General features: G+C 43.1%; 2 protein-coding genes and 2 pseudogenes across 2 annotated transcripts in view; all 4 read right to left on the bottom strand.

Moving 5' to 3' along the window:
• Positions 1–19,363: 19,363 nt before the first annotated feature.
• LOC101722535 (small ribosomal subunit protein uS19 pseudogene) lies at positions 19,364–20,026 on the bottom strand (annotated as a pseudogene).
• Positions 20,027–21,357: 1,331 nt separating this feature from the next.
• Positions 21,358–21,791, bottom strand: LOC101704675 (histone H3.3A-like; annotated as a pseudogene).
• Positions 21,792–46,401: 24,610 nt separating this feature from the next.
• Positions 46,402–53,332, bottom strand: Bpifa1 (BPI fold containing family A member 1). The gene is made up of 9 exons (XM_021246910.2): positions 53,274–53,332; positions 51,639–51,861; positions 51,363–51,522; positions 49,855–49,962; positions 49,400–49,549; positions 48,430–48,514; positions 47,797–47,860; positions 47,380–47,456; positions 46,402–46,557 (listed from the first exon to the last, which is right to left on the bottom strand). Exons 2-8 carry the CDS (start codon positions 51,847–51,849, stop codon positions 47,416–47,418), a joined length of 819 nt encoding a protein of 272 aa, XP_021102569.2. The 5' UTR covers positions 51,850–51,861; positions 53,274–53,332; the 3' UTR covers positions 46,402–46,557; positions 47,380–47,415.
• Positions 53,333–63,289: 9,957 nt separating this feature from the next.
• Bpifa3 (BPI fold containing family A member 3) overlaps positions 63,290–63,812 on the bottom strand; it is an 8,497-nt gene continuing 7,974 nt past the window's right edge. Inside the window, exons 6-7 of the mRNA XM_087188588.1 lie at positions 63,671–63,734; positions 63,290–63,294 (exon numbers count right to left, since the gene is read on the bottom strand). Of these exons, the coding sequence (XP_087044714.1) occupies positions 63,290–63,294; positions 63,671–63,734 (69 nt within the window). The remainder of the gene's footprint in view (positions 63,295–63,670; positions 63,735–63,812) is intronic.

Below are 63,812 nucleotides of genomic sequence, written 5' to 3'. Positions count from 1 at the left end.
TCACAGAGCATCTGAGGCTTCGAAAAGGCATGACTTTCTCAAGGTCACACAGCCAAGGATGGCAGAGCAAGCAGGATGAGGGGTCGTCTTGTGCAGACCACACACGCCTAACCCCACACTGTCCTTCCCCCTTGACCCCAGGACAGAGAGGACCAGTGTGCTGCAAACATGGTCTTGGCACATTCTAGGGGATCGTCCTTGTTGTGGATTTCAGTTCAGATGCATGGAGCTGTGCTTAGGGCTTGGATGACCACTGTGGAACCATCTCCCACTGCAGAGCCCGAGAGAGTCACATGGTGTGGCCTGGCTGGTCTCATCTTCCTAGAGCTGCCAAGAGGAAGAAGGCAAAGAGCTTTCACCATCCTGCCTTGACTGCAAAGGTGGATACTTCAGAGCCAGCGGACTCCCCAGAAGGACCCTGCTGATGTCTTGGGCACATCTCCAGAGAGGCACAGGCCCCCACCACAGCTCCTCAGCCGGCCATGCCTGCTGCCCACAGACAATGCCCCTCTGTGGTGCACATGGGCCTGGTGCCAGGGCTGAGCCTGCGGCAACCCCTGCTTCCTGTGCTTGGCACTGGCCCACCAGTTCTCTCAGAGGGTGCACATGTGCCTGTACAATCCTGGCACACGTGGAGCCTGCACCTGCCCTCAGTGCCATGGAGTCCTTGGCCTGCTGGTGACCTTCTGGTCCGGGGCTCATCTCTCCCAGCTCCAGGGTCTTTCTTGTGTTGTGTCCTGCTCCCCTGGGGGGTACTTGAATATCTCCATGAGGGCGCCAGCCGGGCTCAGCTTAGAGCATTTCCTTGACTAGAGAACGGGGGACAACTGCTGTCTGTGGAAGCTGGGGTTGTGGGGAGAGAGTTTGATATTAAGTCAAAGCTGGGTACCCAGACCCAACAAGCAGGCTTACTACACTGAGGCCCAGAGAGGAGAAAATAAGGGTGTCATGACCCTTTTTCCCAGATGAGGTAGGATCTGGAAGAAGGTTGGTGACCTGCCCAAGTTCCTTCTACCCTAATGCAGGGGCCAGGGTGTGGCTGCAGCTCTGGCTGACTCTGGAGCTGTGCTCTGTCTCTGGCCCAGCTGAGAGGAGGGAACATCCTTTTCTGGGAAGACTGGCTGTGCAAAAAATCAGAGAGGGCTTCTGAGGTCATGGCAGGGTAGGACAGGTGGAAATTTGGAGGACTCACTAACTGTTGCTGGCTCAAAAGAAAGAAGGAAAGCAAGAACTCAGGATGCCTCTCAACAGGCTCAAGTCCTCAATGTGTAAAGGCTCTTTTGGCCCAAAGAGGCTGCACTAGCATGGCAGAACACTCTTGTGCCAATTCCAGTTGCCTGGGAATAGCTGTTGAAGTACCCCAGGGTCTTGCCTCTGCAGAAGAGGGTGTAATAATTGATTAGTAATGTCTGCCATGAGCAGTATGGCTACTAGGTCCTTGCTGCATCCCACGGGGGTCCCTGTTAAAGATTATGGATTCTCTTGTAAAATCTTTTTTTTTTTTTTTTTGGTACCAGGGATGGAACTCGGGACTTTGTGCTTGTGAAGCAGGCGGTGGCACCACTGAGCTAAATCTCCAGCCCTACTCTTGTAAAATCTTGAAGAGATAATGGAGTACGGAGAAAACCTCCAGGTGACTTCGTATTTGTTGCTCCTTGGGGTTGATTTTGGATAAGTCAGTTCTTATATCTGGCCTCTGTCTCCCCACCTCTAAAATAAGGGTGTTGGGCTGCGGGATGGGGCTGGCTGGGCTGGCTCTGCTCAGCAGTCACTATGCAGTGAGGATGGGCTGTGATTTGGGGAAAGAGCTGTTTGGATGTGCACTGCAGCAGCACCTAATAGCCTCCCTGCCCCACGGTAGGACCAGCTTCAATGTCCAGAAACAGGCCATTATTAAATAAACCTGGGCTGCCAGGCAGCCAGCACAGAACAATGTAGAGAGACCAAATGAAGCAACTGAAAAGAGAAACTATTCCCTCTACATTTTAATACAGTTTTTCTTCATCTAGAGAACATTCTGGAAGAAAATGCACACAAAGTAACAACGCTTGTTTTTTGGTGGGATCATCCCAGGTGACTTTTACTACCTTCTTGGTGCTTTTCAGAATTTAAACAATTTTCCCAACCCAAATATGTAATGTGTACTATAGCAGCTCAGATCCAAGGAGGTATTTTCTAAAATCAATTTTCTTTAAAGTACTTTCTATTTCCATTTCTGGATCTGGTATCTCCTAAAAAGTAAGAAACCAGTTACTGTTGGTGATAAACCACCTGCTCATTATCAATGTGAGATTTAACAAATAAGTAATACATGCTGCATTTATTCAAGTGTTTATTGATGAATTGGTTTTTTTTTGTACTGGGATCAAAATGCAAGGTCCTTGCATTTGCGAGGTAGGTGGCAGAACCACTGAGCTAAATTCCCAGCTCACTGAATTGTTAATTGTGAGGAGATTATTGAATTCCTCCTCCATATTTCTGCAGTTTCCTATACAATAACTCTTTGAGTAAGCTGAAGTTTAATTGTGTACACATTTGTAGTAGAGTACAAATAGTGTTTTTCTTTACAGCCTTTTTTGACCCAGAAGCGAAGGGTGATGTTAACTAGTACACTTTGTTTTTATACTAGCTATATTTCTATAAGATATGATGCCCCGTGTATCCCAGAGAGGCTAGAAAACTGTTCTTTGCTCCTATTTGTGGGTGCATTTTTGTGGGAGATTTTGGAGAATGTGCATACAATAAAATATTTCTTGCTTGTTAAAAAAATAATAAAAAAAGAATTTAAACAATTTTACACTGACTACATTTATTTTTTGGAGCAGCAAACATCCACACTCAATGGCTTGAAAATGAGTCAACAGAGGTTGGGCACAGTTAGGGGAGGGGAGGAAGCCTCGCTCCTCCCCCAGGTCTGACCTGCAGCTCCTACCTGTGTCTGACCTCAGCCTCCACCTGCTCTGGATTCTGGGCAAGTGTTGTGATGGCCTTACTGATAGCAGCCACAAAGGCATAGTCACGTAGGTTCCGGAATCCCAGGGACAGAAAGAAAGAAATCAGTTCTGGAAACTCCAGGCATAATCCCTCTTTTGTGAGACAGGAATAGATTAAATTCAATCCAAACAAACAGTGGCTGAGCCAGGCTCTGTTCTAACACTGTATGGGGAACAAGGACTGGGTTCCTGCCCTTGTGGGGTCCATGGGTGCACTAAGTGGTTTCAGAGGTGCCCACAGGCAGCAGTTGGTGCTATGATTTCCATCCATAGGGGTAGCACTGATTGGTGGGAGATTAGCTAGGTTGAAGCAGGTGCATTACCAACAGGGCCCTGATGGAGTGACATGGCTTCTATTGCAGCAAGCCGGGAGAGTGACCGGTTAGCAGGAAGGTTGGCACAGGGAAAGTTATGAGTACAGGCCAGCAGGAGCAACCCCGGAGCGGGGAGCCCACAGGCAAGTGTATCCAGTAGTAGCACACAGGCAAACACACATGTGGGACTGAGAGAGGTTGGCATGCTCTGTTTCTCTGACTTCTCCCTGTCCTTGTCTCTTGCCTTTGATCCCCTTCTCTGTCTTTCTCTTCCCCTCTGCCTGTCATGGTCCTGTCTCTCCCTCTGTCTCCTTCCTCTCCCTGACTATCTCTTGGTGCCACCTCAGAGGCCCAAGGTGGAGCCGTGGGGCCCGGTGGAGGGCACAGGTATTGGCACCTGGACACACTGGCAGGTGATCCTTCCCTACGTACTGTGTGGCCTTGGGCACATGTCTTCACCTCTCTATACCACAACCTGGGGTGGAAGAGGGACTATAGGCCCCAGCCCTCATCACTGAGCTGTGCCTGAGCCTGACTCAGCTGTGGACATTGAGAACACTCAAAAGGGGGCAGCCCAGTTCCCAGGCCACACGGAGTTCTGCCACATGACAGCAGCTTGAAACTGACTTGGAGCAGGGCCCAGGGCTCTTCTAGTGTGCATTTCTGTCATCATTGCTGCTCTTGCTGTTACTACCATTGTATGTTTGTGAATGGAAAGGGACAAACTAAACAGTTTAAAGAGTCCAGGGTGGGGAGAACTATCCCTAGGTGTGGCCACCTGTGTGAAGCAGGGTGTGGCCACCATGTGTGTGGGGGCCATAGGGAAAGGGGGTGTCTCTCTGAGATATAAGGGTCCCTACAGGATGGGATATTACTGGACTAGGCCTCTGGGGTAACTGAGTCTCTTAATTTTGGAGCCTTAGTTTGGGGGTGCCCAGAAGTTTAGCCTCATCTGTCTTTTGATAGCCATCATTGGAGACAGACGCTCAGGGCAGCCTCCCCCTCATCCTCTGCAGGCCAGGAGAGCAGGGGAGGTCCTATCCCTGCAGCCTGAGCCCTCAATGAGGGCATGTGGGTCTTGGCGTCCATCCTCAATATTTCTCCCTGGACTCACTGGGTTTCTTCAGAAAGTCGGTACTGGTGGGATGGAGATGCAGCCAGCCAGTGGGTGGCTCATTGGTCAACGAATGTCTTGCGCCCCTCTGTGACATAGTTCCAAGTGCCTTGGACAGAGCAGGGAGCAAACAGAGCAGCCCTTGCCTTCCAGGGCTCACACTACTCCAGGGAGACAGAATGAGCTGGAAATTGACCCACTAATGTAAAGTTACAGAGCTCCATTGTCTCAGTCATGAGGATGCTGAACAAAAGAGGACACACATGGGCCATTGGAGGGACCATCGGCACTGTGAAGACATGGAGGTTTCTGAGGTCTCAGCCTCCCTGGAGGGACTGGATGCCTCCCCTCCAACACCTGCACATGTGCATGTGCAGACACACGTGTGTGCACCCACCATTTGACTCCCTCCCTGTTCAACCTTCACACATTTGTCTTGGAACACATTTTGGGGGCTCATCATGCATGGAAGGGGTTACCTGAAGCATAGAACAGATGGATCCTTTCATTTCTGAGCTCTCGCTACCACCAGGCTCAGCCCTGAGCGTGCAGGTTTATTATGATGACCTCCAGGGCACAGATGAAGAAATGGAGGCACAACAAGCCTCAGTGACTTGCTTAAGGTCACACAGTTACCAGACAAGAAGCAAGGATTTGAATTCAGGTCTCTGTGACTCAGAAGCTTGCATTCTCATCTTTCAGCCAGGGTCTTCCAAAACCTTGCTCTTTCTGTGCCACCCTCACCTGTCTGCTACAGCTGCCTTTGCATTTTGCCATATCTACCAATTCCTGGGATTATTACTCGCTCGGCATACATTGGGGTAAGTGAAATAATGCCTGAACACTTAAGTTTCCTTTTCTGCTTCTACCAGGATTGGTGTCTCCCTCCTCAAAGTGAAAAAATAGCATCAATTTCTGTAAATAAAAAGTGGCAAGTGGGGCACAGAGATGATGATAATGGTGACAATCAAGCTTGGCGGGCACTTATTGTACTCCAGGTGCTGTTTTACTCCCTTTTGTTGCACTAACCTCTTCAACCTCACTCTGATGCCTGGATCTGGGCTCTGAGGAGGTTTTCCTGATTCCCTGCCAGAGAGGTGAAAAACTTTCTCCAAAGTTTCAGTGAAAACAAACAGAAATGTGTTGTTGAGCTTTGCCTAGCAAGTATTGCCTGCTCTTTCTTTGATTTTGGTTGCTTATTTATTTATTTTGCAACGCTGAGCTACATCCCTAGGCCTTGCTCTCTCTCTAAAGGGGGGATTAGCAAGTGGAGAGGTGTTGGGAGCAATGTTACATAGTTCTAGGGAAAAGTTATTTGGTTGGCCTGGTTCTCTTGCCTACAGCCCAGCTATAGAATGACTCCGGTTTGGCCTCTGGTCACAGCTGAGACTTCGGTGATCCAGTGATGCTGTGATTCTCCAGGGCAAGAAACATCCTGGGAGAACAAACATCTGCTCAGTTCCTCCTTGTTCTTGGACTGTTAACATCTTGTTTACCCGAGATGTACTGAACTCTCTGCAAGCCTTTTGTTACACCTTGTTTATCTCAATGTGAACTATTGAACTCTCTGCAAGTCATTTGTTGCATTTGTTTCTCCAGATGTACAGAATTCTCTGCAAATCATTTGTTACGAGGTAATGAATAAAAGGTGTGGTGGGCTGGGGGCTTTGGTCTTTGCTGCCCAGAGAGAGCAGCACTGATCAGACCCAAAGCTCAGCTTCTTCTCAGTCTCATTTTTCTACCTTTTCTGTAATTCGCCATGTGCTGCCATGGCTCGCAGGAGACCAGGACTAACTGCAGAAGTTCTGGTAACGTCCCCTTCCCCTGTTCCCTACAGAGAGGTGTTGGAGATGTATCAGGACCAGGCAGTCTTTCCCTGTGCTATCATCGAAAGGGCTGAGAGGGAGGAGGAAGCAGAGGGAGGTAGGCAGCCTGTGTTTTTGAAAACCCTGCACTGAGCTAACCAGGATGAATTAAGCAATGCTCTGAGTGTGAGAGCCCAATCAAGAGTCTCTTACCATGGGGGCAGCCATGTCCACCAGCAGAGACTCCGACTCAAGTACAGTGAGTTCTCTAACCTCTTCACACCTGTTCTGGATTCCATGTCCTCTCAGGACTGGGAATGCCTTGCCTTTTGTTGGTCCTGACTGTCCAGGGGTTGGGGGGGGCAGGGGAACCATGGGGCCCCTCCCTTGTGGTCACCCTCTTGGGATTTGGTTCCATCTTTTACACTGACTCACCTGGTCACCAGGTCATCCAGGAGGAAGAGAGAGGTAATGAGTACTTGCCCTCCACGTGCAGATCAAGGTCGTGCTGACAGGTGGGGGCTCTCGGCAGCTCCTCCCTTTCCCCTCCAGGACCCCCCCCACCGTCCCTCTGCTCCTCTAGCTCTGCTGCTCTGCTGGAGAGAGGTCATTCCCAGGGTCCCTGTACAGTGGGCCTGACTTCTGGTCATTCCTCAGCTGTTTTTGGCCCCAGAATCTCCCCACAAATGGCATCTCAGGCTGCTCCTCCTCCCCACCCTTGCTGCCCAGGCCTTCCTTCAGCCCTCTTCATTTCTTTTTCATTGGCCTCCCTGACTCTCACCTGGCCCCTCAAATTTATTTCTCCCCACTGTATCCAAAGCCACTTGGCTTCCCATTTTTAATAAAAATTTTCAAACATAGAGAATAGCTTTCCAGACACTACTGTATCCACCAACCTGATTCTGTGTGAACATTTTATTGTATGTGCTTTATTACCCAACTACCCACCCATCCAGCTTATTGGTTTGGTGCATTTCAAAGGAAGCTGCAGATGTTTGTGCCCTTCCCCTCCATATTTCAGCACACATATTATTGCCTGGAATTCAATATTTGTTTACAGTTGGGCTTTTGACTCAGAGGAGGCCAACATGAAACTTTCTTTGATTGTCCAACATCCGGGTTTATCTGATACCAGCCACCTCTGCTACACTGCCTGAGTTTGACCCCAAGGAAATCAAAGTTATGCAACTGTTGTGTACTGGCAAAGAGGCCAATGACATATCCACCCTCCATCCAAGATGAGCAACCTGGATCTGTCTCCAAGAAAAGCTGGTGATGACCTCCCCAGAGCAACTCGAGACCAGGAGGATCTAAAGATTCCAATAAAACTGACCATTCAGAACAGTCAGGGGCAGAGTCTAGACCCATACATCTCACCATGTGCTAATATAAGGTCAAAATAGATGAGAGATCTAAATGTTAAAACAGAAGTACTTAATCTACTGGAAGATAAAATAGGTAAAATTCTTGAACACAAGCCAATATCATACTAAATGGTCAAAAACTGAAATCTTTCACACTAAAATCAGGAACAAGACAAGGATGTCCACTATCACCACTCCTGTTCAATATAGTTTTGGAAACATTAGCCACAGCAATTAGATAAGAGAAAGAAATAAAAGGAATAAAGATAGGAAATGAAGTCAAATTGTCATTATTTGCAGATGATATGATACTCTATATAGAAGACCCCAAGAACTCCATCAAAAGTCTTTCACACCTAATAACCAAATTCAGTAAAGTAGCTGGATACAAGGTCAACACACAAAAATCAGTAGCTTTCCTCTACACGAACAACAGATGCACAGAGAGGAATAGGGCAAATAATTCCTTTCACAATAGCATCCAAAAAACTGAAATACCTAGGAATCAACCTAACAAAATAAATTAAAGATCTCTTCTCTGAAAACTATAGCACTCTGAAAAGAGAGATTGAAGATGGTATCAGAAAATGGAAAGAGATCCCCTGCTCCTGGGTAGGAAGGATTAATATAGTGAAAATGGCCATACTTCCAAAACTGCTGTATAGATTCAATGCAATTCCAATTGAGATCCCAGCAGCATACTTCATGGACCTTGAGAAAACAATCCAAAAATTCATTTGGAACAAGAAGAGACCCAGAATAGCAAAGGCAATTCTAGGTAACAGAGACATGGCAGGGGGTATCACAATCCCCAAGCTGCAACTATACTACAAAGCTACTGTGATAAAAACAGCATGGTCCTGGCAAAGAAACAGACCCGAGGACCAGTGGAACAGATTAGAAGATGCAGAAAAAACTCCAGACACACTCAGCCACCTCATCTTTAACAAAGGAGCCAAGGGGCCGGGGATTTAGCTCAGTGGTTTCGTTGCCTGCTGTGCAAGCTCAAGGACCCGAGTTCAATCCCTGGTACCAAAAAACAAAACAAAACAAAACAATACAAAACAAAACAAAATAAAACAAAACCCCCCAAAGGAGCCAAACATTCTCACTGGAGAAAAGATAGCCTCTTCAATAAATGGTGCTGGAGAAATTGGGTTTCAACTTGCCAAAGACTACAACTAGACCTATATCTCTCACCATGCACTAAACTAAAATAAAAATGTATTAAAGATCTAAACATTAAAACAGAAACGCTGAACTGGCTGGAACAGAGGTTAGTTAGAACTCTTGAAGACATTGGTGTAGGAAAAGATTTTATGAACAAAATCTCAGTTGCCTGTGAACTAGCACAAACGATCAACAAGTGGAATCTCTTATTAAAAAGTTTCTGCACAGCAAGAGAAACCACCAGCAGTGTGAAGAGACAACCCACAATGTGGGAAAAAATTTTCACCAGCTGTCCCTCAGACAAACGTTCTCTATCTAGAATCTATAAAGAACTTAAAAAAAATCAGACCTCCCAAATTTAAAGACCCAATCCAAAAATAGGTATCTGAAATGAACAGACATTTCTCAGACAAAGAAGTAGTAATGGCAAATAAACATATGAAAAAATATTCAACATCACTGGTCATTCCAGAGATGCAAATGAAAACAACGCTGAGATTCCACCTCACTCCAGAAAGAATGGCTGCTATCATGAAATCAACCAATAACAAATGCTAGCGGGGCTGTGGGGAAAGAGGAACCCTGCTCCACTGTTGGTGGGAGTGTAGACTGGTGCAAGCACTGTGGAAATCAGTGGGGAGATACCTCAAAGAACTAGGACTGGAAGTCCCATTTGACCCATCTATTCCCCTGCTGGGGATCTTCCCCAAAGAATGAAAAGAATCATACCACAGTGATATATGTGCACCTATGTTCACAGCGGCACAGTTTGTAATAGCTAAAACTTGGAAATAGCCCAAATGCCCATCAACTGGAGACTGGATAAAGAAAATGTGTGTGTGTGTTTTTAATAAAATGTAGTACTACTCAGCCATAAAAAATGAGAAATTAGAGACATTTATTGCTAAATGGATGCACATTGAGGTGATACTCTTAAGTGAAATAAATAGGACACACATGTGTGAATACTGAATAGTTTCTCTAGTGTGAGAAACTGAAAGTTTAAATAAGGACCAAAAGGTACAATAGATAATGTGAAATAGGAAGAAAAGGGGCAAAGGGGAAGGGGAAGTGGGAGTGGTAGGGGAAAGGAAAGAAGGGAATGGTATTAATATGAGAAAACGAAAAAATGGAAACAAAGTCTTTGTAAATCAGGAGGGATGGAGGGGTTGAAGGGAGGGCAGGGGAAGGGGGAAAAATAAAAACCAAGAGAGACTATGTAAAGGTGCAAATTTCCAATGATGAATGTCATTATATTGTATACCTAAAATGTACCAGTAAAATAAAATTAAAAAAAATTCTTGAGCATATAGGCATAGGCAAGGACTTTCTGAACAGAACCCCTGTGGCATAAAATATAATACTGAAAATAAACAAATGGGACATATCAAATTAAAAAGCTTCTGCACACCAAAGGAAACAACCAACAGAATGAAGAGACAACCTATAGAATGTGAAAAAAATTTTCCAGCTATTCTCAGAGGACTAATATGTAGAATGCATAAAGAACTCAAAAACTTAAGCCTCCTCAAAATCAAAGACCCAATCAAAAATTGGCATGCAAAATGAATAGATACTTCTGAGAAGTACAAATGGCCAATAAGTACATTAAAAGTTCTCAACATCACAGGCCATTAGAGAAATGCAAATTAAAACAACACTGAGATATCATCTTACTCCAGAAAGAATGGCTATCTAAGAAATCAAATAATAACAAATGGTGGTGAGGATGTGAGGAAAAGGAACTTTCCCACATTGTGGGTGGAAATGTAAACTAGTACAATCACTATGGAAATCAGAGTGGAGAATCCTCAGAAAACTAAAAATACAAATTCCACTTGACCCAGCTATTCTCCATTCTAACTATCTTTGCAAAAGAGTTAAAGATACCACATTATAGTGATACATGCATACCTATGTTTATAACAGCACAATTCATAATAGCTAAATCCTGGAAAAGACCTATAGGCACATTAACAGATGAATGGATAAAGAAAATGTGACATATATGCACAATGGAGTACTACTTGGCCATAAAGAAGGCTTGAGACATGGTAAATGGATGCACTTTGAGACTGCAATATTTCTTTTTTTTTTTTTTGGTACCGGGGATCGAACTCCGGTCCCTGCGCTTGCATAGCAAGCATTGAAACCACTGAGCTAAATCCCCAGCCCTTGAGACTGCAATATTAAGTGAAGCAAATCAGATGCACAAGCTGAAATATTGCATGGCTTCTTTTATATGAGAAACAAAAAATATAAAGAGTAAAATAAAGGATAAGTAGGAAGTGGGGAGATCTTTTTCAAATGGATGGGGGAACAAGAGATAGAGGCAGGAGGCAGGAGGGGAAGGAAAGAGGGTGGAAATAAAAGAATTGAAGAAAAAAATGATGAAAGCAGAGCTTTTGTAAAAAGAAAAAAAAGAGGATCGCCGGGGATTTAGCTCAGTGGTGCTGCCACCTGCCTCGGAAGCACAAAGTCCTGAGTTCGATCCCTGGTACCACAAAAACAAACAAAAACAAACAAACAAACACATAAAAAAAGGGGATCAAGAGTTGGAAGGAGCAGGATGGAACAGGAGGGGGCAAAAAAAAAGAATTAAGGTGTGTATGTACATATAACAACTCCCCACCATTAATGTAGTCATTATGTACTGCAAACATGTACTAAAATATAAAAGGAACAAACAAGCCAGACTGAAGACCTTCTGCCTTCATCCTGATCATGAAAGGGAGCAGCCAGAGACAGAAAGAAGCAGAAAAACATATGGGCTGGGGATTTAGCTTGGTGCCACAAAAAACAAAACAAAACAAAAACGAAAACAGAACATAAAGCACAGTAGGACATCACTTTGGATGAGACTGTCGTCACTGCTGGATGGTGGCATTTATCCATGTCCAGAGAACTCTCTGGAACCATTAAAGAGATCCTGGCTACTCTTCAGGCCGTGGGCTGTGAGAAGCATGGCTGCCTCATAGACGACAGCCACTGAGAGCCGCAGAATGCCCAGCTAGTTAGAACTACAAAGAAAATGCGTCATGTGTAAATCACAGATCTTAAGTGTCTACAGTATTTGCAGACTTTTGACAAAGCTTACACCCGTGTAACCCAAACCCTGCCAAGGTTCAGAATTTCCCCACCACCCCTGAAAGTTCCCTGGTGCATTTTCCCAGCCTGTTCCCCTTGAGGTGCCGTTGGAGGGTGGGTCAGGTTTTTTTCTGCTACAGATTGGTTTTGCTTGCTCTAGGACTTTATTCACATGCAACATCCAGTATGTACTCTTCTCTGGGAGTCTTCCTCTTTCACTCAGCATGAAGCTTTGCTAATGATCCATGTTGTGGCAGCTGTTGCAAGTCCGGTCCTTTTACAGAGGCACAGTACTCCTTTATGTGACCATTCCACAATGTCTTCATTCATTTCCCTCCTGTGGATGGACACTTGGGCTGTTTCCAGTTTGGGGCTGTTATGAATACACTTTCTATAAACATTTTTCTATAAGTCTTTTTGTGATCATATGTTTACTCTTCTCTTGGGCTGGAATTGCTGGGCCATAGGACAGATAGATGTGTGATTCAGTTTATAAGAAAGTGGCAGAACTTTCTCACATTTGGTTGTATCACTTTATACTTCCACCTACGTGGATGAATGTTGGTTTCTCCCTCCCTTACCAACATGTGGTGGTGCTGGGCATTTGAGTTTAAGCCTTTCTGGGGATGTGTCAGTGCCAGCTTCACGAAGCACGGCACAGACTCCCCGTGGCTCACAGGAGGAAGTCCAGCTCATAGCTGAGGATTCGAGGCTTCCTCGCATGTTTGTGTGCCTATTGTCTGCTTCTCTTGTCCCTTGGATAGTGAGCTCTCAACAAATTAACCTTTATCCACTCTGGCCTGGGCACATTGTCACACTGTGAGCGAATCATGTGAGAGCATCTACCCCTGGCTACTGTGGGCAGAGTCACTGATTTGCTGCATAGTAGGGCTCAAGAAGTGCTGGCTGAGAGTGAAGCAATGTACCTATGCTCTTTTTTTTTTTGTAATGGGGATTGAACTCAGGACCTTGTGCTAGTGAGGCAGGCGTGGAGCCACTGAGCTAAATCCCCAGCTGTACCCATGATCTTTTAAAAAATTAAGAAAAACAAGTATAGAGTGATATATAAAAATTTGTACATTTCATTGTACATACATTTTTACTTAAGGTTAAAAACCAGACACATAAATAGTTCCATAAATGCTTTAAAATTTATTTATTTTAATTGGCACACTTTTGCAATATATGATGATCACATTTCCAGTGTGGAGTTGGTACATGTACCTAACACATCTTAATTCTTTTGTTCATCCCCCTCCCCTCCATCGCTTGGTCCCCTTTTCTTTTGCAAAACATCTGTGTCCTATTTCCTATGATCTATTTTTGTTTTGATCTTTATTGATATTTTGGGTTTCTCATATAAAAGAAGCCATGTAACATTTAAGCTTGTGTGTCTGATTTATTTGACTTAACATTATGGTCTCAATGGCGGAGTAGAACTCCATTGCATATAAATGTAATATTTTCTTTTTCCATTCATCTGTTGATGGACATATAGGTCACTTCCAAGATTTAGAAATTATTAACTGTGCTTCTTAAACATGAGTGTGCATGTGTCACTGAAATATGGTGTCTTCAACTCTTTCAAGAAGATACCTAGAAGGCACAGCTGGTTCATATAGCATGTCTATTTTTAGCTTTTTGAGGAATCTTCACACTGATTTCCATAGTGGTTGTACTAGTTCACACTGTCATCAACAATGTAGAAGGATTCCTTCTCCCCCTCATCCTTGTCAGCATTGGTTATTATTTGATTTCTTGATGATAGCCATTCTTTCTGAGTAGCGTGGCATCTCAATTTTAAAAAATTTGTATTTCTTTAATGGCTGGTGGTGTTGAACATTTCTTCATGTATTTATTGGCTATTTGTTCTTCTGGAAAGTATCTATTCATTTCAGTTTCCCATTTTTTGACCAAGCCTTTTATTTTTGGGGGATCTAAGTTATTTGAGCTCTTTATATAGTCTAGATGTTAGTCTTCTGAGAATAGCTGACAATTTTTTTTTTTCATTTTGAAGGTGTTTCTTCACTCTGTTGATTGTTTTCTTTGAGGTGCAGAAACTTTAAAATTTAATATGATCCCATTTGTTGATTTTTGATGTTATTTCTTGTGCCATAGGAGTTCTGTTGAGAAAGTCTTTGGCTATGCCTATGTGTTCAAGAGTTTTACCTAATTTAACTTCCAGTAGATTAAGTGTTTCTGTTTTAACATCTAGGTCTTTAATCTATTTTGATTTCAATTTAGTACATGGTGAGAATTATGGTTCCAGATTCTAGATATCTGCATGTGGATAGCCAGAAAAAGAGACAATTATTGAACTCTAGTTAATTAAATGCATCACAAAGTAGTTAGAGATAAAATAAACTGCCACCTGTAATTCACTTGAGATGCACCTAAAATAAGGTGTTTGGCTGGTTAGGTGGAAGGATGGATAGATAGGGAGATTTGTGGTAAGGTGTACATAGTGAACTGTCAATTATGGAATCTAAGTCTTTGGTGGATGGGTGCTTATTATACAATTATTTAAAACTTTCTATATGTGTGACTCTTTTTATCGTGAAATGTCAGGGGAAAGTGACACCCAGACAGAGTAAAACCTTTCCAGTGCAGCAGGAGACAAAATGGAGTATAGGCCAATGAGTGCCCCAGCCCCAGACTGCTCTGCTTCTGGCAATGTCAGCTTTCTTGCCTGGCCTTCCTGAAAGGGACTCATCAATAATCACCAGCGGAGCAAGTTCCATATTGTTTCTCTCTGGCTTGCTCATTTCTCATGGAGATTTTCCTGTATCACCATGTAGTTTTAATATTTCATCTCACGGGATGTATCAGGCCATCACGTGCCCCCTTGTCTCCAGTAACAGGCACCTCCCCCCATGAAGTCACTTTCTCCTCAGTGCCCTGGTGCCATCTTCCACTCTCTGATCTGAAAGGGTTTTCTTTGCTGGGCTGCATTAGGCCAAGTTCTGGGATTCGGGGTTGCACTTGTTTTAATTTCAGATGCTGACCAGCTGCCACCCCTGGTGACTGTTTCTATTGACAAATCACGAGAGCCTCTCCAACTCTTTGAATGTGTGGCATTAATGGGCCAATTCAGTGATGCAACCCTTCAACACTTAGCCTTTAGATTTTCCTCTGTGTGAACTGACTGCTCATGTCTGGTGGGTCATGTTCCATGGAGGTGGAGCCCAGAAGTGGCTGTCCTTGGATGTGAGGCTCTTTGGGGGAGTGGTCTTCAGGAAAAGTTATCAGGTGGAGGAGCAGGATCAGGCCAGGTAAGAAGAAGGCAATATGGGGTTCCAGGAAAGGTCTAGTCTTTGGGGGTTCTGGGGCACAAAGTCCACGAGAGTGGATGATCCTTGAGTCGGGGGGCAGTCTTGTCATCCTTGTACCAGTCAGTCATTGTTGTGGGCTGTTCCCTCTGGGGTGAAGGGCCAAGTCAGGTGGGGACACTTCTCTAGAAAAGAGAGAGGCTGTGAGCTGTCAGTAGTCCACACTGACAGCAATGGGGTTGGTGCCCAGTAAAGGGGAAGGGCACTGCCATGTTTGATAGTACACCCTTGTGCACCGGCTCTACTCTAGCCGGCCAGTCACTCCACAATTCTACTTGATCGTTGTTATGGGCTGAATTGTGTCCTTTCAAAATTCATGTGTTAAAAATTTTTTTAGGGCCAGGGAATTAGTCCAGTGGCACCACACCTGCCTCACAAGCGCAAGGTCACGAGTTCGATCCCTGGTACCAAGGACAAAACAAAACAAAACAAACACCTTTTTTTTTTTTTTAACTCTAGTAGGCTGAGACAGGAGGACCACCTGTTCAAGCCCAGCCTGGACAACTTAGCGACTTAACAAGACTTTGTCTCAAAATAAAAAATAAAGGGCCAGGGATTTAGCTCAGTGGTGCTGCTGCCTGCCTCCCAAGCACAAGGTACTGAGTTCAATCCCCAGTACCAAAAAAAAAAAAAGTGCTGGGGATATAGTTCAGTGTGAAGGCCCTGGGTTCAATCCCAAGCACTGTTTTTTTTAGTTGAAGTAAATCTCATGTGATATTTGGGACATAACACCAACAATTATTGTTTATTTGAAATGCAAATTTAGCTGTGTATCCTATATTTTTATTGGCAAACCCCCAGTAACTCAGACAGTGACTGGATTTGGAGATGGGGCTGTGGAAGAGGTGATCGGTGAAATGAGGCTGCGAGTGACTGCTAACCTCGCATGAAGAGATGAGGACACGCAGATACGGGGAGGTGCGTGTGCGCAGAGCAACGGCAGTCAGAGGGCATCAGCTGCAGGCAAAGGAGTGAGGCCACAGAAGGGACCAGCCTTGCCTGCATCTTATCTTGGATTTCCTGCCTTCAGCACTGTGAGCAAATAAATTTCTGTTGCTTAAGCCACTCTGTCTGTGGCAGTTTGTTACGCAGCCCCAGTGGACAAAGACAGTCACCATCATGGGAAATTTACAAGCCTAGCTAGGTACAATCTGTTGCTGAGTGGATCATGAGGCTGTACTGGTACTCACAACCTCCCTCTTCACCCCTCATTTGACAGTGCCTTTGTCCCCAGCATTTCTGTTGGTCCAAGGGCTTCTCTGCTGGGGTGATCCCAAGACCTCATGTCTGAGGGATCTGAGCCTGAGTTTCAAACACACCCCTCCTTTCCTTCAGCTGCCCACTTCTTTGTGATTTTACCCCTGCAGGGTGAAACTACCACATGCATGAACTCAGAAGCAGATCCACCTGGCTGAGCTTTCGGAGGAAACTGCAGCTCCAGCCAACATCTTAAAATTGTTTCGATACATGTACATAACATATTTTGATCATATCAGCCACCTATTATTCTCTCTTCAACCCTTCCTCTTACTCCCTTCCTTCTACTGTATAATAATGGCCTTCCTTCTCTCTCTCTCTTCAGATTTCACACTTTAGAAAAAAATGTGATACTTGTCTTCCTGAGTCTGGCTTATTTTGCTTAACATATTGATCTCCAGTTCCATCCATTTTCCTGCAAATAACATAACTTGTCTTTCATGGTTGAAATATATATAGATATATCTATACATCTATATATATAGATATATAGATAGATATATAGATATATATATGTCCTGACTGTTACTAGATGAACCTTGGAGTTTCCAATCTTCCAATCTTGTTTCTTCCTGGTTCCTGACTATACAATGAAACCATTTGCTTAGCCCAGGACTCTATAGTCTTATCTTCAATCATCACTCTTTTTCAAAGTTGATAACCAAGTGGCACTGGAAGGATTATCTTTCAGGGTCACCTCTGGGTAAGGCTTACTGTGGTTTGGATACATGTCTCCTAAGGTCCATGTGTTTAATAAAGGCTTTGTCCCCAGCCTGTGTTGCTCCTGGGAGGTGGTGAAACCTTTGAGAGGAGAGACCTAGTCCTTAGGTCACTGGGGATGCGGCCTAGAAGGGAACTGTGAGACCCCAGTCCCTTCCTCTCCACCAAGCGCTCCCTGCCATGATGTGCCACCAAGGGCCCAAAGCCATAGAGTCAACCGATTATAGATTGACACCTCGAAAACCATGTGCAAAAACAACCCTTTTCTCTTAAAAGTTGATTGTGCTGGTTATTCATTATAGTTACAGAAAGAGACTAACACAGGGTTATTGTGAAATAGCATCCTTTTTTTTGGGCTCATACCAACATGGCGCCAAGCTGACCTGCCCATGCAACACTTGTAGTTGACATGGGCTTGAGGCCACTTATTCGTGCAGCTTACTTATGCCCCCTGCACTTTCTTTCTTTTTTTTTTTTAAACTTCATGGATTTTTTTACTGGTACATTCTAGATATACATAATGAAAACATTCATCATAGACAATTTGTATGTGTACATGATCTATTTTGCTTCTTCTTTTTTTCTCATTCCCCTCTTCTTCCTTCAACCCCTCTCCCCTTCTTAGTTACAAAAGCTTCTTGAGGCCAAGCTAGGTAGATGCCCTACTTCCATGTGATGAGAGCTTATTGTTGGTGCTCCTGACCTGATCACTTGGTGGATGATAGTGGTCAGTTTATGATGGGCAGCTCTGGCCTCACGGCCACCTGGTGCTCTGTGTTCATTGCCCCTGGCAAGGCTGGTTAGCACAGCAGGACCTGTTGTCCTAACAGTGTGTGGTTCCCTCCTGGAGACAGCATGGCTGTGTCCCAGAATTTTAGTGGTCTTCTCTGTGACTTCCTCATTGGGGCTTGCCAGGAGCTCCACATGATAACCTTATCAACCACACATACTTCGAGTACCTTGGTCTGCCTGGCCACGTGGTTGAAGTAACAGTGCTGTTTGAACTGCAGCCTGGAACTGTTGCTGAGCACTTAGTGCTTGGGGCCCCATTCAGAACCAACACATGGACTTGCCTGGCATGCATGAGATCCTGGGTTTGCTCTCTAGCACCACAAAAAAGAAAAGAAAAAGCACACAGTAGATGCTTAATAAATTTCCCCTCTGTGTGGTAATGGTGCTTCAAATGCAAATGCCTTTAGAATATTGTTTCCAGATAAACTATAAAAAGCCTAATTATATTGGAATTTTCAATAAAAGATGAAATTAAAAAAATTTGTATAACTGTATTCTACACAATATTTGGGGTATACTTACACTAAAATTATTTGCTGTTTACCTGAAATGCAAATTTAACTATTTTTATATTTATACATTCTTTTGTATATGCATTCAGATTATATGTTAATGTATATATATGAGTGTGTACATATAAGCAGTTAATAATGTAAGACAACTTGATGTCCTGGTTAGGGAACATGAAGAATACACTTACAGTTAGCACTCAAATGAGGAATGACCAGCACTCAAAGTACAAAAGTAGAAAAAAAAGAAAATATCAGATTTGGTTGGAGCTCATGAGTTTTCAATTCAGTGAGTTTCAAATAGCTGAGGCCTGGAGACTGACTGCTGGGATATGAGTTCTGGATCCAGTGCTCACAAGCTCTGTGATTTTGGACCTCCGCACCCCATCTCTGTGGAGAAGACGTGAGATCCCTCCAGGACAGGGAAGCACTGGGTCCACAGTCACTGCTATGGAATTGTTAGTGCAGAAAGTGTGCAGCAGCTCCCTCTAGTGGGCACAGGGTAAAGTGTGAGCGCAGGTTACAGGATAGACGCTTGCAGAAATCCAGGAGCCAGGTGGGTCAGGCCCCAAGCTCCCTCGAGTTTAGTCATTTACATATCACCTTCATGACATGCCACATACCAGCTCCGTTGACTTAATTTACTTAATATGTTCCTGTAAATTGTCTCTCTATTTTTAATTCAAGAAGTCTTATTTTAAGATTTAATTATTCTAAATTAAAAACCCCAAAGTTGAGTAAGGTAGCCACAAAATAGATATAAGTGAGAGAGAAAAATGTGATTACATTTTTCTGGATAATGTGGTTAGAAGGAATGGAGTCTTCTCTCTCACTTCCTCTCTCTCCTGATTGCGCAGCAGTATCCCTTGTGTTTAGGACAGGCAAGCCCCCAACCGAGGGGTTACTGTTGCTTCAATCAGAGGAAAGGATAAAGCATTATAAAGGTAAGAAGAACATTGCCTGTCTCAATTCAGAGGCCTTTCTTGCTGTGTCTGGCACCATCTGAAGTCGTCTGACACATGTCAACATAGCAGGAGACAGTGACAGAGAGACAGTAGCAGTACTGCTGGAGGCAGCTCCCCTCCATGTCTGCTTGTGTTCCTTTTTTTTGACAGTAGTGCCTTTATTGGCCGATGGCTACTTGAGGGGGATGAAGGGCGAAGAGTGGGTGGCCTTGATGCCAGGCTGGCCATGCTTCACAGGCTTGTAGGTGATGGAAAACTCGCCCAGGTAGTGGCCAATCATTTCAGGCTTGATCTCCACCTGGTCGAAGGTCTTGCCGTTGTAGACGCCCATCATCTCGGGCGGAATGATCATATCCCGAAGGTGTGTCTTCACCACCTCTGGGTTCTCCATGGGGGGGGGGTGGCTCCTTCTTGGTTTTGCGCAGGCGCTTCAGCATTGAGTGCTGCTTCCTCCCCAGGCCGCGCGCCCTTCAGCCTCTGCCCCTGCCGTGCACGATAGAGCTGTATTAGCTGCTCATAGGACATGTTTAGCAGCCGGTCGAGGTCCACCCCGCCGTAGGTAAACTTGCGGAAGGTTCGCTTCTTCTTCTGCTCCGCTTCCGCCATCTTGCCAGCTCACTGGAAAAGCTGGCATTCCTGCTTCTATCTGGCTTGAATCAAGTAAGAAAGACAAACCACAAGAACAATGATACAAAGGCAACACACCATCCTGCATGCATTTGCACCTTCAAAGGTGTTGAAGAATTTACCTAAGGAGAAGAGGCCATGGGCTTAGGGGAGAGTGCTCCTGTTCTGGGGCCTCTGGTCGTGGGAGGCCGGTGCACAGGGGCGTGTCTGGAATGGAGAGGCGCAGAATGTCTTTCAACTACGTCCACAAATTCTTTACTGCTCTCCCTTCAAGAGAAGTAGTCTAATCTCTCCTCCTTAGGATGGGGAAGATTTAGTGACTCACCTGTTGTGAATAGAATGGGCTGAAAGTGACTCCTGAGACTAGCTAAGATGGTATTTTGGCCTCTCTTCCTCATCTCTTGATTTGGGGGAAGTTTGCCTCCATGCTGTGAGGACACAGCCCAGTGGAGGGATCCAGGTGGTCAGGAATGAGGGGCCTCTCCTCGACAACCTGATGTGAGCCCTGGTGGGTCTTCCAACCCCACTCAAGCCTTCGGGTGATGCAGACATAACTAGACCGCAGCCGCACAAGAATCAGGAAGCCGTTTCTGTATTCCTGACCCACAGAAACTGTGAGACAGTCCTTGTTTGTTGTTTTAGCCATCGAGTTTTGGGACACATTGTTATGTATTGATAGATAATAATACGAGGGGAAATGAAGGAAGCTCTAGCATAAGTAAAATAGTGCCTTCCTGAGGAACTCTCACTGGACACAGGACTCTGCTGAAAAATCTCTCATTTCTTTCTTTCTTTCTTTCTTTTTTTTTTTTTACAGTTTAATGTATTTTAATAGCAAACTTACAGGAACAGCACAGAAAGACAGACAACATTAAAAACATGTACTAGCATGTAAGACAACTCAGAAAAGTATAGTGACTAGATGGAATGTACTGTATGATAAAAATGCTACAAACACCATTTAGTTGCTGCCAATAAGAAATTCACTTGTTTTAAAAAAATCCAAATGCTGGCATTGTCCAGAAAAATTTAACAGGTTTATTTATAATTGTTATAAAGTTGAACTGCTGAAACTTGTTCACTGAAACATTTTGACTTGCATTAATGCTTTACATCCCCACATTAATATTAAAAATTCACACACAAATGAAAATGGAAAAACTACCAATACCTGATTTCTGTGCCCTATTTTCCACTTGCAATCATGTACTTAGGTACCTTTTGACCCACGAGGAAAAAAATATCTAACATTCAGAACTACCAATAACAGGAAGAAGAGAAAAAATTTTTTTGAGAATGAAATGTTTCCCACCATGACGGACTCTTAAGCACCTTCTCCACGTATGTGGCATGCTAGTTGGATATCTTTTGGCATAATTGTTACACGTTTGGCATGGATGGCACACAGATTAGTATCTTCAAACAGGCCAACCAGATAGGCCTCACTTGCCTCCTGCAAAGCACCAATAGCTGCACTCTGGAAGCGCAGATCTGTTTTGAAGTCCTGAGCAATTTCTCGCACCAGACGCTGGAAAGGGAGCTTGAGAATCAGAAGTTCATGAACTTCTGATAACGTCTAATTTCATGGAGTGCCACAGTCCCAGGCCTGTAACGATGAGGTTTCTTCACCCCTCCAGTAGAGGGCGCACTCTTAGGAGCGGCTTTTGTAGCCAGTTGTTTCCTGGGCGCTTTACCACCAGTAGATTTGCGGGCAGTCTGCTTTGTACGAGCCATGGTACAGGGACCTCCTTGCCCTCTTCTCCTTCTGCTGGAGCTCTGCGAGCTACAGTCGGCACTGGCGTTAGAGAGCAACGGCGGCGTGGTGGCCAAAAATCTCCCATTTCACAGTTTGGAAGGCTGAGCTCCCAAGAGGAGGATGTTGTGCAGGGAGTTTCACTGCTTCACTGCTGTCAGTGCTTGAGTGTGTGGGGGGTTGTAGCTGGCCATGGCCACTTTGCATTTGGGGTCACATGCAAGTAGGGACAGCACCTGGACCAACAGGCAGCCCCCAACATCTGCTCCACTGTCTTCTCCAAGGTGCCCACCAGGGGGCAGGACTTTCCTTGCGCTGCTGCTGCATCTTTAGACTTGGAGAGAGCCTGAGGCAAGTTTCACTTGTCTTTGTTCTTCCCTTGCTTCACAACCACTTTCCTTTCCTGTGTGCCTTCTCTGCTGACTTCAGTTTCCATCACCAGATGCAAGGACAACTGCCTAACATATACCATTTAGCCCGCTCTTGAAGATGTGTGAAGTCAAATCCCTGTAATAAATCCCTCTGTATGTACATCAAACCTAGAGGTTCTGGGCCGGGGATTTAGCTCAGTGGTTCTGCTGCCTGCCTTGAAAGTGCAAGGTCCCGAGTTTGATCCCCGGTACCAAAAAACAAAAAAACCCCCCAAAACCTAGAGGTTCTGTGCCGATTGACCCCTGATGGGTGCTGGCCTGCATCTTGGTTGTTGTACTTTGAAATCAATGATTCCTTCTGTGAAAATTTTGAAGCTAAAACTGGGCAGCAGCATTTCTTGAGCACCTACTATGTGCCAGGTATTGTGCACACTTTTAATGGTGCATGTGGTACCATGGTGCCCTTTTTCCTTGCAATGAAGAAGTGGGGTTCAAATGACTTGTTGAGATATTAATCAAGGAAATGGATGGCATAATCAGTGACAATTGCTGATGTTTGAGTCTTGACTATATGCTAGGCTCTGTGATAGGAACAAGTTTTACATGAGTTAACTGATTGAGTCCCCGCAAAACCTCTCTAAACTGGATTCTGCAACTCTCTCCCTGTTGCAGAGGAGTGGCTGGGGCTCAGGGAGGGAGAAGGGCTGGCCAGTGGAATGCAGAAGTGGTGCACACCCCCTGGCCCTTCATGAGTTCTTGCCCAGAGCCAGCCCTTACTGCCCTACCAGTTTGATAAAAGGGTGAAATGGTGAGTTAGAAATAGGAGAAGGAAAGATGGTGGTAGGGAAAATTGCTGAAGTTTTTATGATGAAGACTTTGGAGAGAAAAAAGAGTGTGGAAGACATATATCCAGAGCCTTCCGGCAAAAAGATAGTGGTGGTGGGAGAGAGATAAGGTTAAATTGTTGAAGCTGGAAATGAATGATTGGAAATGTGATGCATGTTGTAAGGGCAAGAATTTCAGCCCATTCCTTTTCCCCCTGCCTGACATCGGAGGCAGGTGAGGCTCTGAATGTCTGGTCATTGTTGAGTCCCTGCCTTCCTCCTTTCCTGCCAGAAACACTTCAAGGATTTGCATTTGTGCTACTTTGATTTAACATTGTACTGGAGAAGCTAACCAGAGAAGTTAGGCAAGAAAAGAAATGAAAGGGACCAATATTGGAAGAAATGTAAGATTTGAAAAAATTTATCACATTCAGTGAGTTGCTTTTCACTTTCTTGATGATGTTCTTTGAATCACAAAAGTTTTAAATTTTGATGAAATCCAATTTATATATTTTTATTTTGTTGCTTGTGATTTTGGTATCATTACTAATAAAATATTGCCAAATCTGCCAGGTGTGGTGGTGCATGTCTGTAATCCCAGCACTCTGGGAGACTGAGGCAGGAGAATCACAAATTCAAGTCCAGCCTGGGTGACTTAGCGAGACCCTATCTCAAAAAAGAAGAAAAAGAAAAGGGCTGGGACCTTCAGTATGAAAACCTTGGATTCAGTTCTTAGTACCATAAAAACAAACCAACAAAACAAAACAAAACAAAACAACAAAAAACCTCCAAACAAAACTCCAAAGCCAAAACAAAAAATGCAAAAGCTAAGGGTGGGGCCGGGGATTTAGCTCAGTAGCCCTGTGCCTGTCCCACAAGTGCAAGGTCCTGAGTTGGATTCCTGGTACCACAAAATAAAACAAAACAAAAGCTAAGGTCACAAAAGTGTTCTATGTTTTCTTGTAAGAAAATGATGGATTTACAAATGGGACTTGTGTCCTTATAAGAACAGAGAGTCAAAAGAGCTCTCTCTCACTCCATAAGTGGTCAGATGAAAGGCCACATGAAGACAGAAGAAGGTGGCCACCCACAAGCCAGGTATAGAGGCCTCACCAGAAACCAGTCCTAAACTGGGAGTGGTGGTGGACAACTGTTACCCCAGCACACGAGGGGCTGAGGCAGGAGGATCACTGGGTGTTTGAGGCCAGCCTGGGCTACATATCGAGACCCTGTCTCAAAACAAAACAACAACAAAAACCCAAACTAAAAAATACCAAAAAAACCCCCAATCCTGATGATATACTGATGTTATACTTTTAGCATCAAGGACAGTGAGAAAATAAATTTATGCTGTTAAACAAAGAATATAGAGGGCCGGGGATTTAACTCAGTGACACCATGCCTGCCTCAAAAGTACAAGGTCCTGACTGAGTTTGACTCCCAATACTGACAATAAAAAAAAAAGAATATAGATTTAGGTCTTACTTTTGAATTCATTTATTATGTATACTATGAACAGGAACCCAGCTTCTTTTGGGTGTGGTTATATAGTTGTCAGAACCATTTGTTGAAAAGCTATTCTTTTTTTTTGATGAAACTATCATAGGAGATTCAGAGTATCTCTTTAAAAAAATTAATTTTATTGCTATACTTTGACATACATAATGATCACATCATCATAGGGAATTTGTACCTGTACATAATATATCTTCTTTTTTCCCCATTCCCCTCCCTTCCTTTCAGTCTTTCCTCCCCTCTTCATTTACAAAACCTCGTTTCTATTCCATTTTTATTTTTGTTGTCCCTATTTCCTTCTTCCCCTCCCTCCTCTCACTCCCTCATTCTCCTTCCCATTTGAACATTTTCTTCCTACTTCCCAATATCTATCTTACACTTTGCTCCTTATTTACCCTTTGGGTTTCTCGCACAAGAGAAATAATACAATATTTAAACGTGTGTCTGATTTATTTCACTTAAAATTATGTTCTCAAGGTGCATCCATTTACCTAGAAATGTCTCAAGTTTGTTGTTTGTTTTTGTTTTTGAGTCAAGCTCTCACTGTGTAGTTCAGGCTGTCCTTGCACTCACTATGTAGCCCAGGCTGGCCTGGAACTCACAGTGATCCTCCTGCCCCAGCCTCCTGAGTGCTAGGATCACAGGGATGCACCACTATGTCCAGATTGTTTGTTTTGAGGCAGGGTCTTGCTATGTAGTTCAGGCTGACCTTGAACTCACCATGTAGCCCAAGCTGGCCTTGAACTTCTGCCTCAGTCTCCTGAGTGCTGATATGTGCCACCACACCTGGCTTGAAAGTTGATCTTTTGAACCCTTGAATGGATAAACTTTACTACTCTATTAGATTGAGGAGGCAGGGGCTAAATATGAGAAGGAGCAGCATGACCATGAGTGATCCCAAGGCAGCAAACAGCCAAGTGACTTTAGGAAGATAAGGTTAAAGAGTATCAAGGCATCTTGAGGAGCAGGTCAGAATATTTCCTGATTTGTCTTAAAAGGTAGACTATGACAGATCCAGCAATTGGAGATACTATTTTCCCATGTGATTATTTGGGAGAAGTTAAATAATGAGTTTTATTCCCATGCTCTCTGTAGAACAGAAAGGATGGTGAGGAGGAATATTAAACTACCAAGACCCCGTGGGCTATTGCCCTAGCAAGATTACCCACATTATGGATCTTACTAAAAACAGGAGTCCCAAGACAGGTGCTTATTTAAAAAGCTGCAGTAGATCAGCAGCCATTAATGACTCTACTTATCTGCACCCAGCAGTACTGGAGCCTTGCTTTTTAGTATATATGCTGCTGAAGCGAACACTGGAGCCTTGCTTTTTAAAGAGGAGCCTCACATCTTCCACAGACCACAGGAATAACTTTCTTCTTTTGAATGATCTCTTGTCTCAGATTCAGGCAGGGCTGGTTGAATCCAGCTATATGTTCCTGCTACATTTTCTGCAGTAGATATAGTAGGGGTCACTGAAAAGGGACCTTTCCCTTTTCGCTTTGAATGGTCTGCAGGAGTCTTTTTTTCCCAAGTCTTAATGAGAACTTTGTCTCCATGGAGGATGCTAGGTGGTCCCCTTGGGCCAGGAGCTGGCAAGATTTTGTTCCTATACAGGGAGATAACTTGTTATACTTGGCCTAGATTAGTAAGATACTGTAAGAGCCTTGTGGCCTCCGAATCTACCACCATATCAGAAGATAGAAAAGTCCTCCCATGTAGTATCTCAAATGGACTCACATTTAGTCCAGTTTTGGGGATGTTTTAAATCCTCATGAGGGCTGCTGGAAACAATCAGAGGCAAGAGTGAGAAGTCTCTTGGCAAAGTTTTGCCAGTATTTAAGATAGGGTCTAGTTGATCTTTCCAGAGAACTGAAGTCACCATGCAGAATGGAGATGGTACTTCATTCCTAAAGCCTTTGCCAACCCCTGAGTTATTTGAGAGGTAGAAGAAGGTCAATTGTCACTCTGAAGGGACTAGGGTAGTTCAAACCAGGGGATGATTTCTTTGGGGAACACTATGACTACCTTTGTACCTTTTTCTGAGTAGGTAGGGAGGGCCTCAAGCCAACAGGTTAAGGTGTCAGTCAGGACCAATATTTGTTTAAATGGCATGTGAGTAAAGTCTGTCACCTTCTCCAGGGTATGTCCCTCTCCTCTGTACAGGTTCTAACAAAAGGGTGGTATGGGCTTTCTAGGGTTATTGTAGGCACAGAGTGGGCAAGCTTGGCAGACCTGTTGGGTGGTCACTGCTAATCCTGGTCCTGTGGAAATTTGAGTGACTCTTCCCCATGTAGTTTTTGGTTGGGAAATTGGCTGGGATTTTTTTTAGTTTTATAACTATTGGGATTGCTAAATTTGTCCTCCCAAATATTTCACTGTATCATGTAGTAGCATCCGTCTGTTAACTAATTAGGTCAAGGAGGTTTGGCGTAGTCTCCACAGGTAAAATCCACTTTGGTCTTTGCTGGAATTCAAGAACTGTCACCAATTTTAATAGTAAATCTCTTCCTGGTAAGGGAGTGAGACACTGTAGGACAATGAAAAACTCATGATTAGAACATGTGACCTTTGAATTGACGTCAAAGCAGGAATAAAGAAGGTCTGACTGGGGCTACCCTTGACCCCAATTGTAGCTGTAGATCTAGAGGAGGGTTTCTGGAGAAAGAAGTTAAAACAGATTAAGCCACCTCCATGTCTCTAAGGAATTTAATTGGCTACAGGATCATCTGGGACTCCCTGCAGGAGATGGAGATATCTGTGATCCGCGGAATTTCAGTTCACTCTGGGCCCCTTTGATGTAGGAGAAATGTAAATCCTAACCTGCTAGATGTCAGATGTGCCTAAGTTTGTGTCCACCAAAGTTGCAAAATGAATTCTAAGGAACAGTGGAGGTTAAGAGTAGGAAAGATTTATTGAGAGATAGCTCCTGAGAGGCAGGAGGAGTCCCAAAAGTGGGTGGCCTCTGAAGTCCTTTGTTGGGGGTAATTTATACAGCAAAGTCATAATGTGGGTACAACATGGGTCAGACTACAAGCAACCTATGGCTAATATTGATCCAATAGGGAAATGAGTCACATAGGAAGGGTACATGGAAAGAACAAAGGTACTTTTGAGAAAGGATGGGTCCAGATGCTCTGGTCACCCACCTGGGCAACTGATGCCTATCTGGACTTCCTGAACCAGGTGATGCTAACTATGGTATATTTCCAAGTCACTGCTTATCCCTTAGGAAGTTCATTGCTTCTTTATCTTGAGCCCTGGCCTTCTTCAGATGCACCTCTAGCCACAATTCTGATGTCTTTATTTTTTCTCCTGACTTCCTTGAGAGTATAGTCCCTCTCTGACTGTATATTAATTTCTATCTAATTTAGCTGCCCATAATATTCACCCCTCTTAAGAGGTATTCCTAATTGTGGTTAGGGGAGAATGGGCATAGCTTCAATCTAGCTGCTTTGAGCTGAGGTTTGGTGTGGGGAAAACCACAGTCAGGGGTCTTCTGCAGAGAGGTAATCTAATGGGCCTTGGATAGAAGTCGTGTTGGAGTTTAGCAGTTATGAACTCTCTTTATAAGGTCAGTCTAGTAGATCCTGGTAAAAGGAGTCTGGCACTTTTGTTGTTGCTCCCATCTACATGGTCACTTGGAGTTTGACAGCCTGTAGGTGACAATAAACAAAAATTTTCAAGAGATTAAAGCATGTATGACCAAAGCATGAGCACTATAATGGAAAGATCGATTGGAGAAAGGAGCCATATCCAGACATTATTCTTTTTTGGTACCGGGATCAAACTCGGGTCCTTGTGCTTGCGAGGCAGGTGGTAGAACTTCTGAGCTAAATCCCTGGCCCTCTAGACATTATTCTTAAGGGATTGGGTAAAAATTGTAATAACCTGACTCCTAGACCTCTTTACTGATTGAGGTTTTCTATAAGCCTGATATTTCTTTGTCATAAGTCCCTCTAGTTTTATGTGTAAGAAGATGGAGAGTTCCACAGTTTTGAAAGACCATTTTCGCTAAGGAATTTAAAGACTTGCTGAGCTTTTCTAGCCTCACTGAACCATAGCAATGGTCAGCTACGTGTGTAGCTGGAAACTGACAGCAGGGGTCAGTGATTGGAGGTTCTTTCTATATCTAGCCTTTATTACTATGGTATTATTTTATACATCCTTTGGTTATACTTTACTGCTGGGTGTTTAAGACCAAGTTAAAGTGAGACCTGTGTTAATCAAAATCAACTTCTTGTTATATGACAAGGTCAGTTAAGTCTCCTCAGGCCACTACTTCTGGAACCATATACAGAGCCTCTCAGCTCCTGTCAGTGTCAGCTGTCAGGATGAGTCACTGTCTTGCTTGACCACATAGTTTCCTGTGAAAGCATGGGAGACTTTTCCCTCTTTGGTGACCCTCCTTTTTGGCACATTGTGCATTGGTTTTCTCCTGTTCTCTGGGGTCCAACAGTGTCCCTGATTGAGAAGTTGGGTGACTCACCAAAGCTATAGGATCTTGTAGAAAAGGTTCCCTCACCTCCTGGGTCCTTGTTGACCTTAAAGGAGAAGGACCAATATATTGGCTGCCCCCTTAGCCCAGTTATCTTTCTAGTTGTGGTCTCCAAACCTCAGTCATTGAACACCCAGAAGAGAAGATCAATTACATGAGTATTATTAGTGGGAGCAGTAGGTTTAATTTTATGATCTCATCTAGATACCAAGCATCTTGAAATCTATAGTATGGTAGAGTATAACTTTTTTTTTGCACCAATCATGGTTGTCTTAGATGTTGGATCCCTGCAGAATGTTAACAGATAACAATCATAAAGTTTTACAGAGAAAACTTGAGATCAAGGACAACATAAAATTTTAGTTTAACAATCACAATGACATTATTATATCAGAATTATTAGGTTTTGTTATTAGCTCTGAAATACATTTAACTGTTCATCTTAGTATATAATAACTTTTTAGTCAGTTATCCTTATCTAATTATAAGATATTAAATGACGTAGAGAAACCTTTACCCAAATTTGTTATCTTTCAATAGAGTACCATTTAAGAAGAATGTAGTTGTTTATAGATGTACTTTATAGGTTATCAATGTCCAACTTTTAATTTTTAGAGTGATATTGCCTGGACTGTACAATGGTTGGGCATCTCTAAGTGTTTGTGACACCAAGGAGTCACATATATGTGGGCCACAGAAATTTGAGTTTGGATCCACACAGAGGAGACCACGCGATGATTTAAAAAAGATGAAAATAAGTTTATTATAAAGTATAGCAGATATGAGCATAGTCAAATAATACATCACCACACAGAGAGGCAAAGGACAACACTAAAGATGAAAGAGAATCCTCTGGGGAAGGATATTGCATGAGATGGAGCCTTAGGCAGGTGAGGAAGAAAGTTCTTCACTGCACCCAGTTTCTCAGTTCCTTAAGTACTGTGTCCAGACAAAAGTGACTTGGTGCCAACAGGCCTGAGTGGTTGGAAGGGACCATTCCAGACTTGGCTAGGGTCTGGGAATGATCAGTCCTTCGGGTGTTAACACCTATCTCTATACACTCCTTTCCCAGGGGGTAGCAAGCTTCCTTGCAGAAAGACACATAGCCAAGGTCACTTCAGTGAACACGTACATTCTAGCTGACTCTTTTCTAATTTAACCCTTTTGGGGACAGTGTTGTAACACATGCATGGCATACACATGACAATCACAAAGCACAATCCTTGAAAAACAATTTGCATCATCTGGCCGCCTATCTCCTGCTGTATTGGCATGAACATTTAATCAGGACACAGTAAAGGAAAGCAAATGCTTGAGCCTAAAAATGTTTCTCATCACAAACAACTTTAGCGCGAAGTCACCAGTGTGATAAGAGGCTTTTAGTTTGTTTCTTTGCAGGTCTGTACACTTGGAAGCAATAGTTGGTATCATAGCTATATAAAAATTTTCAGAAATATTTAGTTTCTACTCTTAAGAGAAATTTTAGACTCATATAACAGGTTTTATAAGGTGACAAAAATTAAGGACATTTTTACAACCTGATAAGTTTAGCACACTGTGCTAATGATTGCAAATAGACTTATTACCTAATGTATAAGTGTATCTTATTTCTGGAATAACAAAAATGTTTAATCAAAACCAACAAACGTGGATCAAGTTTAAATATCAGGACCAAATTTAAAGCGATGTCAGATTCTAATCATTTTATATGTTTAAGGTCTAAACATATATTGTACTAAAATAGCAAGCACCTTTTATTTTATTGTTTTCTTAAATTCTTTTATTGGTACATTTTAGGTATACAATACATTTACATTTATCATTGGGTACTTGTACCTGTACTTGATGTATCTTGGTTCTTATTTTTAACCCATTCCCTGTCCTCCCTTCACCCCCTTCACCCTTCCCTATTTACAAAGACTTTGTTTCTATTTTTTCCTTTTCTCATAATTTTTCATTTGCCTTCTTTCCTTTCCCCTTCCCCTCCCACTTTGCCTACCCTTTTGGACCTTTTCTTCCTATTTCAAATTATCAATTATTCATTTTAATCCTTATTTACACTTTCAGTTTCTCACACCAGAGAAACTATTTGGTATTTACACATGTGTTCCTATTTATTTCACTTAAGAGTATGGCTTCAAGGGCTGGGGCTTTAGCTCAGTGGTTCCGTTGCCTGTCTTGCAAGCACAAGGACCCAAGTTCGAACCCCAGTACAAAAAAAAATTTCCCTATGTAAGAGTATGGCTTCAATATGCATCCATTTAGGTATAAATGTCTCTAGTTTCTCATTCTTTATGGCTGAGTAATACTCCATTTTATAAAAAAACCACATCTACTTTGTCCAGTTTCCTGTTGATGGGCACTTGGGCAGCTTCCAAGCTTTAACTATTACAAACTGTGCTGCTATAAACATGGGTGCACATATATTGCTGTGATATGATTCTTTTAATTTTTTTGGGAAGATACCCAGTAGGGGAATAGTTGGGTCAAATGGGACCTCTAGTCCTAGTTCTTTGAAGTATCTCCATACTGATTTCCACAGTGGTTGCAACAGTCTGCACTTCTACCAACAAAGGAGAAGGGTTCCTTTCTCCCCACACCCCCGCCAGCATTTGTTATTGGTTGATTTCTTGATAGCAGCCATTCTTTCTGGGGTGAGGTGGAATCTCAGTGTTGTTTTCATCTTCATCTCTTGAATGACCAGTGATGTTGAACATTTTTTCATATGTTTATTTAGCAAGCACCTTTTAGTTATGTAGTCTTAGCTCTATAAACTTAACTTTAAAGCTTAAGTTCACAGAATAGCTTGTTTTTAGATGTGTACATACATATATGCCTAAATACATGTTATGTCATAAACTAAGACAATAGTTGTCAATTTAACCAATCATGAAATGATTATTGAAAACATTTTACAGGTCAGCATTGAAACACTCTTTAACTCCTAAAGCTCACTTTTTAGTAACAAAAAGCCTAATGATGAGAATACAAGAAACTTATTTTAGTAAAATGTAGAACCTTTTATTTTTAAACATAGTTTTGTAAGTTTAACCAAGAGAATGTCAGTATGTTAAAAAAACCTTATTGCTTTGGACACAGAAAGCTTAATCTTTTAATTATAGCCAACTTAAATATATCTTAACAATTGTTTTAAATGACTCATGAGAACCAAATCATAATATTTAAACATTTTAAACTACACATATTATTTTTAACCAAGGAAAACTCTAAATTATTATAGACAAACAACAATAGACGTTGCATTTATAAAACCAATCTTTTGATATTATCTTGGTTACCTAACAACCTGGATGTAAATATATTACCAACTTTAAAGATATGTTTATTTTTTTAAAAATTTAAAAAATTTTTATTCATTAATTTTATTGGTATATTTTAGGTATACAGTATGTGGAAATTTATTGGAAATTTGCACCTTTACATGATGTATCTTGGTTCTTATTTTTACCTCATTCCCCTGGCCTCCCTTCAACCCCTCCAGCCCTCCCTATTTACAAAGACTTTGTTTCCATTTTTTCCTTTTCTCATATTTTTTCCTTTCCCTTCTTTACTTTCCCCTACCCCTCCCACTTCCCCTTTGGACCTTTTCTTCCCATTTAACATTATCTATTATACATTTTGATTCTTATTTACACTTTCAGTTTCTCACGCCAGAGAAACTATTCCATATTTGCACAAATGTGTCCTATTTATTTCACTCAAGAGTATGGCCTCAATGTGCATCCGTTTAGCTATGCCTCTAGCTTCTCATTCCTTATGGGTGAGTAGTACTCCATTTTATAACTCCCCCACACATTTTCTTTATCCAGTTTCCAGTTGATGAGCAATTGGGCTGTTTCCAAGTTTTAGCTATTACAAACTGTGCCACTTTGAACATGGGTGTGTATATATCGCTGTGGTATCCTTCTTTTAATTCTTTTGGGAAGCTACCCAGCAGGGGAATAGCTGGGTCAAATGGGACCTCTAATCCAAGTTTTTTGAGGTATCTTCATACTGATTTCCACAGTCTACACTCCCACCAACAGTGGAGAAGGGTTCCTTTTCCCCCACAGCCCCACCAGCATTTTTATTTTTATTTTAATTTTTTTTCAGCATTTTTTATTGGTTGATTTCTTGATAGCAGCCATTCTTTCTGGGGTGAGGTGGAATCTCAGCGTTGTTTTCATTTGCATCTCTTGAATGACCAGTGATGTTCAACATTTTTTCATATATTTATTTGCCTTTGTTGGTGGTTCCTTTTGTTGTGCAAAAGCTTTTTTTTTTTTTGGTACCAGGGATCGAACTCAGGACCTTGTGCTTACAAGGCAGGCATGGTGCCACTGAGCTAAAGCCTGAGCCCTGTGCAAAAGCTTTTTAATAAGATGAGATCTCAGCTGCTTTTTCTTTGTGATATTTCTTGTGTGATTGGTGTTTTCTTCGTAATGTCTTTGCCTACACCTATATTTTCAAGAGTTCTATCTATTCTATCTTCCAGCAGATTTAGTGTTTCTGTTTTAATATTTAGATCACTGATTTTTTTCAATTTTAGATTAGTGCATGGTGAGAGATATGGGCCTAGGTTTAATCTTTGGAATGTGGAAAGCCAGTTTTCTCAGCACCATTTATTAAAGAGGCTATCTTTTTTCCCAGTGAAACTGTTTGGCCCCTTTGTCAAAGATAAGGTGGCTGAATATGTTTGGAGTTGTTTCTGCATCTTCCAATCTGTTTCACTGATCATCTGGTCTGGCTTGTTTGTTTGTTTCTTTTTTTTTTTGCCAGTACATGCTGTTTTTATCACGATAGCTTTTAGTGTAATTTTAAGTAAGGGATTGTGATATCCCCTGTCTTGCTTTCCTTGTCCAGAATTGCTTTTGCTATTCTAGGTCTCTTCTGGTTCCAAATGAATTTTAGGCTTGTTTTCTCTAATTCTGTGAGGTATGCTATTGATATTGTGATCTGAATTTCATTAAATCTGTATAACAATTTTGGAAGTATAGTCATTTTCAATATATTGGTTGGTTCTTCAAACCCAAGAATAAGGGATATCTTTCCATTTCTTTTTTTCATTTTTTTTGGTATGGGGGATTGAACTGAGGACCTTGTGCTTAGGAGGCAGGCACGGTGCCACTGAGCTAAATCCCCAGCCCCATCTTTCCATTTTCTGATATCCTCTTAGGTATCTTTTTTCAGAGTACTGTAATTTTTTGTTTGTTTGTTTTGGTACTGGGGATCAAACTCAGGACTTTGCACTTGCAAGGCAGGTGGCAGAACCACTGAGCTAAATCCCCAGCCCTTGAGTACTGTAATTTCTAATGTAAAGTGTTTTACTTCCTTTGTTAGATTGATTCTTAAGTAACTTTTTTGGCATCATTTTTTGATACTACTATGAAAGGTGTGTTTTCCCTAATTTCCCTGTCTGTGAGTTTGTCATTTGTGTTCAGGAATGCTTTTGATTTTTGAGTGTTGACTTTGTATTTACACTATTAAGTTTGGTTATTAAATCTAGGACTGTTTTGGTGGAGTTTTGGGGTCTTCTATGTAGAATATCATATGAGGAGTTTTCCACAAATAATGGTAATTTAACTTCTTCCTTTTCCTTACCCTTATTTCTATTCATACTCCTTTTATTTCTTTCTCTTGTCTAGTTGCTCAGGCTAATGTTTCCAAAACTATGTCAAATAGGAGTGGTGATTGTGGGTGTCTTTGTCTTGTTCCTGATTTTAGAGTGAAAGCTTTCAGCTTTTGTCCATTTAATATGTTGGCTGTTGGTTTGTCATAGACAGCTTTTATCAGATTGAGATAAAGACCATCTATTCAAATTTGCTGTGGGGTTTTTTAAAATGGGTGTTGTACTTTGTCAAATGCTTTTTCCATGTCTATTGAGAGGATCATGTGTTTTTTTCTGTTAATATGGTGTATTACATTTATTGATTTGTGTATGTTGAGCTATTCCTGCACAATTGGGATGAATGCTTCTTTGTCACGGTATATAATCTCCTTGATGATTTGCTGCCTTCTTTTTGCCAGTATCTTATTGAAGATTTTTGCACCTATGTTCATTAGGGAGATTGGCCTATAGTTCTCTTTTTTTGGTTGGATCCTTCTCTGGTTTTGGTATCAGAGTAATGCTTGCTTCCAGGAATGAGTTTGGGAGTATTGCTTCCCTTTCAATTTCAATAAAGAGTTTCAGGAGTAGTGGGATTGGATCTTCCCTAAATTTCTTATAGAATTCAGCAGTGAATCTGTCAGGACCTTGGTTGTTTTTTTTTTTTTCTGGTGGGCTTTTAATTACATCTGTAATTTCATTCACTGATACTGGGTTATTAGAATTTTGATATATTCTTTTTTTGTTAAATTCTTTTATTGCTACATTGTAGGTATACAACACAATTAAATCTCTCATTGGGAATTGTACCTTTACATAATGCATCTTGGTTCTTATTTTTTCCCCATTCCTAGCCCTCCCTACCCTATTTACAAAGACTTTATTTCCATTTCTCATCATTTTTCCTTTCCCTTCTTTCCTTTCCCTTACCCCTCCCACTACCCCTACCCCTTTGGACCTTTTATTCCTATTTTGCATTATTGATTATTCATTCTAATCATTGGTACATTTTAGGTATACAATATAATGACATTCATCATTGGAAATTTGCACCTTTACATAATCTCTCTTGGTTCTTATTTTTCCCCCTTGCCTAGCTCTCCCTTCAACCCCTCCATTCCTCCCTATTTACAATAATTTTGTTCCTACTTTTCCATTTTCTCATATTAATCCTATTCCCTTCTATCCTTTCCCCTAGTCCTCCCACTTCCTTCCCCTTTGCCCCTTTTCTTCCTATTTCACATTACCTATTATACATTTAGTCCTTATTTACACTTTCAGTTTCTCACACCAGAGAAACTATTCAGTATTTACACATGTGTGTCCTATTTATTTAACTTAAGAGTATCGCCTCAATGTGCATCCACTTAGCTATAAATGTCTCTAATTTCTCATTTTTTATGGCTGAGTAGTACTCCATTTTATAAAAAACCCCACATTTTCTTTATCCAGTCTCCACTTGATGGGCATTTGGGCGGTTTCCAAGTTTTAGCTATTACAAACTGTGCTGCTATGAACATGGGTGCACATATATCACTGTGGTATGATTCTTTTAATTCTTTGGGGAAGATCCCCAGCAGTGGAATAGTGGGGTCAAATGGGACTTCCAGTCCTAGTTCTTTGAGGTATCTCCATACTGATTTCCACAGTGGTTGTACCAGTCTACACTCCCACCAGCAGTGGAGCAGGGTTCCTCTTTCCCCACAGCCCCACCAGCATTTGTTATTGATTGATTTCATGATAGCAGCCATTCTTTCTGGGGTGAGGTGGAATCTCAGTGTTGTTTTCATTTGCATCTCTCGAATGACCAGTGATGTTGAACATTTTTTCATGTATTTATTTGATATTTCTACTTCTTTGTCTGAACAATGTCTGTTCATTTTAGATGGCCATTTTCGGATTGGGTCTTTAAATTTGGGAGGTCTGATCTTTTTAAGTTCTTTATAGATTTGAGATAGTAGACCTTTGTCTGAGGAAGAGCAGGTGAAGATTTTTCCCACATTGTGGATTGTCTCTTCACACTGCTGGTGGTTTCTCTTGCTGTGCAGAAGCTTTTTAATAAGAAGAGATCCCACTTGTTGATTGTTTGTGCTAGTTCATGGGCAACTGAGGTTTTGTTCATAAGATCTTTTCCTACACTGATGTCTTCAAGAGTTCTACCTAACCTCTGTTCCAACTGGTTCAGAGTTTCTATTTTAATATTTAGATCTTTAATCCATTTTGATTTTAGTTTAGTGCATGGTGAGAGATACAGATCTAGTTTTAATCTTTGGCAAGTTGAAGCCCAGTTTTTCCAGCACCATTTATTAAAGAGGCTATCTTTCCTCCAGTGAGGGTGTTTGGCTCCTTTGTCAAAGATGAGATCGCTGAGTGTGTCTGGCGTTGTTTCAGCATCTTCTAATCTGTTCCTCTGGTCCTCAAGTCTGTTTCTTTGCCAGTACCATGCTGTTTTTAATCACAGTAGCTTTGTAGTAGAGTTGCAGGTTGGGGATTGTGATACCCCCTGCCATGTCTCTGTTACCTAGAATTGCTTTTGCTATTCTGGGTCTCTTCTTGTTCCAAATGAATTTTTGGATTGTTTTCCCGAGGTCTATGAAGTATGCTGCTGGGATCTCAATTGGAATTGCATTAAATCTATATAGCAGTTTTGGAAGTATGGCCATTTTCACTATATTAATCCTTCCTACCCAGGAGCAGGGGATGTCTGTCCATTTTCTGATATCATCTTCAATCTCTCTTTTCAGAGTGCCATAGTTTTCAGAGAAGAGGTCTTTCTTTGATTTCTTTCGTTAGGATGATTCCTAGGTATTTCAGTTTTTTGGATGCTATTGTGAAAGGAATTATTTGCCCTATTTCTCTCTCAGTGAGTCTGTCATTGGTGTAGAGGAAAGCTTTTGATTTTTGTGTGTTGACCTTATAACCAGCTGCTCGTCTGAATTTGGTTATTAAGTCTAGAAGACTTTTGGTGGAGTTCTTGGGGTCTTCTATATAGAGTATCATGTCATCTGCAAATAATGACAATTTGATTTCTTCATTTTCTATCTTTATTCCTTTTATTTCTTTCACTTGTCTAATTGCCGTGGCTAATGTTTCCAGAACTATATTGAACAAGAGTGGTGTTAGAGGACATCCTTATCTTGTTCCTGATTTTAGTGTGAAGAATTTCAGTTTTTGACCATTTAGTATGATAGCTGTTGGTTTTTCATAGATGGCTTCTATCAGTTTGAGGTAGAGACCATCTATTCCAATTTTTTATAGGGTTTTTATCATAAATGCATGTTGGACTTTGTCAAATGCTTTTTCTGTGTCTATGGAGATAATCATATGGTTTTTGTCCTTGACTCTGTTGATATAGTGTATTACATTGATTGATTTTCATATATTGAACCATCCCTGCATCCCTGGGATGAATCCCACTTGATCAGGGTGTATGATCTTCTTGATGATCATCTGCATTCTGTTTGCCAGTATCTTATTAAGGATTTTTGCATCTATGTTCATTAGTGAGATTGGCCTATAGTTCTCCTTTTCAGTTGGGTCTTTCTCTGCTTTGGGGATCAAGGTGATGCTTGCTTCTAGGAATGAATTTGGGAGTATTGCTTCCCTTTCAATTTCATTGAAGAGTTTCAACAGTAGTGGCAGCAGTTCCTCTCTAAATGTCTTGTAGAATTCAGCAGTGAAGCCATCAGGGCCCGGGCTTTTCTTAGGTGATAAGTTTTTAATTACATTTTTAATTTCATTGGTTGATACTGGGTTGTTCAGAATTTTTAGGTCTTCTTCGTTCAAGTTTGGTAATTCATATGTATCTAGGAATCTATCCATTTCTTCTGTGTTTTCCATCTTATTGTTGTATAGGTTCTGGAAGTAGGTATTGATGATCCTCTGGATTTCTGCTGGGTCTGTTGTCATTTCACCCCTTTCATTCCTAATTGCATGGATTTGGGCCTTTTCTTTCCATTTTCTGATAAGGTTGGCTAAGGGTTTGTCAATTTTGTTGATTCTTTCAAAGAACCAACTCTTGGCTTCATTGATTTTTTGTATCGTTCTCTTAGACTCCATTGCATTGATTTCTCCTCTGATCTTTATAGTTTCCTCCCTTGTATGAGCTTTGGGGTTGTCCTGCTCTTCTTTTTCTAGAAGCTTGAGGTTCAGCATGAGGTTGTTTAATTGGGCTCGTTCTGTTTTCCTAATATGCGTATTCACTGCTATGAATTTCCCTCTTAAGACTGCTTTCACTGTGTCCCATAGATTCTGATATGTTGCATTGTCATTGTCATTTAATTGAAGGAACTGTCTGATTTCTTCTTTAATTTCCTCTGTGACCCACTGGTTATTCAGAAGTGTGTTGTTCAATTTCCATGTGTTTATGAAATTTTTTGAGTTTCTTTTGCTATGGATCTCCAATTTCATCACACTATGGTCTGATAATATACAGGGGATAACTTCAATTCCTTTGCACTTACTTAAACATGTTCTGTGTGTGAGTATGTGGAGAATGACCCATGTGCAGCTGAGAAGAATGTGTATTCTGATTTTGTGGGGTGGAAGACTCTGTAAACATCTGTTAAGTTCATTTGTTCAAGAGTTTGATTGAGTTCTAGTATTTCATTACTTTTTTTTTGGTCTAGTTGATCTATCTATTTGTGACAGTGGGGTGTTGAGGTCCTCCACTACAATTGTATTAGTGCATATATGACTTTTCATGTCTGTTAGTATTTGTTTTATATAGTTGGGTGCACTAGTGTTTGGTGCATAGATATTTATGATTGTCATCTCTTCCTCTTGGATTCTTCCCTTTACAAGGATGTAGTGTCCTTCTTCATCTCTCTTAATCAGTGTTTGTTTGAAATGTACTTGATCTGCAAAGAGGATAGCTACTCCTGCTTTTTTTTCAGGTTCCCGTCGCATGAAGTATTGTTTTCCACCCTTTAACTTTCAGTCTATGATTTTCCTTTTGATTTAAGTGTGTTTCTTGTATGCAGCATATTGTTGGATTTTGCTTCTTGACCCATTCTGCCAGTCTATTTCTTTTGATTGGTGAATTGAGACCATTAACATTGATGGTTATAACTGAAACTTATTGACTTGTCATTGCCATGACTTTTTCTTTTTGTTGGGTTCTCCCCCTTTACATTTAATTTCTTGTCATGCCAGATGGGTTCATTCTGCTTTGCTTCCTGGGGTTGTGATCCTCAATGTCTGTTCCTGGGACATTGTGTAAAATTCTTTGGAGTGCTGGTTTGGTGTTCACAAAGTTCCTAAGGTGCTCTTCATCATGAAAGTATCTTATTTCTCCATCCATTTTGAAAGATAGTTTTGCAGGGCACATCAATCTGGGTTGGGGGCTGTTTTCTTTTAGGGCTTGGAATATGTCACTCCAAGCTCTTCTTGCCTTGATGGTTTGTGTTGAGAAGTCTGCTGTGATTCTGATGGGCTTTCCTTTGTATGTGATTTGTTTCTTTTCTCTGACTGCTTGGAGAACTTTGTTCTTCTGTTGTGTTTCTGGAATCTTAACAATTATATGCCTATGTGTAGATTTTTTTTGATCAAGGCTATTTGGAGTCCTCTATGCCTCACTTATCTGTATGTCAAGATCTTTCCCCCTCCTTGGGAAGTTTCCTGCCATTACTTCCGTGAAGAGGTTTTTTTTATGTCATCTGCACTCTCTCCTATTTCTTCATTGAGTCCAATCAGTCTTATGTTATTCTTCTTTGCATCGTCTAGCAGCTGCTGGATTGATTTCTCATGTTCCCTTATAATTTTGAAGCAATTTTTCTTTTCCTGGTCATTAATTGCAATCTCATCTTCTATATCTGAAATTCTGTCCTCACATTGGCTCATTCTGCTGTGTAGACTTTCAATGGAGTTTTTCATGTCCTGGAAATCTGTTTGCATCTGTTTTATGGATTCCATTTGTTTCCTTTGTTGGGATTCCATCATGTTCCTCAGCTCCTCTCTAGATTTATTAATCATGTCTTGCACTAGGAGCACAATCTCTTCTGTTATCTGAGAAATTATTTCTGATTTCATTTTTTCCAGATCCCCTTTTGTTGCCAGTTCAGTGGGTCCAGGTGGTTGAGTATCAGAGTGTTCCATCTCATTTCCCTTTGGGGTTGCTGTAGGTGATCTGGAAGTCTGGTTTTGAGACTTATTTATGTGTTTTCTCATTTTTACTGGGGTGGGTACTGTTGGAGCCTGCACGTATTACCTCCTCTGAGCTGGGAGAGGTGGGACAGGGACCGGGAGCAGTGGTAGGGATGGTAGCCCAAAAGCCCTTTCCTGTGGGCTGGGAGCATCGGGATGCATGGTGGTTGGGAAGCCCCTTCCTCTGGTCCAGGAACAGTGGGATGGCAGCTCAGAAGCCCCTCCCTCTGGGCCAGGAGTGGTGGGATGGATGGTGGCCCGGAAACCCATTCATCTGGGCCGGGAGTGGTGGGACAAAAGGTGGCCCAAAAGCCCTTTCCTCTGGACTGGGAGCAGCGGGAGGGATGGTGGCCGGGAAGCCCTTTCCTCTGGACCAGGAGCAGTGGGACGGTGGCTCAGAAGCCCCTACCTCTGGGCTGGGAGCAGCGGCACTCAGTACCATGGTCTGGTGGTCCGGTGTCCTCTGCGTCTTTGTACTGTGGAACCAGGTGGCTGTACAGAAGAGCCGGGGGGGTGATGTCCAGCGGATTGTTGCCAGGGCGTGGGCTGATTTGGTGTGTTCCGCGTGACTTGGGACCTCGGTAGGGTGTTCAAACATACAGTACTTTTAACGCCACTGTTCTTTTCTTTTCTTTTTTGTACCAGGGAAGGAACTCAGAACCTTGCACTTGTGAGACAGGCAGCGGAACCACTGAGCTAAATCCCTGACCCTGCCACTGTTATTTTCTTTCTTTTTTTTTTTTTTTTAGGTACCAGGCATTGAACTCAGGTCCTTGTGCTTGCGCAGCAGGTGGCGGAACCACTGAGCTAAATTCCCGGCCCCATTGTTATTTTCTATCTCAAGCAGTTGATCCTCTTCTTGCATAGACAAAATCAATTCACCTGGCTTATTCACAAATGGGTTGTGGACCCATTCCTTTCCAGTTTGGGGGTCTTTTGTGGTAGGAAGTAATGCTCAAAGTCTTTTGAAGGCTGAGGTAGGTGATCATGCACCAGGTGGGGCAAAGAAGGCCCTGGATCAGGCTCTCTCAAAAATCTCTGTTACAGTTTGAAACATTAAAAATCCCAATGTTTATTTATCACCACTATAATTCATTTGGCTTTGAATATGATCACTTTATCTGCCAACTTAAACACAGTTATCATTCTGCCCTGAAGTGACAGGTTGAGTTTCTTGAGCAGGTTGAATATTTCACAAAAGTAGGCAAGTTTTGTGACCCAGTCTATGTCACTGAAATGTGCTGGTAGTGGTAACTGTCTTCCTGAAAGAAATCTCTCGAGTAGCTCTTATAACTCAGAAATTCTGGCTAGTGATCTACCTTTAGAAAGCTATCTCATGTTTGTGCATAAGAGAAGATGTATGTGTTGTGTGTCCATCTCCTCACAGAGCTGTAGGAACAGATGCAAGTATAGGGAGGGCATGCATTTTAATGTAGTTGACTGAATCACATCCTGGATAGTGTTAAGTTCAGGTCATGTTTTTGACTGCCAGCATCTCTATGATTGGAGCAGTGTAAATTCACATACAGATGTCAATTCTTTGACTTGAATAGTAAAGCCAGAAGATTTTCCAGTCACAGCAGCCACTCCATCTGTGCATGACCCATTCAGTTTTCCTGGTATGTACTCACTCAAAGACTTGAATAGTTCTGCAGTTGTGGTGTTGGATGGCAACAAAAAGGTCAAGGGATTGTCATCCTCCTTATGGTGTTACCAGCACATACAGGTGACAGGAGCTGGACTGAGGCAGAGCCACCTGGGACACCAAGTTATGGGTTTTTTTTTTTTTTGCCTAGTTACAGCCTATGGGTTTGTGAGATATTCCCTTGCTCCAGAAGTCCCACTGTCCGTATACCCCAGGCTAGGCAGTCATCCAAGCTGAGATGTATCCTTGATCACACTGGCAGACAGGGAAAGCAAACAGACCCCTGAAGTCTGTGCTAGCTTTAGGCAGAGGGCAGGAGAGTCAAACAGTCCATTGGATTTAATGCAAGCACTCTCAGACCCTGCCCCCTCCAAAAGTCACAAGTACCATCCTGGGTTCTCAACTTGGACAGCAGGAACTCTGTGCTCTTCCTAACCTGAGTTTACACTTCTCAGGAGGGTCTATGTCTAGCCTGTGCCCTCTCCATAACTCTCTTATTGTTGTCTCCCACCCAGTCACTGTGGTAGGATGACCCCAGAAACTCTGAAGTGTAGTTTTTCTGAAGGTCTGTCTTAAACCCTGGGAGAACCCTTCTCAAAATGGCTCCTGATTAAAATTTTCAGATATGGTGGGTGTTGTACTGGATTTCTTCTCTAGCCTGCCATGTGGAAGGAGTCACTTTCAGAGTAAAACTTCATGTTGCTATGAAATTTACAATAACCATGTGCTTTTCCTGGGGCTAACACTGCTGATCCAGTCTGTTGTTTCTCCCTAGAGCTGTCAACCCTCTCTGGGCTTACCTTGTGTCAGTGGACACATGTTCCCCTCCCTGGGAGCTAGGGTTCCTTTCCTGACTGGTTTGTTCTTTTTTCTACATTGTGTTCCATTTCTCCAGCTTTTCTGATGTTTTTAGCTTTTCAGTCAACTCCCTCCTAACTCCCAGATATCTACTTCTTTCTTTCTTTTCACCAAGTTTTATTTTCCAGATGTCTTTAGTGTAGGTGCTAGAGAGGCTGGACTTGTCTTTGTCTTTTGATAGTTTTTTAAAAAAATGGTAAGTCTACATGCAAGTCTTTATAAATTTATCCTGCTTGGAGCTTGTTGAAAGTGTGGATTAATGTTTTTATCAAAACTGGAAAAAAATTTCAGTCATTGTTTCTTTCAAATATTCTTTCCTCTCTCCCATGATTACCATGCTGTGTATGTTAGCATTCTTCATGGCAAGCCTTTGAAGCTGTTTATTTTCTTTGGGTTTTGTTCCACCTTTGTCCAGTCCTCAGACTGGTTAATATCAATTCCTTGACCTTCAAGCTTGCTCATTCTTTCTTCAGCTTGCTGAAATCTGCTCTTTAGCCCCTTTGGTGAATTTTTAACTTTAGTTACTGTACTTTTTAACTCCACATTTTCTGTTGGGTTCTTTTTCAATGACTTCTGTCACTTTATTGATATTCTGTTTTGGAGATGTTGTTCTAACATTTTCTTTAGTTTGTTGACATGGTTTCTTAGTCGTATGTTTTTTGAATATATTTAAAATTGTAAATTTAAAGCTTTGTCTAGTAACAACTGGGATTCTCCAGGACAGGTTACTTTCTTGTTTCTTTGAATGTTTTACACCTTTTTGTTGAATATTGGATATTTTTAAAACATGACATGTGAGTTTTGGAAATTCGATTCTTCTGCCTCTCGTTTGTTATTGTTGCTGCTTATTGTAGTTATTTGTTTAGTGACTTTCCTGAACCAATCCTGTAAAGTCTGTATTCTTTGTCATGTGTGGCTTCTGTAGTCTCTGCTTGGGTAGCTTAGAGGTCAGCTATGATTGTGTTGGGGAGGCAGCCTCATGAGTACTATCTCTTGACCCTCTGGTGGGCTACGTAAGAATGAGCTTTGGGCCTGGGAAATTTCTTTAGTAGGAGATTAAAGAGCCCACACAGTTTGTGCCTTGTGTAAGAATTCTTTCCCTGTTGTAAACTCAATATCTCTACCTTTGTATGCTTATGTGTATGCATCAGTGGCCCTTAGTTTTCCATTTTTCAGGCTTCATGGGGAATGGAGTAGGACCTCTTTGGCACAAGAGGTCAATTATCTTGCATCAGCTATGGAATGCTGGGACTCACTAGCTATGGGGAAATAAGACACACAATTCAATCTGATCTTGCCTAGTCTTTTCTCTATGTAAGTAAAGTATTGCTCCATCATGTATGCATCTCCTTGGAGATCCCACCAAGATTCAATGAGCAGATGTATTAGAGTCTGCCTCTGGGAGCAGTGATCAGTACATGATGCCATGATAACCAGTGCGTAATGTTCTGTTTAGCAGTTTGGCACAGTGAGCAGGGTTGACAAAGAAAAACACAAGACCATTGTTCCAGGGTGGGGCCAGCTCCCTGGGGCATGATGGGCTGACTGAGGTGCTGACCACTGTCTGGGTGCACAAGGATAAATGAGATTTGGCTCTAGCACTCTCATCATGTGCTAGAGATTATAGTTGATGGATCCCTTTGAATGGCAACTCCTTGCTTGCATTGGATACTAGAGGAGACCAAGTGTCTGATGGCTGTAGTGCTATATGTAATACTATGTCTGAACATCCCTCACTCAGGTGCTTTCACCAGGTAGTCTAATGAGTGTGGGACTGCCCACCCCAGTGTTAGGTGTCCTTCCTTTTGTATAATTCAGGTGAGGGTATTGCATTTTTTATTGGTCTGGTATGTCTGATAAGCTCATTGGCCTGGCTTCCTCTGATATAATTTAGATATGTCATGTGTCCAGTGTTCTTTTTTTTTTTTTTGGTACCAGGGATCGAACTTGGGTCTTTGCACTTGCGAGGCAAGCAGCATCCAGTGTTCTTGATTAATTTGATAAGTTTATAGGTGGAAACTTTTTATTGGTAAGATTAATTTACTTTGCAGTTCATGCCTTTATTATTGTTTGGTGAAGCTGAGAGTTTTTAAAAATAAGTTTGGTGTGTCTAAAATCTGGTGGTTATTTGTACAAAGAAGTTACCAAGTCATTCTGCCTCATTACTTGCACTAAAAATGGTGCAAACTGCTATTTTATGAAATGGAGTCATTCAGGGCAAAGCCCAGCCTGAAACCTATTAGTCTATGCAACATAGATAAGTCATGGTGGGACACAGCCTGCTCTACACAGAGGGATTTTGGTTTTCAGTGGGGTTTTGGGGCTGGAAAGTGAGAGACTGGACCAGGCTGAGTTAAAATACTGTGAAACTCTCTGTTCTTGCATCAAATTTTTCCTAATTCTGCATAGTCTCAACTTCCTCCGTTTTTTTCTTACTTCCTTAAAATCAAGCTTCCTCCTCCAAAAAAATATGACTGTCACCCAAGGCACTGATAGTCATTTAATTTACAAGTCAAATGATCTTTTTTGATGACTTTCTCAAGTCCTCAGCCGTTAACACTTTGGACCAGAGTAGTCTTCCTTCTACCTTTCCTTTGTATTATTTTTATTCTTCTTTTGTTTAGACAATAAAAAGTGACCAGTATGACCAGATCCAAGTAAGCAGACGATGGGTAATAGATGACCTGTGTACCTCTCAACTTCTTTGATGGGTCCTTCAGGGCCTCCCAGGTGCTACCACACTCTGTAGCCACAACTGAGACACTCTTCCTGCTGGAATCAATTCATCCTCCCACATTCTCGGTCACCTTTGGGATCCCCAGCCTGAGAAGCAGGAAGGAACCTGAACTGCTCCCCATGTACACCCTTCCTGGCCCACCTCCAGAATGTCTCTTGGTGGCAGCTTTGTTTGTCATCATCTGTGCCTGAAGTATTCCCTCTACCCAGGCCCCTATGTATCCTTCCTGAGAAGAGCAAGATAGTTGTGTGAAATCTACACACACTTGAACTTCTGTGACCTATTCAAGACCACTCAGACTCGTGATGTAAGTTTTGAAGTTCTGGTGGGTGGCTCCAGCCACCAAGGCCAAGGCTCTTTGCAGCCCATGCACCATCACATGATGGTGAAGAATGAGACCTAAGTGCAGAAGAAAAGCAAGTTTATTTGGTGTGGACCACGGGATGTTTTCATGGCTGGTGAGAAAGGAGGGTGAGCAGGTTCCTTGGGGATAAAGTAGCCTTGTCATTTCCCAGTGCATGGGCCATCCTTCTGGACTCTGGGCAGGAGCAAGAAATGGTTCTGTAGGGAGGAGAGTATAGGAGAGAGACTCAAAGTCATTGATCGTATTGGTGCTGGCCCAATATCGAACCTGCCCTCCAGAAGGACAAGAGGAGCCTGAGGTTGGGGGCTCCTTGTGCCTGTGTTTTAGTGACTGTGTGACTATACCTATGTGGACTTGTATGCAGTGTCTGCATGTGTGTGCACACATACATGAGAGTGCTGGTATGAGAATACCTGCACCTGTATCGCCATGTATGTTTCTGTCTGGCATTTATGTGTGTATGAGTGTGGTGTATGTGTGTGTCCATGACCATGTATGTTTCTCTTTGTGGCTGTGTTGCTAGGGCACATGTGTGTACTTCTTTCAGCTTTCTGTGGATATCTATGTGAACTACTGTGTGTATCTATGGGAGTGCTTGTCTCTTTCTTTGGATGTTGCTGTAATATGGATTTTAAATGTTCCTCAAATGCCCTGTGTTGAATGCTTGGTCCCCAGGTGGTACTGCTGGGGGTGGTAGAACCCTTAGGATGCAGGGCCTTGTGGGAAGTCTTCAGGTCACTGGAGGTGTGGCCTGGAAGGGGACAGTGGGGCCCCAGCCCCTGCTTCTTTCCCTGTTTGCCCTGTAGCTGATGAGGGAGTAGTTTTGCTCTCCATGTGCTCCCACCATGATGTACTGCCTCACTGAAAACGTAGGGCCAATCAGTCATGGACTGAACCTCCAAAACTGTGAGCCAAGATGAACCTTTCCTCTCTACCAGGTATTTGCTCTAAAACCCCTGCTGCCTTCTACCAGAATAACAGCCAGCCCCAAATCCTGTGGTGCAGGGAACAGCACTTACCAGCTCAGCAGAGGGCAGGTTCCCTTCCTGGGAGGCCTAGACCTTGATGACAAATTGTATCCCATGGATCAGTGAGTCTGGAAAATAAAAACAACCAACTGGAGTCATGACCTGGAGGGGAAGGTGTCCAGGAAGAGCTCATACTCCTGCAGGGGACAGGACCAGGGAATGGGAGCATTGGAAACCCAGCAGTGCTCAGGCAGGTGGGAGGGACTGGGCTTTCTTTTACCATGCAGCTTAGTTGTTCTCAAGGTCAGGCCGAGGGAGAGGCAGGCTATCTACCTCAAAATTATGTGGATAATTCAGGGGAACAAAGAAACCCCAAACAGGGATGTTGGGGCCAGAGGGATGTAATGGTCCTATAGTGTATAGGTACACAACTCCTTGGGGGAATCACTGTTTCTGCAGCATATTTACCAAAAATATCTTGAACCAGCGTGATGTCCAAGAGGCTGAGCACCTCGTTGACCAGAGGGCACACCTACCCAGGGGCAGAGAGGAGAGTTAGGCCAAGGGCACCCAGAGGGAGACCCCGAGAGTGGCAGCACCCCCAGGGTGGGTTTTCCTGGGGAGATTTTCTCTCAACTTTCTGTGTCTGAGTGTTGACTGGATTAATTGCCTGGGTTAATGTTCACACATACACATTAAGCAGAAGAGAAACTTAAGGCAGGGGGTTTTATAAAGTTCCCCAAGTGACACGAGTATGGGGTGCCCTCCCTGATGATGTATCTGTGCAGTGCTCTGGGAGGGATGAGTTTCTGGTTATAGTCGGCACCTGAGCATGGCCTGGAGGCTGCTTGTCTGTGGCTACAGAGGACTGGGCAGGGAGCTTCTCAGGGCAACTCAGGTCCACTGTGGTGTAGACATGCACAGCACCTGGCCCCAAGCTGGAGCCAATCAACACATTTTGAAAGAGACAAAGAAGAATCTTGGACAGATGGACCAGATAGATAGACTGATGGATGGAGATTAGCTCTTCCCAGGCCTACTTTTCAGCTTGAGACACTCTAAGCTCCATGGAGCAGAGGACTCCCACCCCTGCCTTCTTACCTTGCCCTGCACCAGCTCAGGGAGGACTTTATTGAGGACATCTGTGAGGCCCTCTACAAGGCCTTGAACAGGCTGAGGAGCAATTCTGGAAGAGAAAAGCCATGGCCTTGAGAAGTCCTCAGAGGGCCACTGTCCATCCTCAGTCTCAGCAACAGTAGCTGAGACCTAGTCTGTCCGCTCACCCCCATGAGCAGGCAAAGAGCGGGCCCTATCTGCAGGGAGTTATGCTCCTCAGAGCAGCACACGCAGTTCCAGGACACAGTAGGTGTTTAGCAAGACTTTGCAGAGTCCACCAATGTGTAAACAGGGCTTAGTATAGAGTTGTTATGTGGGCTTTGAGATGATACACATGAACCATAGTATGTGTATTCAGTGAATGTTAGCCAAGATTTGAATAACTTGTATATTGTGTGTGACTCAGTCTCCCTACATGTCAGGTAACTGAAATAAGTAACTTAGAATAGGCGAGGCTTAAACTCAGAATCTCTCTCTCTCTTTCTTTATTCTTTTCTCTCTCTCTCTCTTTCTCTCTTTCTTCTATCATTCATTTTTTTTTTTGAGATGGGGTCTCACTGTTGCCTAGGCTGTCCTTGAATTGGGCTCAAGCAATCCTCTTACCTCAGCCTCCTGAGTACCTGGGACTACAGGTGTGTACCACCATGCCCAGGTTAAACTCAGATTTCTTGTGGTCTGATCCAACATAAAAATCCAGTCTTCCAGGCTTAACAAGGGATAAGTGACTATTTACCCACCCACTCACTTATCCATCTGTCTATACATCTATCTGTCCATCCATCCTTCCCTCTACCCATCTAACCATCCATCTCTCCATCCATCCATCCATCTACCCATCCATCCTCCCTTCTGTTCTCTTACTCATCCATTCTCCCATTGTTCCATCTTTCTAATCACTCATTCCCCATCCCATCCTGTTGTCTCTGAGCTGAAGAAGGGAGCTCTCTGGTCTCACCCTTTAAGCAGGTAGATGTGCAGGCTGCCGGGGGAGTGGGTGCAGTCACCAAGCACCAGGTGGACTCTCCCCTGGTTGTCTCTCTTGGTTAAGACTTCTGCAGTGATGTTTAGCCTCAGGCTCAGCTCCAATAGACTTGTGACCAGGGGCCTGCAGAGGAGATAGCCCCTACTGGCATGTGGACCCACCACATTCAAGGAGGAGGGTTTTTTTTCCTCGTTGGGAATACCAGCCTCATATTACTCTTCTTGTCCACAGTTGTACTCTTTTTACCTCCTAGTAGGGGGCACCAGGGATCAAATAGGTCAAGTGATCTGAGGCATCCAGCATAACAGCAAATAAACTGAAGTTTCAGGCTCAGATCTGTTACATTCCAACACTCCCTTTTTGGCTACTCACAGCCATCAGGGTTTTCCTTGGTGAGCCACCCTTCCATCCTCCTTGGACCTACTCACAATTTCAATTCAAGGTTCAGGCCCAGAGGGATGGTGACATAGAGGCGATGGCCATCAGGGCTCTGTACAAGGCCAAGTTCCAGCAGCTGGGGATTAGTGATCCTTAAGCTGTTCAGTGAGCAACATTGGAGGGAGAAACATTAGTTCCTTGGGCTCCAAACCCAGAAACCATCTTCAACCCAAATGTATCCATGTCAGAGGGGAATTTACCACCTGAGAAGAGGGAGACAGGAGAGGAGTCTTGCACCCAAAGCCACACAGGCTCTGAGCCCCACACCCATCTTTCCCAACCTCTGCTTGGATCAGATCCTGACATGTGCACTCTTTCTTTATGTCAAGTCTACGCAATGTTTGGGACAGGAACTATGTTTGGGTTCTGTTTACATCCTGTGTGCAAGCTCTGAGCCTCACAGAGAAAGTGGGTGACTATGGGTGGATGGGAAGGTGGGTAGATAGATATGTGGGTGGTTGGATGGAAGAGGAAGTGGTTAGATGAAAGGAAGGATGAATGAATGGGTGGATAGACTGGTCAGTGGTTGAAAGGATGATATATGGACAACCAGAATAAACCTTGTACAGACATTTATGGGTGGGAATCACTCATCCTGTCATGGTCTTTAATAGCAGGTCAATCCTCAATGTTTATCAAGGGGATGGAAGAGCAGGAATAAAGGAGAATGAAGAAAAGGTAAGAGGAAGCCTTCTCTGAGTCAGCCATGGTGCCAGGTGATTTATATCTTCCTCCATCTTCTCAACAGTCTTTCTCCATGGGTACTACAATCTCCATTTTCCAGATGGAGAACCAAGCCCAAAGAGTCTGAGCACCTCATCTCAGGTCATCCAGCAAGTATAGTACATTTGTAAATCAAACTCAAGTCTGTCTGTCTTCAAGTCAGGGATCAGGCACTGGGTGGGTGGAGAAGGTGGAAATGGCTTTGATCCAGCCCTATCAGGGCTCCAGGTTTTGCCAGCACAGTGGCATCAAGCTTTCCATTATTGCTTTTTGCTTAGCAGGCTTTCTTTCAGGTATCTCATGGGAAATATGAGATTTTTCCATCGTCACATTACTCATAGTCATCGTGATGATATAGTTGAGGAGTTAGCTCACCCTTTTTTGCTTACATCAAAAGCCACTTGTCTTCTAAGTGATTCCACAGGTGGGGAGAAAAACTGACCACAGTGTAGTGGAAATAGACTTGGCTTTGGACTTAGGTAATTTAGAGTCCTCATTCTCCCTGAGTACATGTTTCTGTGCCTCTGTTCCCCCATCCATGAACTGGGGATGATTAAGCTGATCTCGAAGGGTTGTCATCAGGCTTATAGATGTTTCTGGAACCCCAGGACATGCTTGAGGCCTGGGGCCAATTACTTGTACAGGGGGCCCAGTGTTCCCTGCCTGGCTAAAGAAGGGTCTCAGTGATACTGCCTCAGGGCTCAGCTACTTCCACCCTCCTTCAGGACCACTGCCTGTGACCGGCAGATCTTTGACCTATTTGGGGGCAACTTACTCAATGATGTTGTTCAGGAGAGGAATCCCTGAAGTCAGAGTTCCAAGCAGGCCCCCAAGCAGACCACCAGAAGTGCCTCCTCCAGGCTTCAGGATGTTTAAGAGTGGAAGGTTTTCCAGAACGCCCAACAGACCCCCTGAGAGCAGGCCATTGGTGAGGGCTGCAAAAGGTAGAAAGTCTCTGGAATTCAGATCCTCAGGGCTTCCTCTTATTGGATGGTTGGACATACACTTGCACACACACGCATATATCTGAAAGAGGCTGTCACAGACTCACCGCCAGTCAGGCTTCCCTGAGGATCCTCATGCTTCAAGGACAGAGCTGGTGTCACATACAAGGGTAGGCCTTGGCCCAGGGGCAAGGGCTGGCCTTGCCCCAGTGGCAATGGCACCCCCTGGCCCAGTGGCAATGGCAGGCCACCACCAAGCTGGGCTGTGGTCTGGGCCAGCAGCCCACAGAAGACAATGAGGCCCCCAATTTGAAACATTTCTCTTGGTATCTGTGGACAGAATGACAAATCCAAGGTGGCACAGAGGAATCCACTCGAGGCCTACACCCTGACCCTGAGAAGGAATTTCTTACTTTTTTCTTCTCTAGGACACCAGGGGGTGACCGGTGATAATAACTAGCACTGTTGGGGATTTCTCTGTGTCAGACAACAGGTCTATCGCTTTACTTGGTAACCAGTTTCATCATTACCACATCCGAAGATGTGGGCACTTGTTACTGCATCACACAGCTGAGGAATCAGGGACCTAGTGACTGAGGCAATCTCCCAAAGTCTCAAGCACACAGTGGCCAGAAGATTTGACGCCAGATCTATTTCACCTAAAGGGCTTTAGGAGGAAGCGGCCAACAGCTTCACTTTCCAGCTGGGTTTGCTGGTAATGGCTTGAGTTCTTGCCCTTCCAGCAAACCAGATGGAAAGACTCACTCATGCTAACAGCTGAAGACCTGAGCTGCTTTGCCACCATCCCTACTCAGTCCTTTGGTCGGGGTTTAGGCGTGATGATTTGTAGACGCCCCCACAAGCCACACAATGTCACAGTTGTGTAGACACAGCCATCATCTCAATGCAGACCTAGGCTAGGGAAATCCTGGGGCCATCCAAAGACCTCCGTGTGCACAGAGAATCAAGAGAAGAGAGAGGGTAATGACTTTCATACAGTCACATAGCAAAGTGACGGCAGTGCTATGCTTGGAGGCAGGTCTCTGAACCCTTCTCCACTCTTTTTTACACCTTTCTCTTCTCCCTCAAGCTGCCCTGGATGAATGAACAGGATGACCCTGAGGTCTGGGAACCTTGTGAACTGGCTGCTTCCCAGATATTACTGACCCCTTTGCAGGTCTGTTTGGCAGCCCCCCAAAGTGTCCAAAGCCGGAGTTAGGACCTCTGCTTTGGAGATGACCAGCTGATTTGGGTAAAATTCCATCAACTGTCGCTGAATGTGTTGGGCAACCTTTATAAATCCAGTGGCAGCTAAAGACCCTAGATTCAGAAAAATTCATCAAAATGTACAAAATTGGATGAACAATCTTAAGAGTTTTGTGGGTGACCAGCAACCTTACATTAAAATTCTTGCCTTGGAGTTTTTTTTTTTGGTACCGGGCATCAAACTCAGGACCTTGCGCTTGCTAGGCAAGTGGTGGAACCACTGAGCTAAATCCCCAGCCCATGGAGCTTTTAAGTTAGAGTGTAAACAGCACTCATTCTCTATGAGTGTTGCTGGTCTCTTAGGAAAGCAGAGTGCATGGCCCTCTCCATGTCCCTGGCCAGGGCAAGCCTTGTTTCCTTGCAAGAACCTCAGTAAGTAGCCCCAAATGCCATCCATCCATGCCTGCCCACATCCAGGAGCCTGGCATCCCTGTCTCCTGGGCCAGAAGAGCCGCAGCAGGAGAGGTGGGTCTCACCTGGGTTTCGCAAGATCTCAGCCGCTGTCCCGGTCTCCTTCGCCCTCTGCTCACCTTTGCCGAGGAGGAAGCCTCTTTTATAGCAAGAGAATCAGGAAATGCGGGACTAGATGATGAATTTCTAGATAATTGGGAATTGTGCCATCCAGTGGTGTCTTTCAGGGCTCTGCAAAGCAAATAATTGCCAACCATCTTGGCAGGTGAGGCTGCTAAACTATTTGGTCCACAAGTTAAACAGAAAAGCTTGAGATAAGGATGTTACTCAAGACTTCATGGTTTCATGCATGGGGGGACCCACACTTCCAGAGGACCAGGAAGATCAAATTCGGGGCACTGGGAGGGGCAGCCTGTGGGACCCCAGTAAGTGACCTCAGTCTCATCCCTTGACCATCTTCCTTCTTGGGACTGGTTACTTTTTTTTTCCAACTGGAGAAATCCTGCTTCTACAATGTCAAGAGTCAAACTGCTTCCCTATCTGGCTTTCTGATCTTGGGGTGTCTCTCAATCCTAGAGTGGGGTTTTTCTATTTTCTGAACCCCTAGTGAATGAGTCATATGACAAGAATCCTGTGAGAGGAAGGCTATTGCTCCTCTTTCACAGAAGAGGAAACTGAGGCCTCATGGAGACAAGTGACCCAGACAGCATGTGGTTGAGTTAGAACTCAACTCATTGGATAAGAATGGTGATAAAAACAATGCCAAGAGCCAACCCACTCAGCTCTTGTCATGTGCCAGGTTCCCACAGCCCTGTGTTCAGTTTTTACTTGGCTTAGAGGGGGCTCAGAGCATGGTGATACGTCCACAGCTGCACAGCGGGTGTGGGCAAGACAGTCACATCTGGTCTTTTCTCTTCATCACTGTGCTCAGCTGAGGCTGAGATGCCTTCTTCACGCCCTCTGCCCATTTTGATTTCCCACATCTGTGACATTCATGATCACACACTTTCCACCTTTATGTTCTGGAAAAATTGCTCTAGGTTCCCAGGCCTGAGGGATCCCATGTACCCTGGTCCCTCCCTTTACCCTTCCTTGTACTCTTTCCCCAAGGGAACAATAAGACATTTGTCTCCACCACTTGGGGGGCTGGGAACTGCTTTACAAATGGAGAAACTGAGGCCCAGAGAAGTCAAGGTCCTGAATCTGTGAGAGCAGCTCTTGCCTTGCAGAATCTGCCACCTTAGAAGTAGAAGTAGAGAGAGAGGGAAGAAACATACTCTTATTAAGCACCTACTGTGTGTCCAATGCCTTCCATAGGCGACCTTTATTGAGAGTGGTTGGTATTGTCCTTCACAGATCATATAAGGAGACCACAGATCAGAGAGGGTGAACTTCCCAGGGACACACAGCAAGTGAATGAACTCAGAAGTGAATTACTCAGCCCCCACCCCATGTCTGCCGGACTCCTTCGGATCAGTGAACCTGTCTGCCTTCCCCTCATGCCAAGCCTTCCCTAGACCTGCTCCATGGCCTGTGAGTGTCTAGCCAGTGCCTGCCCAGCTCCTGCTGGGGCAGTAGCTTTGAACTTGACTACCACTTCCAACAACTTCTGGCTTCTTCTCACAGCTTGTGTGTGCAGTCATCCTCCAAGTGGTCCGGTGGTCCCCCTTTTTGTTGTTTTCATACAACTCTTGGGCCAGGTCAGGCTGCTACTAGCCTTGTGGGAAAAGAGAAGCAGTGTTTATATAACAAGGTAATGAAAAGTTTTCCTCTTCTGCTTCAAAGCCAGGAAGCTGTGTGTTATGGCAGAAAAGAGGACACGTCAGGCACTTGTTCAAATCCTGAGACCTCAGGCAAGTCATTCCAGTCTCAGAACTTCAGCTTCTTCATCTGTGAGGAATATGGGGAGCTGCTGTGAACCTCCCTTCATATACCCAGGGTCTACACATTTTCCCAATGTAACTATGGTTTAGTTACCATTCCAAATGCCATTCACTTAGCAATGGGAATTTGCTCATTTTCTCTTGGGGTTTCATTTTTGTTCCAGGGCTTCATTTATGCCAAGGTTCCCAAAGGAGGCTGCCTTGTCCTTGTTTTTGACTGGAAATACAGACTGCTGAGACACTGTTCCTCCCTCCTGCCAGCCTTCAGATGCAGCATTTATTCTGTCATTTAGACCCAGAATTGTTCTGTGTTCTTCAGACCCTTGGCCTTGGGCAGAACTGTGGGTGGTTGTGCAAGCCTGACTGCCTGGGTCCACCTAGATTCTCTGGTTCACTTCCTCTTCCCAGGGCCACCTGCCCTGGCTCTGAGAGGGGACGTGGGCACAGACAGCCACCCTCTGTTCTCTACCCTGCATGGGGTAGAGTCTGCATGGGGTTTTCAGAGGCTCTTGTCCTATGTTAGAATTGGGGGTGGAAAAGGGCTATAGGCTTTCCAGAACCACCACAGTTGTGTTTTCTTCCTGTCTCTTGGACTCTCTTGCTTCCCCATCCACTGGGGGAGGTCTCATCTTGGGGCCCAGCACTGGCTTCTCACCCTGACATGACTGGACTTCTTAACACCTCCTATGCCTGAGTTTTAAAGTTCCCAAACTCAGGCTGTAAACACATGCTCATTAACAGAGAGCAAAGGTGACTTTTTCACTTGGTGTACAGTTCTGTGAATTCTAACAGGGTTTTTTGTTTTTGTTTTTAAAATGTAGCCACTATAATAGTGAAGGGACAAAGCAATTCCATCAACCCCAAACAACCCCCATTTGTGCTGCCCCTGGGAGCCCGTCTGTTTTCTGTCTGTAGAGTTGTGTTAATATGTCCTCCTTGATGGCCTGGGGTCTGTGTGCTCCACACCCTAGTAGGGAGACAATCTGTAGCAGCAGGAAAGTGGGGAAAGGACACACTGCTGACATTTCCAGGACCATTGGCCTACACAGGTGACATTCGTACAGTTCAGATGTGTTTCTCAGAAACTGTGGGTGGCATCTTTTCTGCCTCCTTGCTAGACTGTGATTGTATTTGGGAACATTTATGGGTGGGGTTTTGTGAATCAAGAGCTCCATTTAAAAATTTTTAAAAATTAACCAGGGGCAGAAAGACAAATACCACATGTTCTCATTAATGTCAAATGCTAAAAAGTCCATCTACCAGGATGGACTAGTCCCTAGAGACTAGACTAGACTAGACTTCCTTCCTTCCTGCCTTCCTTCCTTCCTTCCTTCCTTCCTTCCTTCCTTCCTTCCTTCCTTCCTTCCTCTCTCCCTCCCTCTCTCCTTTCCCTTCCTTTCTTCCATTGCATTTCTTTGTCAAAGAACTCTGACACAAAGTTTATTCGCCAGAACTTGGGAATGGAATGCTGGGTCTGCTCCTGCTCTCCAGGAGCAAGATCAGGCTACAGGGTCAGTTTGAGAGGGTTTTCGAATGGGCTCAGACACTCCAGAGGGTTCCAAAAGAGCTGAGCACCCTGACTTTGATGAGAAAACCACATTCTTCTGCAGAGTCTGTTTCAGGCAAGCTTCTTTGCCTTGGAGACTGGTCTTCTCACCTATATTTAGAGCAGACCCTAATCACAGCTGTTGTTGAGACACTAGAGCAGCTTTATACAATCTGTAACAATCCTGTGGGGAAACTGAGACTCCAGGAGGGCAGCGACTTGTTCAAGGCTCCCTCAGCTGGGAAAAGGTGAAGTCAGCCTCTCCTTTGGGGCTGCCCATCTTCAGTGCTCTTCAAGGCCAAGTTGCTTGACAGTCTTTGGTTCAGAAATCACCTGCCTGTGTTCTTTGGAGCTCACTGTGGGCTGTGACGTCAGACAGTTCTGAGCTACAATCTGGCCCATTACTGCCTGTATGATTGGGCAAGACTTTCCTCCTCCTCCTCCTTAAATTTTTGAACATTTTTTTGATTGGTGAATTGAGACCATTAACATTGATTGTTATAACTGAAATGTATTGACTTATCCTTGTCATGACTTTTTCTTTTTGTTGGGTTCTTCCCCTTTACATTTAATTTCTTGTTGCGCCAGATGGGTTCATTCTGCTTTGCTTCCTGGGGTTGTGATCCTCATTGTCTTTTCCTAGGATATTGTCTAAAATTTTTTGGAGTGTTGGTTTGGTATTCGTAAAATTCTTAAGGTTCTCTTTATCATGAAAGTATCTTATTTCTCCATCAATTTTGAAAGATAGTTTTGCAGGGTACATCAATCTGGGTTGAAGGCTGTTTTCTTTTAGGGCTTAGAATACATCACTCCAAGCTCTTCTTACCTTGAGGGTTTGTGTTGAGAAGTCTGCTGTGATTCTGATGGGCTTTCCTTTGTATGTGATTTGTTTCTTTTCTCTAACTGCTTGTAGAACTTTGTTCTTCTGTTGAGTTTTGAACATTTTTTTATGGCAAGAACATTTAATAGGAGCTCTATCCTCTTAGCAGACTTTTACACACATAGTATAATTCTGTACACTTTGAGTTCAGTTTCCTCACCTATGACATGAGGCAGTGGGAGGGTTAAAACTAGGGGAGACAAATGTAGCCCTGGCTTTATACCTGGCACAGAGTTGGTGCCCTGTGCTGCGAGGGCATGGAAGGCACAGGACATAGGTGGCAGGGCCTGGACAAAGGTTCTGAACATTTGGAGCTAGAGTTCTGCTTAAACCACCTCACTGGGGACTACAGTGTCATCATAGAGGCCCCTTATTCAACAAGCTTTTCTGGGAGAAAATATATTGAGTCTATTATTCTGTGAACCTTAAAAGAAGAAAATTTGAGAAGCCCAAGGAGGTGTCTTGAGGAGCCCTAAGACATCCAGGAGGGGTCAGGAGGAATGCAGACAAAAGCCATCTTCGCAAGAACCAGACAATCTTGCCAGCCCAGCCCTCCCTCTGTGTTTGCTTTTTGGCTCAGGAGCAGGAAGAACCCCTCGAGCTTGAAGCTGTAAAGTGATCTGGGAAAAAACGGGAGTTTAGGGTTACAAATCCCCGGCCGAAGCATTTCGGATTAGGGAGTTTGAATTGAAAGATGGAGACAAGAAGCTCTCCGGCCCTATTCTCATCTCTGAGCTGTTGACACTTCCTTGTTTGAACTTGCAGTTCAGCTGAACACTGATTTCATCACTTCCCCCTTTGTGTGTGAGTAGGGAGTGGGAAGGGGAACACAAGGGGAGTCACAGAGGTCAGGGGTATGAGCGCTAGACTCTGGTGGCCTGCGTCCTGTCAACTTAGTCATTTCCTCACTGTGTGAGTTTGGCGAGGGACTTTCTCTGAGCCTTATTGTTCTCATGTGTAAAATGGAACAAAAGATTTGGATCTCATGGGTTGCTGTGAGGTACTAAATGTAAGCTCTGAGCCCCAAGCACATGCCAGGTGCTTAATATGTGTGTGCTACTGTCATTAACACATGTGTCATTTTCCCTTGATTTCTCCACCCTTGGATGGAAGAAGTTGGGAACCAATATTCAATAATTGATAGCCCACTGGCCAAATAATTAACTATGAATTAAAGGACATTTATAAACATTTCCCACTGACCTCATGTATACTACATGCACTACAAATGGTTTTCAATGTATTCCTTACAAGCGTCCTGCTTGTGAAATATTCTTTTACTTTTAAAATTTGTTGAAATATATTACATCTAAGAAAAATGCACATACATAAATAGTTCAAACTGAACATGCCTCCCCATGGTCAAGACCAACTTGCCAGAAGCCTCTTTTGGCCACTACCCCTTGCCCTAAACTACCTTGACCTCTAGTTGCATGGATTTCTTGTTTTGTTTTGTTTAAATTTTGTAGTACTAGAGATTGGACCCATGGCCTCACCCATGCTAAGCAAGTCCTTTATCACTGAGCTACATCCCCAGTACTCCCTTTTAAATTTGCTGGTGACAAGGTCTTCGTCTTTTTCTTTTTTGAATTTAAAAGGATATAGAAAGCATATTACAAAAATCTTTTTTGAAATAAATTCAACAACTTCTAAGAAGTACCTTGGAAGACAAATTAATGAAACTAACTCTGGAGGAAATATAAAATTTGAATAGCACCTATTAAAGAAAGTACATTGCTAGCTTGAAAACCTACCTATATGACAACAACAGGCTTGTATACATTTTAACTGATAAATTATATCAAACATTTAAAGCAGAAAAAAAAGGGAACACTTCTCCCCTCATTTTAGGAAATCAACATTGTGCTAATCCTAAAACTGGATAAAGATAATAGAAGAAAAAAGTATGAACATAGATAGAAATTTGTTTAACAAAACAAACTATTAGAAGTCAGATCTGGCAGTATGTAGAAAGTGGTTGTATTATAGGGATGGCAGGGTTGGTTCAGCATTGGAAGATCCACCCCCAAAAGTCACCATTTTAACAGAGGAAAGGAAAAAGCCATATGAGCCTGTCTCTAGTTGGAGAAAAAGTATTGGACTAAATTCTACAGCTCTTCATGGTAAAAGCTATCAGGAGACTAGAAGTAGAACAGAGCCTTCTCAGCAGATTAAAGACATGTACTCCATACTTCCAGCAAAAACACCTTATATGAATGGAGAAGATACAATGCTTTCTCCCTAAGGTGGGGAACAAGGGCAGATATGCCTACTCATCTGTCTATTCAACTTTGAAACATAGGCCTAAATCAAAATAGTCTGGCAATAAAATGACACAGTTAGGATAGGATTGGCAAGGTAGAAGCAAAATCTTTATATGTAGATGAAATAATCATCTAGAGAGAAAATACTAAGAAATCTCTAGGAACCCCTAGAACTCGTATTTGAATTTAGCAGGATTAGAAAACACAAGGTGTATATAAAAATTCAGGTCTATGTATACTTGCTATAAATGAAGAATTGGATATTGAAATTTAAAAGTTCTGTAGGAGTACAAAGGACCCAGAAGAGTAAAAAGAAATACAAAAACAAAAGAAACAAAACAGTGTTGGAAGGCGTTTAGTTCCTAATTTTAAGACTTCCTCTAAAGCTACAATAATCAAGGCAGTGTTGGTATAAGGAAAGACATATAGATCATTGGAATAAAACAGAGAATCTAGAAATAGAACCACACATATATGGTCCACTGAGTTTTGAAAGATTATTTAACATTAACATTTTATAGAATATAAACTCAGTTCAAGAGCAGAGGAAAAGATAGTGTTTTCAGCAAATGGCATTAGAACACTTGGTATCCGTATATAAAAAATTAACCTCAACCCTTTATTTCCACACATAAAAATAGTTTGAAAGGATCTATGAACCTAAATATGAAAGACTAAAACTGTAAAACTTTAAGAAGAAATTATAAGGGAAAATGTTTATGAATTTAGGGTAGGCAAGAACTACCTAGGATACAAAAACCATGATGTGTAAAAGAAAAAAATTGATAAATGAGATTCCATCAAAATTTAGAACTTTAAATGACATCATTAAAATGAAAAGTAGTCCTTAAACAGACCATATTTACAATGCATATAACCTATGACCAGAATATATAAAGAACTCTTACACCTCATTAATAGACAACCCAATTAAAAAGTAGACACAAGAAGATGATAAATAGCCAGTACAGCATAAGGAAAGGTGTGCAACACTAGAATCAGAAAAATACTAATCAGTACAACAAGAATGAATTATACACTCATTAGGGAGATGAAGTTAAAAGTTTTAAAAGCCTTGTCATGACTTTTTCTTTTTGTTGGAATCTCCCTTTTTGTGTTTAATTTGCCATGCCCAACAGATTCATTCTGCTGGGCTTCCTGGGGTTGTGATGCTCATTGTCTTTTCCTAGGATATTGTCTAAAATTTTTTGGAGTGCCAGTTTGGTATTCATGAAAGTATCATGAAAAGATTGATCTAAGGTGCTCTTTGTCATGAAAGTATCTTATTTCTCCATCAATTTTGAAAGATAGTTTTGCAGGGTACATCAATCTGGGTTGCAGGCTGTTTTCCTTTAGGGCTTGAAATACATCACTCCAAGCTCTTCTTGCCTTGAGTGTTTGCATTGAGAAGTCTGCTGTGATTCTGATGGGCTTTCCTTTGTATGTGATTTGTTTCTTTTCTCTCACTGCTTGTAGAATTTTGTTCTTCTGTTGGATTTCTGGAATCCTAACTATTATATGCCTATGTGTAGATTTTTTTTTAAAATCAAGGCTAGTTGGAGTCCTATATGCCTCACTTATCTGTATGTCAAGTTCTTTTTTCCTGCTTGGGAAGTTTTCTGCCATCACTTCTGTGAACAGTTTTTTTATGTCAACTCTCTCCTGTTTCTTCATTGATTCCAATCATTCTTATGTTATTCTTCTTTGCATCGTCTAGCAGCTGCTGGATTGCTTTCTCACGGTCCCTTACAATTTTAAAGCAATTTTTCTTTTCCTGGTCACTAATTGCAATCTTATCTTCTATATCTGAAATTCTGTCCTCACGTTGGTTCACTCTGCTGCATAGACTTTCAATGGAGTTTTTAATCTCCTAGAAATCTGTTTGCATCTGTTTTATGGATTCCATTTGTTTCCTATGTTGGGATTCCATCATGTTCTTCAGATCCTCTATTTTTTTATTTGTGTCCTCTCTAGATTCATCAATCATGTCTTGCACTATGGGCACAATCTTTGCTGTTATCTGAGAAATTATTTCTGATTTCATTTTTTCCAGATCCTCTTTTGTTGCCAGTGCAGGGAGTCCAAGTGGTTTAGTATCAGAATGTTCCATCTCCTTTCCCTTTGGGGTTGCTGTAGGTGATCTGGAAGTCTGTTTTTGAGGCTTGTTTACATGTCTTCTCATTTCCATGGGGGAAAGAGGGTGTGCTGCTATCACTGCATGCCTCACCTCCTCTGCCCCTGGAGCGGTGGAATGGTGGCAGGGAGCCTCCTCCTGGGTGCTGGGACTGGCCCACCCACCCTGCCAGTTTTGTTGGCTGAAAGTCTAGGCAGTGTAGCAGGAGCTGTGGTGAAATTCCCGTGTGTGAGCAGGAGTAAGCAGTAGCCAGGCAAATGGCCACGTCTCAAGTTGGGAAGCAAAAAGTGTTGGAGACAAGGTCTTGTTAGATTCCCCAGGCTGGCCTCAAACTTGGGATCCTCCTGGCTCAGCCTCTGGAATGGCTGGGATTAAAGATGTGAGCCACCACATTTGGCTCTTTTGGATCTTCATATCAATGGGAGATGCAGCATGTGAAGTTGTGCCTGGCTTCTTTCATGTAACATTATGTTTATGTGGTTCACCCTTGTGGCTGTGTGAAAGTGGAGGTCATTTTCATTACGGAGAATACTTGGGGTGATTGTCCCACAGAATATCAGGGCTTGTTAAACTGAGGCTCTCTGTCTCTTTGCATGCATACACATATATCTGCTAAGCACACAGCTCTTGTGGAACTGCAGAGTCTCCAAGAAGCCACAGGTTCAGCTTTAGTCCATGTTGGCAGCTTCAAGAAGTAGTGGTCTGATTTCTCTCTGACCAGCAGCATTCTAGGGCTCCTGTGGCTCCACATCCTATAAGATTTTTATTCCCTTTTTGCAGATGATGAAGGCCATGACCTCAAGTGCTTTGTCCCAAACACAGCTGGTGAGCTCTAAAACTGAGATTCATCCATTTGTTTAATCCCAAACCCTTGCTGAGCTCACACTCTGTGCTGGCCCTGTGCTGGGGCATAGGACTTGTTAGTCATCAAACTGTGTGGGCCCTCATGAAACTCCTACTTGGGCTGAATCTAATTTGAACTTGGGTCTTTTTGGCACCAATCCTTTTGCCTTTCCACTCTTGTCACCCTGTCTCTGCACCCCGTAGAGCCCAGCAATGTTCTTGCTGCATAATAGGTGCTCAATAACTATAGGGTGAATGAATGAGAAAATGGGAAATCTCAGGGTCTCCTGGAAAAGTTGTGAATGGTTGCAATGTACAGGTCCAGAGTGCTTTCTCTGGTATTTCTAGGCTGATGAGCATCTGAGGGATTTTTATTTTCAGGATGTATGCTTTAGCAGGTCTGACTCCTGGACCTAAATAACAGGGCCCAAGCAGGGGGGACAAATGCAACCTTCAGAGCTACAGTTTATTGTGGAATAGGACAGGATGTCTAAAGGGGCTGGGGTCAAGTTTCTACGGGCAGCAGGAGCCTCATGCTGAGGAGACCGAGGGTCTCAAGAGGTGGAGTCTCCTTCTGATCAACAGCAGGCAGTAGAGGACACTTGAACCTGGTGCGAGGGTGTTGGCTAGACTCATGTTTGGTCAAGTTCATGGGCAGCCACCTATTCTGTAAGAAAAAGGGGCAGCAGTCCCCAGGTGACTTTTCTAACCCTACGACCACACTGAAGGAAACTCTCCATCCATCCATCCTCCAGAGCTGGTGTCAGGAGCATTCATGTCACTCATTCCAAAGGACATCGAATGATTCACTTCCTAGCTTCTACTCACAGGACTGTGAGATGATGGAGGTGGGGCCCCCCTTTCAGCACTTGCCAATCCAGGGAGGCCTCCTGAGACAGATCAGACACTCACCCATCAGGCCTTTCAACAGTTTCACATCCAGTTGCTTGAGGAGATCGCCAACGAGAGGACAAACCTGGTCCAGCAGCATAGAGAGAAGGGTCAGGCCTGGGCCTGAGAGAACACTGGAGTGTGGGGTTTCTAGCAGGAACCA

The sequence above is a fragment of the Heterocephalus glaber genome, unplaced genomic scaffold (assembly GCF_053883595.1).
Source record: "Heterocephalus glaber isolate CG9 unplaced genomic scaffold, H.glaber_assembly_v1.0 deba00001532, whole genome shotgun sequence".
Classification (NCBI taxonomy): domain Eukaryota; kingdom Metazoa; phylum Chordata; class Mammalia; order Rodentia; family Bathyergidae; genus Heterocephalus; species Heterocephalus glaber.
This window is presented reverse-complemented; position numbering and strand designations above follow the sequence as displayed.

Bases quoted from the DNA above. Each gene is read 5' to 3' on its own strand.
- Bpifa1 (XM_021246910.2), bottom strand. From the start codon at position 51,849: ATGTTTCAAATTGGGGGCCTCATTGTCTTCTGTGGGCTGCTGGCCCAG. The intron at 49,550-49,854 runs GTGAGTAGGTCC...TCTCCTCTGCAG, and splicing joins CTGAACCTTGAATTGAAATT to GCCCCTGGTCACAAGTCTAT. The intron at 47,457-47,796 runs GTAAATATGCTG...TTTATTTTCCAG, and splicing joins GCTGGTTCAAGATATTTTTG to ACTCACTGATCCATGGGATA.